The 72,089-nt window shown below is 39.3% G+C and overlaps 2 protein-coding genes across 2 annotated transcripts; both read right to left on the bottom strand.

Annotated features, from left to right (window-relative positions):
- Positions 1-16,405: 16,405 nt before the first annotated feature.
- Positions 16,406-17,965, bottom strand: RBMXL2 (RBMX like 2). The gene has a single exon (XM_027561945.1). The coding sequence runs from the start codon at positions 17,834-17,836 to the stop codon at positions 16,646-16,648; it is 1,191 nt and encodes a 396-aa protein (XP_027417746.1). The 5' UTR covers positions 17,837-17,965; the 3' UTR covers positions 16,406-16,645.
- A 13,146-nt stretch (positions 17,966-31,111) lies between these two features.
- On the bottom strand, positions 31,112-69,253 carry NLRP14 (NLR family pyrin domain containing 14). The gene is made up of 11 exons (XM_027561944.1): positions 68,900-69,253; positions 67,577-67,648; positions 61,877-63,473; positions 59,392-59,562; positions 56,374-56,541; positions 46,058-46,228; positions 45,468-45,638; positions 42,957-43,127; positions 40,742-40,912; positions 32,147-32,317; positions 31,112-31,451 (listed from the first exon to the last, which is right to left on the bottom strand). The coding sequence occupies exons 1-11, from the start codon at positions 69,189-69,191 to the stop codon at positions 31,316-31,318; spliced, it is 3,291 nt and encodes a 1,096-aa protein (XP_027417745.1). The 5' UTR covers positions 69,192-69,253; the 3' UTR covers positions 31,112-31,315.
- Positions 69,254-72,089: the final 2,836 nt, after the last annotated feature.

Below are 72,089 nucleotides of genomic sequence, written 5' to 3'. Positions count from 1 at the left end.
GGGGTCTGCTGCATTGCGGGTGAATTCTGTATCAGCTAAGATACCAGGGAAGCCCCACTGTGAAGACTAAATGAGGTGAATTATCTATCTCAATGCTTACTCAGAGGAATCATTCAAAAATATGAGTTATTTCTGTTACTATCATTAGAGTCAGAAAGGAAATTTAGAGATTATATAGATCAAAATTATCTTAACCTCGGTCAATCCTTTATTTTTGAACAATATTAAGCTAAACAAACTAAATGATTGATAATCTCTACCAATATTCTGATATTATCCTAAGTACATAAAACCTCTTAAAAGTCTGTATACTTTCTATTCAGCAATAATTTCCAAGAAGAATTTAGACTTTAAATTTAAGAATAAAATACAATTGTAGTCAATATATTATTTAACAAAGCCCCACAAAATTCCTATTCTCATCCAATTTTTTTTGTATCTTCTTAAAACTCATATTGCATGTTTTCTCCATCTGATAAACATACATGGTAGGGGTACTCCCTGTATTATGTTACATTATAAGGCAAGGTTTTTCTGGGCTCCAAAATCGCTGCAGATGGTGATTGCAGCCATGAAATTAAGAGACACTTGCTCCTGGGAAGCAAAGTTATAACAAACCAAGACAGCATATTCAAAAGCAGAGACATTACTTTGCCAACAAAGGTCCATCTAGTCAAGGCTATGGTTTTTTCAGTGGTCATGTATGGATGTGAGAGTTCGACTATAAAGACTGAGCACCGAAGAATTGATGCTTTTGAACTGTGGTATTGGAGAAGACTCTTGAGAGTCCCTTGGACTGCAAGGAGATCCAACCGATCCATCCTAAAGGAAATCAGTCCCGGGTGTTCACTGGAGGGACTGATGTTGAAGCTGAAACTCCAATACTGTGGCTACCTGATGCGGAGAGCTGACTCATTTGAAAAGACCCTGATGCTGGGAAAGATTGAGGGCAGGAGGAGAAGGGGACAACAGAGGATGAGATGGTTTGATGGCATCACTGACTCAATGGACGTGAGTCTGAGTGAACTCCGGAAGTTGGTGATGGACAGGGAGACCTGGCATGTGGGGCCACAAAGAGTTAGACACTACTGAGTGACTGAACTGAACTGATACGGCAAAGATGATGAGATGGAAGTCCATGATTATGGATTGGAATATGGGGTCTCCATGATTACATGCAGGTGTGTGTGTATATATATACCTATATACATGGACCTATATCGATGTACAGAGATTCTACATAGATGTTATATAAGACTAATGTTTTGTTGTTATGTAATAGTCTGCATTAGCAGACCTAGGGACTCTTTTTCAAGTTTCGAAGAAAGAAGCTGCCATGTTTAAGAGGGTGAGAAGGTCATGTGGAAAGGAACCGCAGGTGGCCTCATGGAACTGAGAGCAGCCTCTGGCTGACAACCAGCAAGGAAACAGTCTTACTTACTGAACTCTGCCAACAGAAGGAATATACGTATGTATGAATATATATGATAAACCAATAAAGTTATTTATTTAAATGGAAAGTGTTCATCTTTATGCAATCAAATGAATAAATATATTAACTTTTGATACCTCTGCTTTGGGGCCGAAAAAAAAATTCTCCCCAAGATGCTATAAAAACACACATATTTTTCCTAAGCTTTTTGAAGTTTCTATTTTTTATACTGAAAAAGTTAATCCACCATTTAACAAGATGAAGAAAGGTCTGTGGATGATAATGATGGCAACACATCTGTGTGAATGCACTTAATACCACTTAACTGTACACTTGAAAATGATCAAGATGGTAAACTTTATGTGTATTTTATCACAATTTTAAAAATTTTAAGAAAAAATTTACCTAAAGAAAAAAAGGAGTTAATTCACCTGGAACTTATTTTGGAGTATAATAGTAAAGTCAAGTCGCTCAGTCATGTCTGACTCTTTGTGACCCCATGGACTGTAGCCTACCAGGCTTCTCCATCCATGGGATCTTCCAGGCAGGAATACTGGAGTAGGTTGCCATTTCCTTCTCCAGGAGATCTTCCCAACCCAGGGATTGAACCCAGGTCTCCCGCATTGTAGGCAGACACTTTACTGTCTAAGCCACCAGGGAATTACTGGAGTATAATAATAGTATACATAAATTTTTTTCCCAAAAGTCCTTAGCCAACTGAATCAGTATCACTTACTGAATTATTCATTTGTTCCTACAAATCTGTATACTTGTATATACTTCTGGTCTTTCCAACTATATATAATCCTCATAATCTGATTAGATAAAGATTTTCAATTGCCTCTATTTTACTTTCATCTTATCCAGAAGAAAAGACATCACCTAGCCCTAAAGTCATTGGCCCTGGAGCTTCAGGCAGCTACAAGGAAGGAAACATGAGGCCACAATCCTTAAGCTTCTGGTGCCACCTAGAGGACTGTCTTTATGGGTTAACCTGTGTTCAGAGTCAGAAAACACTTTGCCCTAGGAAAATCCTTTTCTCCTTCTTAATTGCCCACTAGGGCAATTCTAAGTATATAAAATCATGTACAGGATAGCATCCTGCTTCTGACCTTTATCTATAATCCATCTTTCAGATGCCATGGATATAATAGTAAGAGCGGCTCAGATCACTACTCCTGTCTTTAGAAGTTTCAGTGGCTGCCAACTGGCAATAGAGTAAGCCTCATGTAAATTAGCAGAGATGGAGAAAATCAAAGAGGAGGAAAATTCTAAAATTCAGTAATAGAAAACAAATGGACCTAGCCCTGTTTAAAGTGGGTAACATATATATGCTAAAGACGACCTTTTTTGTTTCAAGGAAAACTTTGAAATTCATCTCCTCTGGAAAGACTTCCTCTAATCAGAATTCTTCAGTATTCTTGCCTTGAGAACCCCATGAACAGTATGAAAAGGCAAAAAGATAGGACACTGAAAGATGAATTCCCCAGGTCGGTAGGTGCCCAGTATGCTACTGGAGATTATTGGAGAAATAACCACAGAAAGAGTGAAGAGACAGAGCCAAAGCAAAAACAACATCCCGTGGATGTGACAGTGATGGAAGTAAAGTCCAATGCTGTGAATAGCAATACTGCATAGGAACCTGGAATCTTAGGTCCATGAATCAAGGCAAATTGAAGGTGGTCAAACAGGAGATGGCAAGAGTGAATGTCGACATTTTAGGAATTAGCGAACTAAAATGGACTGGAAACAGTGAATTTAACTCAGATGACCATTATATCTACTACTGTGGGCAAGAATCCTTTACAAGAAATGAAGTAGCCATCACAGTCAACAAAAGAGTCCGAAATTCAGTACTTGGATGCAATCTCAAAAATGACAGAATGATCTCTGTTCGTTTCCAAGGCAAACGATTCAGTATCACAATAATCCAAGTCTATGCACTGACCAGTAATGCTTTAGAAGCAGAACAGTTCTATGAAGACCTACAAGACCTTCTAGAATTAACACCCAAAAAAGATGTCCTTTTCATTACAGGGGACTGGAATGCAAAAGCAGGAAGTCAAGAAATACCTGGAGTAACAGGCAAATTTAGCCTTGGAGTACAGAATGAAGCAGAGCAAAGGCTAACAGAGTTTTGCCAAGAGAACGCACTGGTCATAGCAAACACCCTCTTCCAACAACACAAGAGAAGACTCTACACATGGACATCACCAGATGGTCAATACCTAAATTAGATTGATTATATTCTATGCAGCCAAAGATGGAGAACTTCTATACAGTCAGCAAAAAGACTACCTGGAGCTGATTCTGGCACAGACCATAAACTCCTTATTGCCAAATTCAGACTTAAATTGAAGAAAGTAGGGAAAACCATTACACCATTCAGGTATGTTGTAAATCAAATCCCTTAAGATTATACAGTGGAAGTGACAAATAGATTCAAGGGATTACATCTGATAGACAGAGTGACTGAAAAACTATGGACGGAGGTTCATGACATTGTACAGGAGGCAGGGATCAAGACCATACTCGAGGAAAAGAAATGAAAAAACGCAAAATGGTTGTCTGAGGAGGCCTTACAAATAGATGAAGAAAGAAGGGAAGCTAAAGGCAAAGGAGAAAAGGAAAGATATTCTCATTTGAATGCAGAGTTCCAAAAAATAACAAGGACAGATAAGAAAGCTGTCCTCAGTGATCAATGCAAAGAAATAAACAGTAGAATGGGAAAGACTAGAGACTTCTTCAAGAACAACAGAGATACCAAGGGAACATTTTATGTAAAGATGGGCACAATAAAGGACAGAAATGGTATGGACCTAACAGAAGCAGAAGATATTAAGAAGAGGTGGCAAGAATACACAGAAGAATTATACAAACAAGATCTTCATGACCCAGATAACCACAATGGTGTGATCACTCACCTAGAGCCAGACATCCTGGAATGTGAAGTCAAGTGGGCCTTAGGAAGCATCACTACGAACAAAGCTAGTGGAGATGACTGAATTCTAGTTGAGCTATTTCCAGTCTAAAAGATGATGCTGTCAAAGTGCTGCACTCAATAAACCAGGGAAATTTGGAAAACTCAGCAGTGGCCACAGGACTGGAAAAGGTCAGTTTTCATTCCAATCCCAAAGAAAGGCAATGCCAAAGAATGCTCAAACTACCGTACAATTGCACTCATCTCACATGCTAGTAAATGCTCAAAATTCTCCAAGCCACACTTCAACAGTACGTGAACCATGAACTTCCAGATGTTCAAGCTGGTTTTAAAAAGGCAGAGGAACCAGAGCTCAAATTGCCAAATCCACTGGATCCTCAAAAAAGCCAGAGAGTTTCAGAAAAACATCTATTTCTGCTTTATTGACTATGCCAAAGCCTTTGACTATATGGACCGTAACAAACTGGAAAATTCTTCAAGAGACGGGAATACCAGACCGCCTGACCTGCCTCTTCAGAAATCTGTATGCATGACAGGAAGCAATAGTTAGAACTGGACTTGGAACAACAGACTGGTTCCAAATCAGGAAAGGAGTACGTCAAGGCTGTATATTGTCACCCTGCTTATTTAACTTCTATACAGAGTACATCATGAGAAGCACTGAGCTGGATGAAGCACAGGCTGGAATCTAGATTGCTGGGAGATGTACCAATAACCTCAGGTATGCAGACGACATCATCTTATGGCAGAAAGCCAAGAACAACTAAAGAGCCTCTTGATGAAAGTGAAAGAGGAGAGTGAAAAAGTTGGCTTAAAGCTCAACATTCAGAAAACTAAGATCATGGCATCTGGTCCCATCACTTCATGCAAATAGAAAAGGAAACAGTGTAAACAGTGACAGACTACTTTTTTGGGCTCCAAAAACACTGCAGATGCTGACTGCAGCCATGAAATTAAAAGATGCTTGCTCCCTGGAAGAAAAGTTATGACCAACCTAGACAGCATATTGAAAAGCAGAGACATTACCAACAAAGGTCCATCTAGTCAAAGCTATGATTTTTCCAGTAGTCATGTATGGACATGAGAGTTGGACTATAAAGAAAGCTGAGTGCTAAAGAATTGATGCTTTTGAACTGTAGCGTTGGAGAAGATTCTTGAGAGTCCCTTGGACTGCAAGGAGATCCAACCAGTCCATCCTAAAGGAAATCAGTCCTGAATATTCATTGGAAGACTGATGCGGAAGCTGAAACTCCAATACTTTGGCCATCTGATGCAAAGAACTGACTCATTTGAAAAGACCATGATGCTGGGAGAGATTGGGGGCAGGAGGAGGAGGAGACGACAGAGGACAAGATGGTTGGATGGCATCACCAACTCAACGGACATGAGTTTGAGTAAACTCTGGGAGTTGGTGATGGACAGGGTGGCCTGGCATGCTGCAGTCCATGGGGTCACAAAGAGTCAGACACGACTGAGCAACTGAAGTGAACTGAACTGAATCAGAATTTATTTGTTCTCTTAGCACATTGCCTATGTCCATCTCATAGCACTTCTCTCTTTTGCAGTCTAGGTAGTTTGATTCAGGACATCCTGTTAACCATATTAGACTGTGAATGCCTTAGGGATAAAGATAGCATCTGGTTCATCTCATATTTAACTAGTCTTGATACTTTTAATAAGAGTGACTTTCTTTGTTGAAGGTGATTCTGGGATTTTAAAGGGCGCTTCCCTGGTGGCTCAAAGGTAAAGAATCTGCCTGCCAGTGCAGCAGACGTGGATTTGATCCTGTGTAGAGAAGATCCCCATGGAGAAGGAAATGGCAACCCACTCCAGTATTCTTGACTGGACAATTCCATGCACACATGGACTCTAGCGGGCTATAGTCCATGAGGGTGCAAAGAGTTGGACACCAGTGAGCAACTAAACAACAATCAGGGCATATGCAGTTCATTTCAGGGTATTAATCCAGACAATCTATGTCCATCTCCCAGTTTCTACATTTTACTTGTTAATTTTTTTTTCTTATGTGTTTGAGTTCAAACTTATCTCATAATTTCCTATCTTTCTTATTTGTGATTCACATCTTGGTATTCCTCATTTCTGCTCCGCTATTAATCAACCTTAAGAAATGCATGCCTTCTTAAGTTAGTGTATCAGTGATTCATCTGTGTACCTTCACTCATCTGTACAGCTTAAACTTCAGCAAAACTACCCTGATGTCAAAAAATAGCAATATAATTATTAGCAAAATACAAATCAAAATTAGAATGAGTACCACCTCACACCAGTCAGAATAGCCATCATTAAAAAGTCTACAAATAGAAAATGCTGGGAAGAATCTGAAGAAAAGAGAACCCTGCTACACTGCAGGTGGGAAAGTAAATTGGTATAGCCACTATGGGAAATGGTATGGAGGTTCCTCAAAAAACTAGAGGTACCTTATGATCCTATTCCTGGGCATATTTCTGGACAGAACTATAATTCAAAAAATAAATACATGCATACCTATGTTCAAAGCAGTACTATTCACAATAGCCAAGGTACAGAAAAACCTAAGTGTCCACTAAGAGATGAATGGATAAAGATGTGCTACATACATACAATGGAATATTACTCAGCCATAAAAAAGAATAAAATAATGCCTTCGGCAGCAACATGGATGAACCTAGAGATTATCATACTAAGTGAAGTAAGTCAGAAAGAAAAAGACAAATATCATATGATATCATTTACATGTGGAATCTAAGCTATCTCACAAATGAACTTGTCTACCAAAGAGAAAAAGACTCACAGACATAGGGAACAGACTGGTGGTTGCCAAGGGTGAGGGTAGGTGGTGAAGAGGTGGAGGGGGAGTTTGGAATTAGCAGATGAAAACAAATTAGCAGATGCAAACTGAATGGATAAACAAGGTCAAACTGTAAAGGACAGGGAACTATATTCAATGTCCTGTGATTAAAGCACAATGGAAAAGAGTATGAAAAAGAATGGTGGAATTTAGAAAGATGCTAACAATAACCCTGTGTACGAGACAGCAAAAGAGACACTGATGTATAGAACAGTCTTATGGACTCTGTTGCAGAGGGAGAGGGTGGGAAGATTTGGGAGAATGGCATTGAAACATGTATAATATCATGTATGAAACGAGTTGCCAGTCCAGGTTTGATGCACGATACTGGATGCTTGGGGCTAGTGCACCGGGTTGACCCAGAGGGATGGTATGGGGAGGGAGGAGGGAGGAGGGTTCAGGATGGGGAACACATGTATACCTGTGGCGGATTCATTTTGATATTTGGCAAAACTAATACAATTTGTAAAGTTTAAAAATAAAATTAAAAAAATAAAGAAAGAAAGAAAAGAAAAAAAAAAGAATGGGTACATATGTAATTGAATCACTTTGCTGTATAGCAGAAATGAACACAACATTGCAAATCAACTGTACTTCAATTTAAAAAAGAATAGCAATAAGAAAACCACAGCCTCTATTTACTAAAAGCTTACTACCTGCTACATGCTTTAATATATTGTCTCGCTTAATTTTCAAAGCAATTTAGTTCTTACTCATCTGTCACATCTTAATTCAATCATCACTTCTTTAAGGGTGTATTCTCTGATGTCCCATACTACACTGAACTTTATTAAATACTGCATCTAGTAGCATTATACAGTTCTTTCATAATACTTATTGCAGTTAAAATTTTACATTTTTTTCCAAACTTAGTTGAAGGAAAATTACTTCACAGCTTCTGCCATAATCAACGAGTCAGCTATAGGTATACATGTGTCCCCTTCCTTTTCAACCTCCCTCCCCTTCCTACCCCCTCTAGGTTGTTACAGAGCCCCCATTTGAGTTCCCTGAATAATACAGCACATTTCCATTGGTTATCTATTTTATACATGGTAGTGTATATGCTTTCATGTTACCCTATCCATCCCACCCTCTTCTTCCACCCAGCCCTTGTCCATAAGTCTGTTCTGTCTGTCTCCATTGCTGCCCTGTAAATAGGTTCATCAGTATCATCTTTCTAGATTCCACATATGTGTGTTAATATACAGTATTTTTCTCTTTCTGACTTACTTCACTCTGTATAATAGGCTCCAGGTTCATCCACCTCATTAGAACTGACTCAAACAAGTTCCTTTTTATAGCTGAGTAATACTCCATTCTATATATGTACCACAGTTACTTTAGCCATTCATCTGATGGTGGACATCTAGGTTGCTTCCATGTCCTAGCTATTGTAAACAGTGCTGCAACGAACATTTGGGTACATGTACCTTTTTCAATTTTGGTTTCCTCAGGATATATGGCAGGTAGTGGGACTGCTGGGTCATATGTTAGTTCTATTTCCAGTTTTTTGAGGAATCTCCATACTGCCTTCCATAGCTGCTGCATCAGTTTACATTCCCACCAACAGTGTAAAAGAATTCCCTTTTCTCCACACTCTCTCCAGCATTTATTGCTTATGGATTTTTGATGATGGCCATTCTAATTGATGTGAGGTGATATCTCATTATAGTTTTGATCTGCATTTCTCTAATAATGAGCAATGCTGAATATTTTTCCTGTGCTTATTAGACATTCGTATATCTTCTTTGGAGAAATGTCTGTTTAGGTCTTTTGCCTACTTTTGATTGGGCTGTTTTCTTTTTCCCATATTGAGTTTTATGAGCTCCTTGTATATTTTGGAAATTAATCCTTTGTCAGTTGTTTCATTTGCTATTATTTTCTCCCATTTTGAGGGCTGTCTTTTCACCTTGTTTATAGCTTCCTTTGCTATCCAAAAGCTTTTAAATTTAATTAGGTCCCACTTGCTTACTTTTTATTTCCATTACTCTACAAGGTGGGTCATAGAAGGTCTTGCTGTGATTTATGTCATACAGTGTTCTATGTTTTTCTCTAAGAGTTTTATTGTTTCTGGTCTTTCATTTAGGTCCCTAATCCATTTTCAGTTTATCTTTGTGTACAGTGTCAGGAAGCATTCTAATTTCATTCTTTTACACACCACCTGTCCAGTAAAAACTCTTCAAAAATGGGCAGAAAAGGAACCTACCTCAACATAATAAAGGTCATATACAACAAATCCACAGCAAACACTAATCTCAATGGTGAAAAACTGAAAGCAGTCCCTCAAAGATAAGGAACAAAACAAGGGTACCCAATCTCACCATTATTCAACATAGTTTTGGAAGTCCTAGTTAAGACAGTCAGAGAAGAAAAAGAAATTAAACTGATCCAGATTGGAAAAGAAGAAATAAAATTCTCACTATTTGCAGATAACATGCTACTATACATAGAAAACCCTAAAGATACTATCAGAAAATTACTAGAGCTAATCAGTGAATTTAATAAGGTCACAGGATACAATGTAAATATACAGAAATCACTTGAATTCCTATGCACTAACAATGAAAAATCAGAAACAGAAATGAAGAAATCAATACCATTTACTATTGTGACAATACCTAGGAATAAACCTACCTAAGGAGAAAAAAGAGCTGTATACAGTAAAGTATAAGACACTGATGAAAGAAGTCAAAGACAACATAAACAGATAGATATTCCATATTCCTGGGTTGGAAGAATCATTATGAAAACGACTATACTGCCAAATGCAATCTACATATTCAATGTAATACCTACCAAATTACAAATAGCATTTTTCACAGACCCAGAACAAAATTTCTTAATTTGTATGCAAACACAAAAGACCCCAAACAGCCAAAGTAATCTTGAGAAAGAAGAATGGAGCTGGAGGAATCAATCTTCCTACTTCAGACTGTACTACAAAGCTGGAGTCATCAAGACAGTATGGTACAGGCACAAAGATGGAAATATAGACCAATGAAACAAGACAGAAACCGCAGAGATAAACTCACACACCTATGGGCACCTTATCTTTGACAAAGGAGGCAAGAATATACAATAGGGCAAAGATAGTCTCTTTAATAAGTGGTGCTGGGAAAATTTTACATTTTTTAACCAAGGTGTATCTTCCCATTTGAACATTAAATCTCCTTGAGGGTTAATAATAATCTACTTTTGTTCACCACAGTGTTTTCATTTCTTAGCTAAACCATAAGAATGATCTTGTCCAAAATCCCTAGCAGAGTGGCCTCCCACAAAAAACTAGCCTTATGAAAAGTTCAATGAAAACTGGTTAAGGCACTTAGTCCTGATCAGCTACACAGCTTGGACAACAGTTGCCTCTACAGTTACAATGTTAGAAAAGAGCTAACAGTCCCCAATCATAAACACTGACGTAGCACATCCTGCCATTAGTTTGCTGTCATACAGCTTCAGTTCCAAGACTTTCACCCCAGCCCTGTAATATCTTAAGACCTGGTGCTAGTCACAGTAACACCTCTGCAGTCTTTATTTATATTCTACTGTCTCTGCTTTCTCTAGTCGTTTGCAGTTGGGTGGGCCAAAAATCTCCAGCAGGGGTCAAGGCTGATAACATTTTATTATCAAGATCCCAACTGCTTCAAATCCCAACCATGAGCAATGAGCGACAAGAGCTAGCACTGTACTAGCTACTTCATTTATGAGGTAAAATCCAAGTCAATTATGCCAGAAAGTAATAATTCTAAACCCTACTGGATTTGAAGGAATTCAAGGTCTTTAACCTCTCTTTTTAAAAACTGAAATATTTTGATGTACAATGTTAGTTTCAATCACTCAGTCATGTTTGTCTCTTTGCGACCCCATGGGCTGTAGGCTACCAGGCTCCTGTCCATGGAATTCTCCAGGCAGGAATTCTGGAGTGGGTTGCCATTTCCTTCTCCAGGGCATCTTCTTGACCCAGGGATTCAACCTGGGTCTCCCGCACAGCAGGGATATTCTTTTCCGTCTGAGCCACTAGTTTCAGGGGTACTACATAGTGATTTGGGCTGCCCTGGTGGCTCAGACAAAAAATGTGCCTGCCATGCAGGAGACACAAGTTCGATCCCTGGGTCACAAAGATCCCCTGGAAAAGGAAATGGCTACCCACTCCAGTATTCTTGCCTGGAGAATCCCATGGACAGAGGAGCCTGGCAGGTTACAGTCCATAGGGTCAGAGTCGGACATGCTGAAGCGACTTAGCAAGATCAGTGTGTCCCAATATAACATTAGTATGATATTCTTGACTGTATACCTCATGATGCATGTTACATTATTTTAGAATATTTTAGAACTGGAGGCTTGTTCCTCTTAATCCTGTTCACCTATTTCATCTTCCTCCCCTTCCTGACTCCCTTCCCTGAAGGAATCATCTTGACAATAACATGTATCTGCCTCACTCCAAACTGGTTAGGAATGGGACACTGTGCCTGGTGATGCAGGTTCTTGGTCACCTTAGCTGTCAAGAAGTTAAGAAGGCAGAGGCAGCAGGATATAAACTGGGGCATAAAGACTCAAGTACATCTTTAAGATTTCAAGTTGAGTGAATACAGTAAAACTCTCCAGTTGAACTTTCCTGAAGACTTCTAACACATAAGCAGCTTTATTAGTCAATGGCAAGGATAAACTGCTATTGCTGTGTGTAGCATGCTGTGGCACTACCACTTAATGAACCCCATCATTTCAGGCACCATGCTGTGTGCTTACATGCCTTATTTTAAACTCTATGATTATCGGCACTGGCATATGAAGAAGACCAAAGGTCAAATTTATAGAAGGTAATTGCCCAAGTCAAATAACAGAATGAGGACTCATACTGTGACCAGAATGTACGCTTCTACTGTAATAAGGAGCCTCCAAACATTATGGGGAAGCTATACTATTTTTTTCCTAATTTCTTCCCCCAAAACTTATAACACATCCTCAGTTTCTTCATTCTTCTTGAGTTTGTAAATATGATGGTGGAATACATTCCACATGGTCATCATTGCTCTGTACCTCCTTTAATTTACTTTTGTACTTGATACTCATGTTCAATGTCACCCACAAAATATCTGGACTCATAATCATCTTTAGAGTTCTCAGATGTGCTACATTATGAGATAAATTACTTCATAAATAACATCAATGCAAACAGAACACAGAGGTTCTGAAAGGATTTCCACCACCACTGGATTTCATGTGTACACAGCAAAAGCAACAGTCTACTTGCTGAGTTTGAGAAATGATCCAAAGAGGAAAACAGAGTTTAACCATCCCCCAAGAGGAAACTTCTCTGTACAAAGAGGATAATCACATATTTAAGGTAAAGGCTAAAAAGGGAGGCAGCATGGACCTCACATAAACTTAAGGTTGAGAATGTTAGAGAGGTCCCAGGTTGCAAAACTACATCCAGAAAATTCTCCATCTTACCTGTCCTGAGGCAAGTGGTAAAGGGGAGCTATTTATCTACAGGAAACAAGTATCCCTCCAGAGCTTTAAAATCCCAGGATTCAGGTTGCAATTACAGATGGAAGAGTTCGGGCCTCACCTGATAGGGAAATATTCAGCAATACTGTCGGTTGTCACATGGACAGTTTGGATGCCTCTGGAACCATTTTGGACAGAAGGAATATGAAGAAGGTGGTCTCAGAAACAGGCTGAGACAAGTTCAAGACAGAGAACATAAAAGTTTTGGTTATGAGATGCACATTCCTTAAATTATACCCAGTGAATCAGTCTTGCCAAACAGCTGATCTGCACTCATGTGCTCCCCCCATCTCTCCCTCTCTCATGAAAGAGATATGAACAAGATCTTAATTGACTAGCTCTCTTGCTTACTTTCCTACAAAGATAGTCTTAATACATTAATTTCCACTGAGGAAATATTGTGTCTGTTACATTATATACATACATGAGAAACCCACAGCCTTTGTAATCTATGATCTCTTGAGCTCATTTAAATTCTGGCTAAGTCTTTATTTCCTAATGTTTGCATCTCACTTTTTAAAAAGCTATTTATTAGCAGTTTCAATAGACGTAACATTGCTCTTTAGAAGTAACTATTCTGTTAACTATAAAAAAGGTTTTCACTGCTATTATACTTTAAAGAGTATCAAAGGGAAAACTGCATTTTCATCTAAGTTTTGGTTAGCTATAAAAGTTCCACCCTGTATTTACCATGAGCTGGCCATGAACTCAATCTAGTATAGGAAGGTTCTACAAATTGAATCAAAAAGAGTAAGGTATCACCCACACAGAAAGAACAAAGCTGGGAGAGAGGACCACTGTCAAGTAAGACAGTTTCAGAATAATATTCATTAGCTAACTTTTTTTTAAGTAGTCATTATATTCTGGTGCTTACTAAGCTCTCCTTTTCATACTAATATTTGTATTATAAAGCATTTTGAAATTATACAATGAGATGCCAATGCATAGACTATAGAAATTAAGATAACATTGCCATTTTTGCTTAAAATCCATCTCTTTTTAGAGATAAAACACTACAATTCACCTAAAGCTCAGTCCTCATCCCATCCTTTCCTCCTCACACTAAGTATCATTTTTATGTCATCACTCCAATCTCTTGTTCCTTTTACTGTACCTGTATTTATGCAATTTGCCTTTTTCACCCAACAAATATTTTGATATTTACCTGTTGATTCTTGTGGATCTGGTTGATTCACATTAGCTTCTACATTGAACTTCAGTGTAAGAATAACTCTCAGTTGATCCTCTCCAGTAGGCTTTCTACCTTTTTAACATTCAAGGGTTGTAAAAACCAATCCTGTACATATCTCCTTGTGTACATGTGCAAATTTCTCTAGGTCCTCTCCTTGAAGCAGATTTTCTGGGTTGTAGATATGTATTCTCCAACTGTACTAGGCATTGCCAAAATCATTTCCAAAGTGATTGTGTCAATTTACACATCTATCAGAAAGGTTAAGTTCTTTTGCCCACTTTTTTTTTTTTTCATTTTCTAAGTACTCTTTTCCAAATTATTTCAACACAAATCAATTCTTCCAATCTATGGTTTAATATTTCACTTTATCAGTGACTATTACAAAAAATATTAATGTGGAAAACTGTATCAACATTTTCCTTCTAGGTTTGTGCTTTTTATCTTAAAGAAACTCTCTACCTCAGTGTGACATATTTCTTCAAGTGTTTTTTCCTCTTCATATCACATTTATATCTTCAAACCATCTACAGTATATTTTTGTGTATGCTGTTAAGAGAACCTTACTTTATCTTTTTGCAAAGAGAGCCATTTTTAAAAAGTCCATCCTTTCACCAACTTTTAGAGCTATCATATATTTTCACATACAGCTTGGCCTGTTCTAGGCTATTTTGGTCTACTGATCTGTCTTATATTTGTCCAAAGATGTCACACAGCTTAAATTACTAGAACTTTCCATTAAGTCTTGGTATCTGATAGAGTAAGTTCTAATTTTTTTTTCAGAATTGTTTTGCTTGTTTTGCTTTTCTCTTTATTCAACCATGTAAGTTTCAGGATTAGTTTAGTCTCCCATTAGTGTTTTTTTAAAAAATCTGTTTCTTAATAATTTGTTGGTAGTAAATGGGAGCTACATTTTTTTTTCAGTTTTGTGGATGATTGGCCAAACCTTTTATTTAGTATTCCATCGCTGATCAACACAAATACTGGGAAGGAGGGGAGGGGCTGTGTGGGGAAAAAAATCATGTTGTAATTTCACTTGAAGTTGTATTGATTTTCCAAATTAATTCGGCAAGGTTGAGAACAGTTATGATAAAGTCTTCCCAACCATGATATAGCATAAATCTCCATTTATTTAGACTTCTTTTATGTCCTTAAATAAAGATTAACATTTTTTCCATAAAGGTCTTACACATTTTTGCCAGATTAATTCCTGGATCTTTTTTTATTGAGCTATTAGTTGCCTTTGATCTTCTGGGCCACTACCACAGCCTTTCCTTTCACTCACTCACTTTATTATTTAATCAAAAAATCATGCTTTTAGAATCATGTATGTTATATTCAGATCTCTGTAAGTACTTTTGTTGTTGTTCATGTGTTCATCTGTTTCTCCAGCAATTATTACACTGAACGTGGCTCCTAATGTTTTGACCTGATTCTTCATTTGGTCATTACAGACATTTGACTGTACAATTACCTTTCTTTCAGATAAACAGAGAAATTCCACAGGAGCTGAATGGAACAAATGTTTCTTACCCTGCACTTGAGGCAAAACAAAGGAGACTCTCATATCATTCGTGAGCCACTTTGGAGAAAGCCTCTAAAATCTGTGTTCAAGCCCTTCTCCCCACCAAAAATGTATGGACCACTCAACTCATATCCTTGCCTTTTGTGGACAGGAAGACCCAAGTGTCTCATACTAGACTGAGTTCCTCAGATGTTGAAATGCCAAGCTCTCAGGGGCTCTCTGAGTTTCTGAGCTCTAATGATGCTTACTTTTGATTCTTCCACCCCTAGAGGGGAGAAGCCCAATTCTCCAACTTCCTAGAGCCAAAGGGCAAGTAGCTCGCAGTTAGGAATAGAAGCCATTTGGATTTCCAAATCCACCAACGGTATATTTTCTATTTGTTTCTTAATAATTTGGTGGTGAAAATGAATGGTATTGATTTTAAGAGGGGTGGTTTGCAGCTTTGTGGTTGGCTGGCCAAATCTTTAATATAGTATTCCATCCTACTTCAACACAAGAATGGTATTTTGGGGAGCAAGAGAATAGGAAATTCTGCAGATTTCAAAGTATGAAAAAAGGCAAAATATGCCCAGCAATTTCTTTTTTTTTTTTTAAGACTTACTTGTGAACAGAACTTTCTTTCTTTATATATACTGATCTAAGCGGTTTCTGTTGTTGCTGTCAGTTGTTTGCTTTTTAATACAGGTTAACACTGAGATTTAGTTTGAAAGACACCTTGAAATCTCAGGAGCAGCACACACCAGTCGCTCCCACTCAACCCCACCCCCACCCCCACGCTCCAATCTAGTTGGGTTGAATGTAAAGAATGGTCCAATTTTCCATCTTAGGAAAATTTGTAAAATTTTCTTTGTAAAAGATCTTAGAACTTTCGGCCTCATTTATCAGGAAAATTTAGAAGGAAGAAAGCCTTTAGGAGAATTTCTACTTGGAAACATAAGACGACTAGTAAGCAGGTTCAAATCGTATGCTTTTAAATGAGCTTGTTGAAAGAAACGTTAACAATTCCAGAACGAAATCAAAACGAGTTTAAACTTTTCCTCTCAAATGCACACACACAAAAATAATCATGGAGAAGTTAACAGGAAACTTTTAAAAAGTGAAAAACAATTCTTCCTTGCACTAGTCCTTGGGTAGTTACCACAGAACAGGCTCTTCTTCTCTGGAACTTCTTTGAAACATGGTTTTGGTCCCAAGGTCTGCTGGTCTTAGTATCTGCTCCGGCCTCCTCCTCCTCCTCTCTCCGAGCGGCTCCCCAGGCGGCCTCCGCCTCGGGGGACCTTGCGGCCCGACCGGCTGTAAGACTCGCGCGGGGGCGGACACCCCCTCTCCACGGACTGCGGCAGCCCGCGATCCGCTCTGCCTACCCGGTCGCGGCCCCCCGAGTAGCGCTCGCTCCGGCCCCCAGCATAACCGTCGCGGCCGCCGCCATAGGCGTCGGGCGAGCAGCCGCGGTACTCCTCATAGCGGCCGCCGCCGCCACCATAAGATGGAGGGGGCCCACGCGCGGGGGCGGCGCTGCGCGGGTCCCCGTAGCTCTCGAAGGTATCTCGGTAGGAGCCTCCGCTAGGGTGATCCGCGTAGTCGCGGTCGCGCCCCCCGTAGCCGTCTCGGTCGCCGTAGCCTCTCGAGGGACACTCATCCCGGGCGCTGGAGTGGCCGTAGTCGCGGTAGGTATACTCTCTGGGCGAGGGGGCAAAATCCCGGGCGTCGCGGGCGCTCGAGTAGTCGCGGCTGGAGTAGCCATCTCGGGGAGAGTAGCCCCCCTCCCGGGAACCCAGGTAGGGATCCCGGCGCGGGGGCGGCGGATCTCGGCGCGGCGGGCCCTCATAGCCGTCTCGACCTCGCGCGGCCGGAGCCCGCCCGCGCATTCCACCACCGCCGCCGCTGCGCGCAGGGCCCGACGGCGCGGCCCTCTTGGGGGGCGGGCCGGCCCTCCGCGGTGGTGGCGGCCCGCGCTTCATGGGTAGCGGGGCCCGGGAGGGCCGCAGGTCGAAGTCGCCCGCGTAGCCGCCATCATCCGCAGGCCCTCCGCGGGACGGGGGGCGCCGCGGACCGCCGCCGCGGGCCCCGCGCAGGCCCCTCGAGCGGCCCCGGCTGCGGGACAGGGGTGGGCCCCGCCGGCCGCTCTCGAAAGCCGGTTTGGTGGCCTGGGCCACCTTGATGGCCTTACCATCCAGGGACTTGCCGTTCATGTCTCTCACGGCGGCCTTCGCGTCTGCCGGACTTTCGAAGGTGATGAACGCGAAGCCCCTGGACTTGTTGGTTTCTCGATCTTTCATCAACAGCACCTCGGAAATGCGGCCATACTTGCCAAACGTAGCCTCGAGGGATTTCTCGTCAGTTTCGAGGTTGAGTCCTCCAATGAAGAGCTTCCCCGGGCGATCCGCTTCCACCATGTCTGCCGGTCGGGTGGTCGGTCAGTGGCGGTGTGGCGAAGGCGAGCAGTCGTCGTGCCTTCTGAGCCCGCTGGTCGAGGGCGGCTCCTACTGGTCGGGCGCCGCGTCGTCGCGAAACCCCGGAACTGCAGTCTCGCCCCTCGCTGCGCAGGCGGAACGCTCCGGTTTGTGCCTCTCTGATCTGGTTCCCTCAGCCTTCTCGGCTCTAGCTGGTTGTGATTGGTTGGTAGTGCCAGGGCCGTAGTTCCCCGTCGAGGAAGATCGACGGTTTTGTAACTTTTATTCCAGTCGTTAAACTTCGGCTGATTAATCTATCCTTGAATTTTGTACATAAAATGTATTAAGAATAAGATGTTTTGCATTGCCAAGGGGGAAGAGAGAACTTGGTAAGTGGAAGGTTCCCTGGTAGAATAGGAAAAGAGAGGGAGTCATTCTTTGGATGCACCATCTTTCCCTTCTCCATTTTCTTCCGTTTTTCAGCCTTCGAAGGACTCGTAGTTGCGTAGTATTGAAACTGTCCTTTCAGATAAGTATTGACCAGAAAGTCACCTCAGGGACAAAGTGAAGACAAATGTGAAAGCACGTAGACACCTATCAAAGTACTACCTAAGCAAGCATAGAACACTAAAGGCTTCACCTCTTAATCTTGAGAGAAGAGGCACACGTCAGGAAAATAAAACATTCTGGGTTCATTCAAACGAATTACACAATTCAAATTTGTTCCTTATGATATCCTCTGAATGGAAGAAGTGTGAAGAGTAAATTAGTGAACTCTCTTTACCTGAGAGTAAATGGTCTAAAACCACTTTTTTTTTTACTATATTGACTGTGTGTGGGAATAATGCTACATTTGTTTACTGCAATAGCATTTAATCTTGAAAAGGGTAGTAAAAGGCATTTTTATGATGTTTCTGATTTTAATATGGGCTCTTCTAAGGTTTTGTGATTTTTTTTTAGCATGCATGAATGGAAGTGAAAGTTTAAATGCATCACATCAGTTTACAGTAACAATTTTTTATTTAATATTAATATATAATTTTAGTATATTCACTATTAATATATTTCTGAAGTAAACTTACCTGTTTGGGAGGTATTCATTTTTAAATATATTAATGAATTTTGTTTGTTCGTACTTAGAAATTTTACATTTCTAAGCATAAAAGGTCTTAGCCAATAATTTTCTCTCCATACCTAGCTGAGGAGATTTTTGCCCAAATTTCTCTTAGATTTTCAGTCTAGTTAGATTTTTTAAATTTTCTTGACGACTTAGTTTTTCTAAGATATACTTTTTTCTAAAGTTACCATTTTTGTTCATCTTGAAAATTTATTTTTTCAATAGCCATGTCCTGTTTTGCTTTCTCTCTTTTATGTGATCACTCTTGCCAGAAATGTATCTTTTGAAAGAACTAGCCTTTTTCTTTACTCATCCTCTCTTTTGATTTTATTTGCTGCTATTGTCTTTTTCACCTTCTTTCCATATTCTTTGGATTTGCGATCTGTATTGTTTTCATTCTGGATTTTTAGATAAGGTACTTAGTGCATTAAGAATTTAAAAAAAAGTTTCTTGTAATTGTTGTATCTAAGTTTAAATTTTATTCTCTACTACTAGTTAGCAGCATTCCCTGAGCTGTGATACATGGTATTTTCATTGTTCAGTTCCTAAAGCATTTTCTCATTCTCTTTATTTCTTGACTCATGAATTATAAAGAATATGTTTTTAAAATTTACAAACATGGATATTTTTGGTGTTATTTTTAACATGTTCTATATGATATTCATACATTGGTGTTGGCTGAAACTTGCATGAGTGCCTGTGTGTGTCTAATATGCTTGAGAGGAAAGTATATTCTCTAAATATTAAGGTCCAGTTCTTTCCTTGTATAGTGATGTTCAAGTCTTTCCTATTCTAATTTACTTTTTATTTGATAGCGTTGTCAATCACTGAGAATTGTTTTAAAATCCCATAATTGTGGATTTGTTAATTTTTCTTTATGTTTGTGTCTACTTTGCCTCATGTAATTTAAAGTTATATTCTTGAATACATAAAGATTGAGAATTGCTATGTGTTTCTGGTGAATGACTTCATTATGTAATGATCCTCATTATTCATATCTTTTATCTTAATTTGTTTTTTCTGATACTTAATGTAGCTCAATATTTTTCAAATTTTTTTTTCTGCCAGCTTATTGTGTGTTGTCTCTTAACCACTTCTTTCTTGCCTCTTTGTTCCATCCTTCTTGCCCTCTCTTGTTATCACGATTTCATTTCATTCCTTTCTTTTTTCTCTAATAATATGAAAGAAGTTATGTCTTCTATTTCTATTCTAAGAATGATTACTACATTTAATGTTTTTATTGAGTTCTAACTTATAAACACAAAATTTACAAGTTTACTTATAAAATATTAAATTTAATGCTTGATTAATTTTATACATGTGTACATCCATGTAAACATGGATGATGTATATCAAGATTTATAATATATTGGTCTCCATAATGGTTGTTCACCCCTAATGGTTCCCTCCTGCCTTTCAAAACAATATGTTCCTCTCAGAGATAACCAGTTTCCTGATATATCAATGATAATTTAGTTTTGATTATTTTTAGACTTTACATAAAGGGAATAAAAATAGAATGAACTCATCTGTGTCTGGCTTATGGCACTCAGTATATTTTTGAGATTCATCCATGTATTGCACACACCAGTTGTTGTCTGTACTTCCGTTAGATTTTTTTAGTCACTGTATGACTATACTGATTTGATTTTTTCCATTTTTCTGTTGACTGACATAGGGGCTTGCTGGGGAGTGATTCCTATTTTTCTCCCATTCTCACAATGCCCTTTCCGCATATAATCAGTCCCTGATCCCACAATACATCCAGAACCATTCACTTAACTATTTATGCACTGCTATCACCTTCATACAAACTACCTAGGTCCTTTGGACATTTTAAAACGTCAGTGGTCCCAAGGGTCTATCTGGGACTCCTTCACTAGAGAACCTCAAGCTCCTTGTCAAGTATCAAAACCCACTGGTGATCCATAACTGGAGCTGCAATTGGATTGAGAGAATATAGAAATGCAGGGTTGATAGAATTTAAGAGGAGGTTTGGATGAGAAATGGAATTTTTAAACAGGCTTTAACATCAAGTGATTGGGTCTCTTTGTCTCTTTTATCTGAATGGATTATGTGGGTGGAAATTATATCTGACTGAGGAATGTTTCCCCTACCTAGTACTATAAATTGCCCTTCAAGAAGTATCAGTCAGATATGCTAAATGGGAGTAAACAAGATTGCCTGAGCCCAAGTGATGTGACAATAAGAGAATACTTTCCAAAATATACAAATAATTCATACAGCTTAATAGCTATAGCTATATATATATATATATATATATATATATATACACACACACACACACACACACACACACACATATACAGAAGACCTAAAAAGACATTTCTCCAAAGAAGAAATACAGATGTCCAAACAGGCACATGAAAAGATGTTCAGCATCACTAATTATTAGAGAAATGCAAATAAAAACTATCATGAGGTCCCACCTCACCTCAGATAAATAGCCATCTTCAAAAACTCTACAAATAATAAATGCTGGAGAGGGTGTGAAGAAAAGGGAACCCTCCTACCCTGTTGGTGGGAATGTAAGTTGGTGCAGCCACTACAGAGAACAGTATAGAGGTTCCTTACTAAACAAAAAACAGAGTTACCGTATGATCCAGCCATCCCATTCCTGGGCATATATCCAGAGAAAACTCTAATTCAAAAAGATACATGGACCCCGATATTCACAGCAGCACTATTTACAATAGCCAAGACATGGAGGCAGTCTAAGTGTCCATCAACAGATGAATATATATATATATAATGGAATACTACTCCGTCATAAAAAGAATGAAATGCCATTTGCAACAACACGAATGAACCTAGGGATTATAATACTAAGTGAAGTCAATCAGAGGAATACAAATATCATGTTATCTATATGAAATCTAAAAAATTATACAGGTGAACTTATTTACATAGAAAATATATGGTTATCAAAGGGGAAGGAGTAGAGTAGGGATACATTTGGAATCTAGGATTAATATATACATACTACTATATATAAAATACTTTAGATAGATAACAAGGACCTACTGTACAGTCAGGGAACCATATTCCATATCTGGTACTAACTTATAATGGGAAAGAATCTGAAAAAGAGTATGTGTTTATCACCTTGCTGTACACCTGACACTAACACAGCACTGTAAATTAACTATACTTCAGTTAAAAAATGCTTTTAAGATTGCCCACACAGTATAGAATAAAACCTTGTGTGCTGGTATAAGTGAGTTCTCTGAACCATAGACTGATGTGGAGGGTAAACTGTGGCTTATAGCAAAAGCCTGTGAACACCCCCACAGTAATGCCTCCTGGGACTTTGGACTAGAAAATTTCCATTTGAGGGGCAGTTACTAGCTTGCTCTTGGACATTAATTGAAATTGTCCTTATGACTGAAGGACATAAAATAATCTTACCACCTTGCATGCATTAATATGGTTACTATCAAAAAAACAAACAAAAAAACAAATAGTGGGCAGGATGTGGAAAAATTGGAACACTTGTGCACTAGTGGTGGGAATGTAAAATGGTGCATCCCACTACGGGAAACAGTGTGGTGGCTTTTCAAAAAATTAAAAATAAAGTTAACATATGATCTAGCAATCTAATTTGAGGTATGCATAAAAAAGAATGAAAGCAGAATCTCAGATATTTTATACCCATTTTCATAGCAACATTATTCACAGTGCCAAATGGTGGAAACTCAAGTGTCCATTGATAGATGGATAAACAAAATGTAGTATATATGTGCAGTGTAATATTATTCAAACTAAGAAGAAAATGAAGACACCTGCTACAATATGCATGAACCTGGAGGACATTATGCTAAGAAAAATAAGCCAGTCACAAAAAAGAAAAATACTGTATGATGATTCCACTTATAAAGGTATCCTAGCATGGTCAAGTTCATAGAAACAAAGTGGAGAAGTGGTTGCCAGAGGCTGGAGGGAATGAGAAATAAGGAGCTATTGTTCAATTGGTATAGAATTTCAGTTTTGCCTGAGAAACATATCTAGGGGTTTGTTGCAGAACAGTATGAATATACTTAACACTACTGAACTGTACATTTAAAAATGATTAAGATGGTAAGCGTCATGTTACATGTATTTAACTACAACTAAAAAATCTATAAATAAAAACTATCGGATCAGATCAGTCACTCAGTCGTGTCCGACTCTTTGCAACCCCATGAATCACAGCACGCCAGGCCTCCCTGTCCATCACCAGCTCCTGGAGTTCACTGAGACTCACGTCCATCGAGTCAGTGATGCCATCCAGCCACCTCATCCTCTGTCGTCCCCTTTTCCTCCTGCCCCCAATCCCTCCCAGCATCAGTCTTTTCCAATGAGTCAACTCTTCGCATGAGGTGGCCAAAGTACTGGAGTTCAGCTTTAGCAGCATTCCTTCCAAAGAAATCCCAGGGCTGATCTCCAAAGCCTGAAGTATCAGTGATGTCTTGGGTAAGGCCAGAGAAGCATGTGAGGGGGAAGATAGTGCCTAGAAGAGTTCCATAATAAAATGGAAATGTTTGTATAGGTATATACTGTTGGGGAAATGCAGAGAGCTACTCAGTGGATTCACAAGCAGGTGGACTCTTTGTCCCAGGACTGACTTTGGAAATGCATGAGGAGCTGTCAGAATCTATTCTATGAACAGTGCCCTGTAAGGTTTTTCAGCTGATCAACAAAGAGTTGCTTGGTTTATGGATGGCAGTTCCAAGGTGAATGGATAGCATCCTATTTGGAAGGTTATCACTGTGTTTATAGAAGGTAAAAACCAATCAGTTCAACAGGACTTCTTGCTCCTCCTTTTGAGTAGGAGTCCAATGTAATAATGAAAAAAAAAAAAAAACCAGTTTGGTGAGCTCAATTATATGCTATTTTCCTAGCAATGACTGAAGAAATGAACAGTGATAGAAAGTCCCTATGTTTGAACTGACTCCTAGGTAATGGCCTGGTCTTAAGTGAATGGAAAGTTGGCCTATTAAAGAGATGCCTGTATGAGGCATGGCTGTATTAAAATTACTGAGACTTCAAGGGATGCGTTATAATAGATATGGTGATGCTCATAGGAAGAACCAACTTGCAGGTTCACAAGGTGGTTGGAACTGACCAGTGGATACCCTGGTGTGCTTGCTTGAGGACAACACCTGTGCATGAAATGAATGGACATTGAGGGACTACAGCAATACGGAGATGGACCCAGTCTAGACATACTCCTCTTGCACCTCTGGAGCACAAAATGCCACCAAGAACTGCTTTGTTTGCCAACAAAATAGAGCCTGCAGATGGATATGTTGCAGATACCTCAAAGGGGAAAAGACCATGAACATAGTGGCAAGTGAGTCAGATGCTGGTATCTAATGGGTCTTGATGAGAATAGATCCCGATTCTGACACAGACTTTGTTTACTCAGTGGTAGATGCGAATGCTCAGAGTACTATAAAAGAACAGCAACAGCAAATATTACACCACTTTGGATCACAGAATGACATTGCTTCAGACCAAGGTACATACTTTACAACCCATAATGAAAAGAGATGGACAGAGATATCCTGCTCAGAGTAATAGTTTGATAGAGAATTGCAATGGGGAATTAAAGCATCATTGTCTGAGGGGTAGATACAGGCATGAAGAGCTGGTTTATACACCTTCATGAGTGTGTGCTCACACTTAACATGAGCAGGACTAAGGGAGTATCCTGACTAGAGTATCCCCTTCCCCACCTGCCTGGTGTATCTGGGGTGGAGGAGAATGCTAGTATGACTACATGGTTTAGTCAGTCCTGCCTATGTAGTGAAACCCCATCTAGAAACCCTAAAAAGGGTTCAGGGAATTTCTGGGTTGGTGAACACATGGATGTGCTGGGATCATGTACTTGGACGGGGCATGGAATTTCTGTGCATTCACTACCACCCCCCTCCCTCAAACTTGCTCTTTATACTTCTTCATCTGGCTGTTCACTTGTATCATTTATAATACACTGGAATCCTAAGTATATCACTTTCCTTAGTTCTGTCAGTCATACTAATGAATTATAGAACCAGGGGGATTGTGCATATTTGGAAGGGGTTTGTCTTTTAATGTTCCCTTTAGTCTACATTTATATTATTTCAATGAATGATAACAGGTGTCCACTTTGGAGGATTTCATTTCTTTAGGAAAATGGCTTCACAGACAGGGACCTCAGGATTTATTATGAGTGGTGAGACTGACCAAGCAAACAAAAGATCTGGGAACTAAAAGGGGTAAGCCAAGAGGTCTCTGCCTCAAAGCGCTGTCCAGGGTTCTGCTTTCTCTGGTATGAAGACCAGAGTTGGGGTCGCTTCCAGGCTTGCCCCTACCAGACGCCCCACCCCGTGCATAGTTCTGACAGCACCAGAGTTAGGGACGAAGGCTGGCAGCCGCTGAGTTCCTGGACCTGACAAACCCTGCGCTCCCTGGAAGCCTGGCCAGGACCCTGTGAAAGCTAGGTCCGCAAGCAGCGCAGCACAATGCTTTCCTCTGAGCTGTTTCTTACCCTCCCACTACGCAGGATCCGTAAGTGCCCCGGAACCACTGTCCTGACCCTGCCTTCCTTCCTGGTTTTCTCAGAGGACTCGCCGGCAGATTCGCCTCACTTAGAGTAACCATTCTCAAAAGCCATCTGGAAACGCAGGGCGCTGGCCTCAGGAATAGAATCTAGGCACTCCCGCCCGGATGTGAATGCCACGATTCCAGAAGCCCCCGGTTAGTGCGCTCCCAATGGGTGTTAGCAGATATTCCCCTGCCAACAAGATCACCTACTTCACTGAGTTGCTGGGAAGTTGGGAAGGAATAGGGTATTTTTGCTTACATTCATTTATCGAGAACCCACCATATTAAAGACACAGTGCTGTAGGCTAGCAATATTAATAATGAACCAAAGAATCATTGTCCCCACCCTTACTGAACTTACACTGGGGTGAGATAGAGGGAAATAATAATAATAATAAGGAAATCTTTGTCTTAGTGGTAGGAAAGAAACATGATGCAGTGTTAGGAAAAGGAAAGAGGATGGTGATAGTTAAGATAGGGTTCAACCTGCAGGAAGAAGTGATATTTAAACTACAGTGAAAAGTGAAGACCAGAGTAGGCAGAGAGGATGAAGTACACAAAGGACCAGTGGTAAAAAACTGGGAGCATTCAAGGTATTGAGTAGAAATTACAGTTGTTTAGTGAGAGGTTGGGATTAACATATACACACTACTATATATAAAATAGGTAATCAACAAGATTCTACTGAAGGAAACTTTATTCAATACTCTGTAATAACCTATATGAGAAAAGAATCTGAAAACAATAGAGATATGTATAACTGAATCACGTTACTATTCATCTGAAACTAACACATTATAAATCAACTATAATCCAATATAAAAATTAAAAATCTTTTTAATGTTTTTCATGATGGATATATAAATCCTTCTTCAAATGCTTTGTTAACCAGTATCTCACTGGTTCTCTTACTAATGAATTGATAATATTCTTTGATAAGGGTTCATTTTGCATTTGTATAAGAGCCACGATTTAAAATCCTTGAAAATTATTTTACTACATCACTGGATTCTCAATGAACCAATTAGAGTCTTTGGAAGACATTTAAAACTAAAGCAGGGAAATAAAAGAAATCTTTTCTCCTTGGTTGCTAAGCTGAAAGCATGTGAGCTCAAAGCTGCCTGTGACATATCTCTACTACATTTACCCATTGCCATAGCCTCAAAATATCTAAAGGAAATTTTTAAAGAATTCTAAGAAAAAAAGAAAAATTTTCCATTAAAAGAGTTAAAATGTTCTCAATAATTTATAGTTTGAGCAGCAAAAATTAGTACAAGATGATTTGAACTGAATAATTAAAAACCTTGATTTAAGGGGTATATATACATACATACACAGTCATGGGAAAACACATTCTTTTCAAGCTCATGTAGAAAACTGATTATATACTAGGCCTTGAATTATATCTCAACTAATTTCAAAAAATGTTTTCACATAGAACACATTATCTGAACTCTCTTAGGTTAAATGCAATAACAAAAAGGTAGCTTTAAAAATGCCTAAGTTTGAAAATTTATAAGTGACATGTGGGTTACAGAAAAATAAATTCGTGTAAATAAAAATATTTGGATATGAATGCTAATGAAAATAGTTCATACTCTGGATGGACTTGAAGGGTATTATGCTTAGTGAAAGAAGTCAGACAGAGAAAGATAAATATTATATGATATCACTTATATATGAAATCTAGAAAATAAAACTAGTGAATATAACAAAAAAGAAAGACAGACACAGAGAACAAACTAGTGGTTACCAGTAGGGAGAGAAAAGAGGGAGGGACAATATAGGGGCAGGGGATTAAGAGATAAAAACTACTATGTATAAAATAAGCTACAAGGATATACTGTACAACACAGGGAATATAGACAATACTTTATAATAGCTATGAATATATAAACTTTAAAATGGTCAATTACTATGTTGTACACTTGAAACAAATAATGTTATAAATCAACTCTACTTCAGTAAAGATTCCATGGTCAATGATGGGAATTCAATTAAAATACAAATAGAAGGAAATGTATATTGTTAATGCTTATAATAAAAGAGAAGGTTGGAAATCAGTAAGAATCTAACTTAAGTTAGCATACTAACAAAGCAAATTCAAAGATAATAGAAATAAAATAAGAATTTACAATACAAATCTATAAAAAGAAAACAGACAAAATGTAAAGAATCAAATATAACATTTGTTTTGACCGCCCTATTTGATCCTTTCGCTATCGTATTTGACTCCTTAACTATACTATTTAAAACTGCAAACCTATCCTAACATAGAGCTCCATTTAGAATGAGGGAAGTGGTTTTCCTGATGCACAAAATTTAAGAAGATGCCAAAAAGCCCCTCAGGAATGAAGATAAATAATATTTTAGTGAAATGTTTTTAAAAATAAAAATTAGTGCAAAAAATCCATGATAACCAGTATTTAAAATTTAAATAAAGATGGTGTTTGACCTGGAACTTGCACAGTCAGAAGAATAAGTGCTTTACTTGTCTCATCCTTATCCTGGCTCATGGGTTACCTGATAGCAGTGATACCAGGCACATGTGCAAAATGTAAATAGCATTGCTTCTATATACTGTTCAGTTCAGTTCAGTCACTCAGTCGTGTCTGACTCTTTGCGACCCCATGAATCGCAGCATGCCAGGCCTCCCTGTCCATCACCAACTCCCGGAATTCACTCAAACTCACATCCATTGAGTCGGTGATGCCACCGAGCCATCTCATCCTCTGTCGTTCCCTTCTCCTGCCCCCAATCCCTCCCAGCATCAGAGTCTTTTCCAATGAGTCAACTCTTCGCATGAGGTGGCCAAAGTACTGGAGTTTCAGCTTTAGCATCAGTCCTTCCAAAGAACACCCAGGACTGATCTCCTTTAGAATGGACTGGTTGGATCTCCTTGCAGTCCAAGGGACTCTCAAGAGTCTTCTCCAACACGACAGTTCAAAAGCATCAATTCTTCCGCACTCAGCTTTCTTCACAGTCCAATCACATCCATACATGACTACTGGAAAAACCATAGCCTTGACTAGACAGACCTTTGTTGGCAAAGTAATGTCTCTGCTTTTGAATATGCTATCTAGGTTGGTCATAACTTTCCTTCCAAGGAGTAAGCGTCTTTTAATTTCATGGCTGCAGTCACCATCTGTAGTGTAAACAGTCTTTATGTTACGGAAGTACCTGACCAAATAGACTGCTGCTGCTGCCGCTAAGTCTCTTCAGTCGTGTCCAACTCTGTGCGACCCCATAGATGGCAGCCCACCAGGCTCCCCCGTCCCTGGGATTCTCCAGGCAAGAACACTGGAGTGGGTTGCCATTTCCTTCTCCAATGCATGAAAGTAAAAAGCGAAAGTGAAGTCACTCAGTCATGTCTGACTCTTAGCGACCCCATGGACTGCAGCCTACCAGGCTCCTCTGTTCATGGATTTTCCAGGCAAGAGTACCAGTGGGGTGCCATTGCCTTCTCCAACCAAAAAGACTAAATTTTATTAAATTCCTTTCAATATATATTAAGATGATTATTTGGTCTTTCTCCATTAGTCAACTAATGTCATAAATTATAAAATTACTTCTAGTACTTGTCCTCTCGTACTTCTGTTACAAATCACAATAGCCATGGTATATTTTAATTGTTAGAAATAATTTTCAAATATATTTTGTCTTTGAGTATATATTCATAAGTGACAAATAATTATAAATTTCTCTTTAGTGTTATCTTTGTAAGTTCTATTATCAAAGTTTTTCTAACTTTATAAAATGAAATGGGAAAGTTTTCCTCCTCTGTAATGCTCTGAAATTTAGTTAAAAGACAAAAGAAGTTTCCTTTATCTTAAAGTTTGGTAGACATCACCTTGATTATAAGCAGTTTTCGGGAATTCCCTGGTGGTCCAGTGGTTAGAACTGGGCACTTCCACTGCCATGGGCCAGGGTTCAATCCCTGGTCAGGGAACTAAGATCTCACAGGTTGCACAGTGCAACCAAAAAAAAAAAAAAAAAAAGCAGCAGCATTTATTAGTCCTTGGTTGGAGCTTTATTTGGCCCTGGAGAATGAGCCAGGGAAGATTATGTTAAAGCCCCTTATTTTCCTTTCTCTCCATTCCTGCTACCATGGCTCTCTTCATAGCCTTACCATCTGTGGCACATTTTATTGAATGGAATAAAATGGCACATTTATATCCTTCATAAACAACAAATCCTGTTGTTTATGAAGGATAAGATGCTGCTCACTGCAGCTCAGGGCTGCCCTATGAAAGGAATGCCACTTCTTTGATGTATGCTTTATTTTCTATGTTTATCTAGCCAGGACAATTCTATCACTGGGAGTTAACCTCATACTGACCCTTCTCTAGGTATCATCTCTGCCAAATGTCACCTGTTATCACTGTTCTGTGTGCATGTATCAGCTCCAGGAACATTACTTGTAAATTCTTACCCGATTGCCATCTGCCCCCTTCTACCTGCCATGGTTCACTCTTGTCTCCAGCCCTGCTATGCTGACTTGGGAGCTATTATACCAGCAAAGAGACAGACAGGGAGAAAAAGGATAAGAGTTTGTGGTAGACTACAGAAGGCCACAAATTCTCTAACACCATTCCCATCAACCAGTGACTGCCCTTGAATCTAGACTGGCTTGGACTGTTTAGATCAATGGAGTAAGAGAGAACTGGCTTTATGCCAGTTCTGGGTCTACCTTTTAAGAGAACTGGCAACTTCCCCTTGACTTCGTCAAAGCCCGAAATTCCATTCATTACTCCATCCCTGCTAAAGAGGCCCTAAGACTGGAGGGAAGAGGGGCCCAGCCTAACACAGCCTGCCAGCCAGCCATCCTCTGCAAGGCACCAGGCATGTGACAGAAGTCCTCTTCAGTCTTATAGAGCAGAGCAATATGACTGTCAACTAAATATCACAAGACTCCAGGTGATGTCATGTGGAGCATAAGAAGTGCTTAACTGAGCCCTTTCTGGATTCTAATTCATCCAGTCATGAGATATAACAAAGTGGTTACTGTTTTAACCCACTGTGTTTTTGGATGGTTTGTTATTTGGCAATAAATTGCATGACAAGACATTCTCTCACTGAAAACTTTAGTATACCATGTTTCTGCCAAAGGAAGGAATCTGTTTTTAGCTCTAGAAACTCCAATCATCTTTATATCTTCATTTATCTTCACAATGAAAAGGCAACTCCCATTTCTATTGAGACTTGTGATTCTTAAAGAGTAATGTACCAAAGAATTGTCTGGGAAGTTATTAAACATGCCAGTGGTTGGGAACCTCACCCAGTAATTTAATTCAATAAATCTGGTATGGAGCTCAGAAATCTGCATTTTAAGAAAACACCAAGTGATTTTGCCCCGAATGGTCCCAAGAACACACAGCGGAGCATTCAATAAAATGTGCCACAGATGGTGAGGCTGTGAAGAGAGCCACAGCAACAGGAATGGAGAGAAAGGAAAATAAGGGGTTTTAACATAATCTTCCCTGGCCCATTCTCCAGTCTCATTTCCAGGCTTCTCACATCTGAATCCTTAAACTTTGTATTCAACTCAAACCATGTTGTATGTTCCACAGAGCTTTATGTTTTCCATTTTATTATAGCCTCTTAACTCCCACGTGAAGTAGAACAGACATTTTACAGAGCAGTGACTAACCCATATCTAACAGACATCACATGCTATATGTCTGGGCATGGAGTACCTAAAGCTAAGAGCCTCCCACCCCACCTTGTCACTCTGAGGCCTTCATTTTACTTCGTTGAAGGACATCAGGTTCTTCAAATCAGAAACACCGCCACCAGGAACCATCTTCTTCCTCATGATCATTACAGTCCTGCTTAACAGCTAAGCGTAGATTGCTACTCGCCACAGCTTCCAGCAGCTTCTGTGCTTCCTCATCAAGTGCCTCTTTGCACAACCTGAGAAGACAAGGGAACACCTCTTCTTGCCACAAAAACACCTCTCAATTTTCCCATAGCCCTTTACTTTCTCTGGAGAATTTATTTCAGGGAAAGAAAAAACCTGTTAGAGAATATTAACATGGCTGGGCAGCAGGTAAGGAAAAAGAGAGAGACATAGAAGTTGAAGGAAAATAGAGTACAAAAGGTAAAGGGAAGATAGATTAAGATTTTTAAAGGATCCGTCAAGAGACTTTTCCTATTCAAGCAAAATAGCTCTATTCATGATTATGAAAACAGCCAACACATACACTGTTTATTATATGCTAGTCACTGTTCTAAACACCGCCTGTATGGACTCAGGTGATCCATGCTCACAGTAACCCTATGAGTAAATATTGTCATTTCATCAATTTTACAGACAAAGAAAACCAAAACACAGAGAATCTGGGGACTAGTACAAGTTCAAATATCTAGTAAGTGGCAGGCCCAGAGTTCAAACTCAGATAGTCTGGCTCTAGAGTTCTCAGCTCTTAACTACTATGCTACATTGCACCTCTTGAAATTCACTCTTCTATGTGAGAAAAACAAATAAGGGCCTGCAAAATACCCAAGGATTCACAATCAGGTTGATGCTGAGGCTTGCCGTTAATGAATGGCTCCCCAAATGCCTCATTCCAGGAAACTTCTCCCCTGAGAAGCCAATGAAGACTTACCCTAGAACCTGTAGTTTACATTCAGTAGACCTCAAGACTTCACTTAACTTCATAATTTCTTCACACTGTAAGGTATTCAGTGTCAGGCTTATTTTTATCAGGCCTTGGTTGCTGCTAAGAGTAGAAGAGAGATCCTGACAACAGAGAGAAGTCAAACCACAGTGTTCCAACCTGCAGGGAAGAGAGACTAAAGATAAATGAACTTTATCTCATGATAGACAACATGCATACAAGTGATCTGTGATCTGGGAGTGTAGGGTAACTCCAGAAGTTCAAAAAATGAGCACAAATAGGGTAAAATCAAGGTATATAATATTCATTATTTCTAGATATTTTGGGGTTGAATATATCCCCGTCCTTAATCATGAATTACAGATTCATAATTATGGTCCAGGAATAAATAAAATGTGGAAGCACACCAAGGAAAACTGAAGCAACTGAATCCTTAGAATTAAAAACACAGCAACGTAAGTAGATTTTAGAAATATGATACTGAGTGTTAAAGTCCAAGTATACAACACAGGGAAACAAACTAAATGTCCATGGACAGAGGAATGGATAAACAAGATGTGGTACATATATACAATGGAATATTATTCAGCCATAAAAGGAATGAAATAATGCCATTTGCAACAATACGGATGGACCTAGAGATTATCATACTGTGAAGTCAGACAAACACCATATGATATCACTTATAAGTGGAATCTAAAATATGATACAAATGAACTTATCTATAAAACAGACTCCAGACACAGAGAACAATCTTGCGGTTGCAAGAAGGAGTGGAGGTGGGGAAGGGTTGGATTTGGAATTTGGGACTAGCAGATGCAAACTATTATATATTGAATGGATAAACAACAAGGACCTACTGTATAGCACAGAAAACTATATTCAATATCCTGTGATAAACCATAATGAAAAAGAATTTTTTAATATTTTTAAAAATGTCATGTGTATATTAAAGAAATTATGGAAAATGGGTAAGGTAAATAAATGGCACCATGCCAGTTATGCAAAAAAATGTATACACCTAAAAACACCAGGGAAGCCCCAAAACATTACATCTTCTATAAGGTAATACAATTCTATGGCATATTTCAAAAAAACTAGGTAAACTGCCTATAAATGGAAAGGAGACATAGTTAATGGAGATAAATTAACCAACTAATCAACCAACCAGGGCCCTTGCATAAAACAAGGATAATAAAATACCACGAACTGGATCAATTGAACAGAATAGAGAACCCAGAAATAAATCCACACACCTAGAGTCAATTAATCTTCAACAAAGGAGGCAAAAATACAAAATAAGAAAAAAAAATGGTCTCTTCAGCAAGTGATGCTGGGATAGTTGGACAGCTGCATGTAAATCAATGAGATTAGAACACACCCTCACACTATACTCAAAGATAAACATCAAATGGCTTAAAAACTTGAATATAAGACAAGACACCATAAAATTCCTAGAAGAGATCATAAACAAAATGTTCTTTGACATAAATTGTACCAATGTTTTTTTGGTCAACCTCTTCAGTCAATAGAAATAAAAATAAATGGGACTTAAACTTACAAGCTCTTACACAGCAAAGGAAACTATATATATATGTGTGTGTGTGTGTGTGTGTGTGTATGTATGTATGTATGTATGTATATGTGTGTATATATATATATGTATGTATATATATAAAGACAAGCTACAGAATGGGAGAAAATATTTGCACATGATGTGACCAACAAGGACTTAATCTCCAAAATATACAGATAGCTCATACAACTCAACAACAAGACAACCCAATCAAAAAATGGCAGGAGACCTAAATGGACGTTTCTCCAAAGACATACAGATGGCCAACAGGCACCTGAAAAGATACTCAACATGGCTAATTGTTAGAGAAATGCAAATCAAAACTACAAGGAGGTACCACCTGACAACAGAAGAATGGCCATCATTTAAAACTCTACAAATAATAGATGCTGGAGAGAGTGTGAAGAAAAGAGAACCCTCCTACCTTGTTGGTGGGAATGTAAATTGGTACAGCCACTATGGAAAAGAGTAGAGAGGTTCCTCAGAAAACTAAAAATAGAATTACCATATGATCTAGCAATCCTGCTCCCAGCCATATATACAGACAAAATTATAATTTGAAAAGATACATGTACCCCTTTATTCATAATAGCGCTTTTTACAATAGTCAAGACATGGAAGTAACCTAGATGTCCACCAACAGATGAATGGATAAAGAAGAGGTGGTATATATACACAATGGAATACTACTCAGTCATAAGAGAGAATGAAATAATGCCATTTGCAGCAACACAGATGGACCCAGAGATTATCATACTAAGTGAAGTAAGTCAAAGAGGACACTTTCTGGTATCACTTATATGCAGAATCTAAAATATGGCACAAATGAACCTATCTATGAAAAAGACTCACAGACAGAGAACAGACTTGTGGTTACCACAGGGGAAGCTGTGCGGAGGGGATGCACTGGGAGTTTGGGGTTGCTAGATACAAATTACTACATACAGAATGGATAAACAAGGTCCCACTCTATAGCACAGGGAACTATATTCAATATTCTGGGATAAACTATAATGGAAAAGAATATAAAAAGAAATACATAAATGTGTATAACTGAGTCATTTTGCTATACTGCAGAAATTAACACTGTAAATCAACTATACTTCAATACAAAATTTGTAAAAGAAAAAGAAAAAATATATATAATACCATGAACTGATGAAGTATGTTAAACTCAACCTTCTGGAACTGATGATCACCCTCTACCAACTAATTTTAATTTTCACCTTCTGTTCATCTAGCTATTCAACATTTGAATGCCTATATAGGTGCTGGGTATATAATGTTTTTCAGTTACTGTCTACATGAAACACACATTAAATGTGGTGGGGCAACAGTCCCAATAATTATGACACAAGGTACCTAAATATCACACAAAACAAACCTTATAGTAAAAGCATATAAGACATAAGACATAAAAGCATTATAAGAATAAAAGCATTATGAGATATAAAACACTATCAAGAATTCATCAGGAAATAATCATTCTAAATGTGTGGTCACTAATAAAAGTCTCAAATACAGAAAATAAAAACAGAACTACGAAGTTAAATACACAGATCTGTAACTATAGCAGAGATTTTAACATTTTTCACAATAATAGAATTATCTGGAAAAAATCATTAAAAATACCAAATGATTTAAACAATGGAACTAACAATCTTAACCGATACAAAATACTGCAACTCACAACTCTTCATAATCTTTCCAAGTGCACTATGGAACACACATTAAAAGCTGACTATATAAGGGCCATGAAACAAGTGTCAACAACTTTTTAAACACTGAAATCATGTACAGTATATTCTCAGACTACAGTGCCAGAGGTTAAATATAAGAAGATAATAAGAAACCCTTCTTATGTTTGAAAATGAAGTAGTACACTTTAGAATAATCCATATGTTGAACAAAAAAATCATAAATATTTTAAACTCAAAAGTAAAAATATCACATATAATATAAATTTTGAACTTAATGACTTAATGAAGTCTATTGGAAAAGAAGGAAATATTTATGAGATAAACATCCAAATAAAAAATAATGGCAAAATTAACTCAACAAAAATAGAAAAATATAGTAATTAATGAAACATGGCTATCTAAACACTAAATATGACTTAGAAATTAAGCAGATAATATCAGACCCTCACCAGTAAGTTTTAAATTTCAGATGAAATGGCTAACATCACTTGCCAGAAGTTCACCAGAAATTTCTGCCAAGTTCAAGGAAGAAATAATTCTAGTTCTACACAGTCTTATGCTAAAACCATACTTGATTGGCTAAAATTTTAAAAATTAGGTTTGACAAAATTGACAAGAATAGAGTAACAAGAACTCTTACACGCTGCCTGTGGTAGCATAATGGGTGTAATCCTTGGAGATATTCCCGATAATATAATAATTCCACTCCTAATTATTTACTGTAGATAAATGTGTACACACCTGTCTTACAATCCGTGTATTAAAATGGGCTTCCCAGATGGTGCTAGTGGTAAAGAAAGTGAAATTGAAAGTCGCTTAGTCATGTCTGACGCTAAGACCCCATGGACTATACAGTCCATGGAATTCTCCAGGCCAGAATACTGGAGTGGGTAGCCTTTGAACTCCTCTGGCAATGCAGGAGACCCGAGTTAGATCCCTAGGTCAGGAAGATCCTGTGGAGAAGGAAATGGCAACCCATTCCAGTATTCTTGCCTGGAGAATCCCATGGACAGAGGACCCTGGCGGGCTACAGTCCATGGGGTCGCAAAGAGTCGGACATTATTTAGTGGAGATAAATGTGTAAACACATATCTTACAATTCATGTTTTAAAATACTCATAGCAGCCTTAATCATTAAAGAAAACAATCCAAAAGTCCACCAACAAAATAGACTGAGCAATTAAGCCCAGCACAGTACAGAAGAAACCTATGATAAACACAAACCTCAATTAAATAGAGTTGGGAGACCAGAAGGGGGAGCTCTCACACCCTGCAAAGACAGCGCAGCCCAACAAGAACTTCTTTCCTGGTAAGGACTCAGCCAGTGAAAAGCCAGACTCAGTTTGCTGTAGCCCTCCAGCTTCCTTTTCCTCTCCGTAAAAACGGTCTCCTTTCCCTGCCATGTGGAGACTTGCACATGGCTCATCATGGTTGCACAGCCCAAATTACAATTCTCTGCAGATCCTGAACAAATCCATTTTTGCCAGAGAAATATCTGGCAGTCTATTTGTTTCAGGTTAGCAATAGTTGGTAGTACGGTCATTCATTGGAATCTTTCATAGCAATAAAAATGAGTAAAAACAGATGCATGAAACAACTAGATGACTCTTACAATCATAACATTAAGCAAAAAAAAAAAATCATTACACAAAAGAATAAAGTATGATTCCCTGTATAGAAGTTCAAAATCAAGCAAAATTCAAATATATTGTTTATGATTACATATATTATATAAATCTACAGAGGAAAACACAAATTACTGCTATAAAAGTCAAGACAATGTTTACTTCTTGAACAGGAGAGTTGTTGTTGTGATTTGGGAGGGGTAACTGAGAGGAGTTTAGTTTACTTGGAAAATTCAATATGTGAACCTGACCATGATTGTTACATATATCCTTTTTAAAAAACATTAGTTTTATTTACTTTTCTGTATATTTTATTTTATAAATAAAATTTTAAAAATATGATTTGGCAGAGCTTAAAAGTAACAGAAGAAAAAAATTATAGAATGAAGCCCACATTAAAATAAGTCACAACTGCTAAAAATACACTTAGGAATATGTAGCATGAGTTAGAAAGATCCAGCAAAAGAAGAGTGAGTTTTAAAAGATTAAAGAATATAGATAAAGAATTATCCATAATTACAGAAAAACAAAACAGATCCAACATAAGCATAATTAGTAATCCGGAAAAAAGATTAAGTCAAATAGATAAAGATAGGAAAGCCTACCAAAAAAAAAAAAGCACAATCTACATTCTTAATGGCACACCGTTTCCCCAGAAAAATATTATTAAAGAAAATCCAACAAAGGCCAAAGGCAAAATTCGAAGGACATATAGTCCCCCTCCCCCATTTTTTTTTTTTAGAACAGTAAGGATATTAAAGGGGAAGAACCAACTGATTTCAGACTTTTCTACAACCAGATTCAATGCTAGCAGGCAGTGGACTCTTCAGAACTCTAAGAGGATAACCAAAATATTATGAAAAAAACCAAATGTGTTCATTCAAGTTCACAGAAAACTAAGATATTTTCAGACATGCAAAAAAAATAAAATATCTCTGGACTTCCCCTCAAAATTAAATAAGAAAGATTACTGACTCAATATCCCTCACTAACTCCTAGTCTACATTCCTTAGAGGGGCAGTTTAGTCACTAAATGTGACAATCCCCTGAAATGCTCATCTCTCTTGGGCTACCTCTTGGGTAATGATTAGGATGAAAGGGATGGCAGCTTCTATAAAAAACTATTTTGAAGTTTCAGGATTGTATTCTGGTCATTCTTGGTCATGATGCTTTTCTCGCCCTTAAAGCAACTCCAGGCGACCCTGACTGGTACACCCTCCAGGTGGCAGGTCAGTCAAAAAAGGACTTTGGGATTCAAACTTAATTTAGATCAGATACCTGGATTCTCTTTTGGACTGACAAGGCCATAGCTCGTGAAAATAACAATCGTTTGGTTGAGTACAATGCTGGACAACTCCCCAACAAGCCAAGATGTGAGATATACGGGTTTCTATAAATACTGTAAGATTTCTTTTGTTCCTCTCCTGCCTGATCCCTCTGGACTGAAGGCCTGGTGCTGGTGGGGGATGATTAGAGAAAAAGTGAAGTTATAGACACTGGGATGGGGCACACTGAGTTCATGACTGGGAGGAAGACTAACACTAATACCTGGGGAAGGAACACCTTAGAACCTGAGAGGTTCAGGAAGTGGGAAGAACCACCACGGTTCTCTGTCACCCTGGATGCAACACCGCCACCTGACAAATAATTACGTGGTTTGCTTGAGTCAAGCAGCAGCTGGCACCTGGACCCACTGCCCAGTTGTCATGCCTGTCTACGTGCTATGAAAACAGAAAATCTCATATGGACACGGCAGATCCTCAACTATTCTGTTATGCCTGTGGCCGTCAAAGGCAGATCCCAAATGTAAGATCCCTTTCACAGGGCGACTGGTATAAACTTGTTTCAATCTGTCTGATGCAAATTCACTAAGATTCTCTTAATGCTGGAACAGCCTGGATTATGCCACATATGGCAAACAAAGCAGTTGTAACTCCTTAGTGGCAGTGCCTGCCCGATACAACCAAAGCAAGGCAATGGTGACCCAAATCGAATATAACAACAGACCCCACACTGGAGCCACCTGTGCACCTTCAGGTTACATGTTTGCATGCGGGGAGTGCAGACCACTGAATGGCTCTTTAATGGTGAAAGCATTGCTTCTGGCCCATCTTTTGCCTCCTTTATTTATTGCCAATGAGACCAGGAGCAGCAGTCATTCTAAATTCCCTTTCTTGAATTATAATAAAAAATTGGATACATTGTTCCTTTTATTGTTACTCAGCTGGCAAAGCCCAGGGCCCTGGGGCATGTTTTAAATCAATACTGCAAATTGGCCTCATCCTGTGCTTGGGAGTCCAGTTGATAGTGACCTTAAATGGCATAGAGGCAAACTGAACAAATTTGGGCCCAGCCTTTGTTGGTCTGACTAATCAGAGTGGCCAGAGGAGTGGCATATCTGTGCGAAAATTCACCAGAAGCCAAGACTTCTGTAGAAAACTTTTTCTGTTGTGTAGAAAAATTGTTGGAAATTGTTGGGAGACATTCTTCTATGGCTATGTCACCCTCCTACATGTTTTACTGACAAAAATGCAAGGTCCTGACAACACTTTACCTGATCGTTTCCTGGGATGTGTGTGCAGTGAGCAACCTGGAGGGATGAAGAAATGTCTCCCTCCAGGACAAAGGGCAGGCTTGCTCCCTGCTTACTATGAAATGATGGGTCCCCCAAACTCAACGCTCCTCTCCTGGAATGCAACACCTGCCTGCGCAGGCATCCATCGAGTCCTCCACATCGACCCTGTGGGATCTGGGACGCAAGGGAGACTGCCAACAAACATGCCCTATGCTTATGTGGCTATCCTCTGAGTAATCAAGTCCTCTGTCTCTGATAGGACCCCACTCTCCCGGCAGGATGCAGTAAACAGTGACTGGCTAAAACAGGCAGAATAAAATCAAAAGTCAGACCCAGAAGTAATATCATAATTATTGTGAAATATATATATATAATTTATATGTATTTGTATGTGTGTGTGTATTTGTAAATTGTCAATGGAAACATAGAAAAAGCAACACTTTCTTAGAAGAGCCAGGAAGATATATCATAGTGTCTAGTTTCCACACGTAGAGCAAATTTCTTGACCCAGAGGTCAATAATTCATGCTGTGTAAGTAAAAATATACTAGCCAATAGCAATCCGTTCAAGATTTAAAGAAAATAAAAATTTAAACATTATTCAACATAAAAAGTACTCAGAACATAGGATGAGATTTTGTTAGATTACAAGCTCCTTGAGACCACAGACAGCCTTTTTCCAGGTAGAAAATGATTAGTAAAACCTTTGAGTTACTAAGAAAAATTAATTCAAGGACAGATGGAATATCTGAAGGATAATAGAACATAGAAGACTTAAATTAGCACTATTTACTTAATATATGCCTGGAGAATCCCAGGGATGGGGGAGCCTTGTGGGCTGCTGTCTTTGGGGTCACACACGACTGAAGCGACTTAGCAGCATACCGTGTCCAAAGCACTAAGGGGGACACAAAGAAATGTGAAGTGTGGCTTCTATACTAATAACATGTAATACACCAATTTATATATATGAAATTCAGATTTTCATTTTTGAGAATAATTTACCTTCTAGCCCCATTAATTTTTCATCCTCTCTGCATATCTAAATTTCTTCTAGGTATACAAGCCACCAAATAGGTATCATTTTCCTAAGGAAAACCAAACTCACCCAAGCCTCTGAATATTGCAGTTTGGATGTCTCAAAGCCTCAAACAGAAATTTCACTCCATCATCCTGCAAGTCATTGTTCCCGAGGTCCAGGCTCTGCAAGTTTGGGTTGTTCAAAATAGCAGAAGCCAGATCCAGGCAGCATGCACTAGTGAGAACACAGCCCATCAACCTGTGAGAAATAAAAAAGAGAAGTGAGATTTTCAGTTGTGAGGCTTTATTAGTTTATTCCTGGAAGGCACGCCCAGGGGAGCCTTTTTTTCCCTAAGCCTTTTCTATCTATAACCTAGGATGCACACGGGAAGGTCTAATGTTAAACCACTAAAAACAGATGGGATTGCTTAGTAAGCAAGAAAAAACCAACAGGTAAAACTGCTTTCTCCCACAAATAGGCTGTTTTCTAGTAAGCTTCCCAAGTCAAGGGTATAAACACTTATTTCTACCTCTGCCAAAAAAAAAAAAAAGGATCGGATATAACTTCCCTGAGGAATCCACAGATCTCTATGTCTTCGGTTTCCAATATATTTTTCAAATTAAAATGTGGTTAAGGAATCTAAAAGTACTGTTTCCAAAGAAGAAAGAAGCAAGCTACATACAAAAAGGTACTTCCTTCAAGTCCTTTGGACATTCAAGAGCATTCACAATCTGGCCTTTCTTTCTCTTTCCATATTTTGTCCCCACCCTATTTTCCAACCATACACATCCATTTAACCTACCCTAAATATATCACATCTATCTGCATTCTCCATCTTTTCTCTCTGCCTAGAATATCTGCACATAACAAAATCCTCTTTATCTTTCAAGCCTAAATTAAATAAGTTTCCTTTGTCCCATTCCTTGCTCCTTGGGACTTTGGCCACATCCTTATAACAACATATGGAATCTATTATAATTGGCTTTATATTTATTTCCCTGCTGTCAGCACTTTGTAAATTCCTTAGGACAAGAGCATAACCTTAGAGAAAGCCTTTAGTCCCCTGAGCATCTAGCTCATATCTGTTGTTAAGATTGGTTGAGAGAATAGGCATGCCTGCAGAGGCTTTGAAAGTGGCTAAGGAAGCACAAATTTGTCTATGTGTTTACAGCAATGCTTAGGAGAAAAAAGCAGGCTAAGCAAACATCTTGTGTGCATAGGCCACATAGAAATTATATCTCTGTAGCTGAAATGAAGGCACTGGATTTAATGATAAACTCCATGAAGTAAATTTCTGCCTTCCAGGTGAATAATAATCAAAGAAACCAGAAAATCACATCGTAACCCATATCATATACATTTTCTCACAGGAAGTACAGGTACTTATTGAATCCAAGAGTTCAGTCACCTCAGGGTTTATAGAAATGACAATCAACTATTAAACTCATTTGAAAATTTGGTTATCGTAAGTCAATCCAATCTGGCCAAACACTTCTAGGTATACCATTGATCTTCAGTTTATAGTTCTAGGAAAACAGTGTTGGGCTTAGACCCTTAATGACTCACCCAGGCTACTAGTCCCATGGGAGGCCCTAGTGGGAAAGTGAGATTTCTAAGTGACATCTCTTATCTTGCTTCACTTGAGCCACAATATTTACCTAATGAAATACTAAGTATTATGTAGCCATTAAAATAAATAATTATATGTAAGTATTTAAATGAAATACATTTATCTGAAATACGATCATGTAAAAAGGAAACCTCAAAGTCATGTAATCCCAATTATACATACACATATAACGCAAATGTTTGTGTACCCACTCCCAGAGTAAGACAGGCTATAATGGAATTAAAAATGGTTGCTGCTCAAGAATGATTGGATTCTTGGATATTCTTGAAAACTTCATTCCCAGTTCCTTTCAAAGTTGACCTAAGTATAAACCCGAGTTTAAGAAAGAAAAACTAGTAAAGCACAATTCAGCTTCCTGGATTTGGGTAGAAGACACACAACAGACTCCCTGAAGCACAACCAAGGCAAAAATGAAATGGCTACACGCAGATCAACCTGATGTCTCTGACCCTCCTTAACCGAGGGAATGAGAGAAGCTGACTGTAATTACTGTAATAATTGTTTAACAAAAATCTGATAAATAGACTCCTCCAGCTTTTCTCATGCAGAATGAGAGAGAATTGGCTGTGTATTCTTCTCTGACAGGTACTCTGCTCTCAGACTTTCTTTTTCCATCTTCCCTGCCCTCACTGTACTTAAAGCTACACAAAAATAAGGTCACAGAACACCTACTCCAGGTCTTGAAGACTGCAACTTGGATGCCGAAAGGCATCACACAGAAGCTTTACTCCATCATCTTGCAGGCAGTTTGACCCCAGATCCAGGTGCATCAGGCTCTTGTTGTGCAGGAGAGAGGCAGAGAGAGATTCACTGCTGAGTGAAGTGAAATGGCAGCGCCTCAGCCTGCGGGGAGGACAATGTGAGGAAAGATGGAATCACCGCTCTACTACTTAGATTTATACATCTTTGAAGAGGTTTCTAATCCCCTATCTTTCTCGCCAACCCTCCATCTATCTCAGATCAAATACCCTCCCCTTCCTCATTGCCTCTTTGGCTGTCTCACTTGGGATCCTGAAGTTTGTGCCAAATTTGGCTTCAAACTGGATTCTTGTTCTTCAGAATTTTTCTTACTAAAAAGACCACGCTAACTTCCCTATCTTGTACATAAATATAGTATCCTATTACAGAAGTAGCTCTGTGGAGCAGAGGAGCAGGCAAATGGAGTAGAAAGGGAGGAATCATAATTAAATGAGGACTTTCTGTACATATTAAATGTGGCATTTTCAATCAGAAGGGAAAAGATACATTATGCCATAAATGATTTAGGGACATTTAATGTCCTTTACTTTATGTAGGGGACATTTAATGTCCCCTAATATGTAAGGCAAAGTAAATTTAAATCTTATGACAAAATTAATTTGGAATAAATGTTAAAAATTAAGCCATGGTGGCTCAAATGGTAAAGAATCCGCCTGCAATGTGGGAGACCTATGTTCGATCCTTGGGTTGGGAAGATCCCCCGGAGAAGAGAATGGCTACCCACTCCAGCATTCTGGCCTGGAGAATTCCATGGACAGAGGAGCCTGGCAGGCTGACTTTCACAAGACATAATGAGTATGAAAAAGATGACAGAAGTGGGGTTTTTTTTAATGTATTAAACAATTCTTAAGTCATGAAGGGGAAGATAATTCAACATCACGAAAGCTTTAAACTTCTATATTCTAAAAATAACCATAAAGAAAGTTAGAAATACAACAGGTAAGTTATTTATAATATATAAAAATAATAGTGATAATGTATATGTGACATTAATAACCATAATAGATATAACAAAAAAAAATCAGGGGAAAGCTAAGCCTAGGAAGAGGAAATTTCCAGAATAGTAGAAACCAAAAAATTTGAAAAGATGTTCAACACAAATCATTTTTAAAGTTATTTTCAACTAATTAATATTGATAAAGAATCTTGTATAGGTTGATGCAAAAGTAATTGTGGGTTTTGCAGTGTTGAAATTTGCCATTTGATATCAGAATAGATTCTTAAATGTGATTATGTTATACATCATTTTAATGCACATTTCTCACTTTATGTTTTTTTGCTAATGACTTATTAATTGCTGGTTATTTTATATTTATTTTAGACTATGGAATTGATGTTAGACAAAAAGCAAATTCAAGCAATTTTCTTATTTAAGTTCAAAATGGATCATAAAGCAGTAGAGACAACTCACAACATCAACAACATGTTTGGCCCAGGAATTGCTAATGAATGTACAGTGCAGTGTTGGTTCAAGAAGTTTGTGCAAAGGCGACAAGAGCCTTGAAGATGAGGAACGCAGTGGCTGGCAATCATCGAAGCTGATCCTCTTACAACTATGTGAGAATTTGCCCAAGAACTCAATGTCGACCATTCTATGGTCATTCAGCATTTGAAGCAAATTGGAAAGGTGAAAAAGCTCAATAAGTGGGTGCCTTGTGAGCTGACCAAAAATCAAATAAAATCATTGTTTTGGTGTTGTCTTCTCTCATCCTATGCAGCAACAAGAACTCACATACTTCTCACATTACCTAACAGCAATGAACAGTATACTCACATCATAACCCAGCCACACCGTGGAATACTGTCTTTGTTTAATGGTAGTGATACATATTTAACTGTTTGGAATCCAGAATATGGAGTTGGATGGGTGGACTTTAATTAAATACATCATTTTCTTGTAAGCATTATGCAAGTTGCATAACCTTTCTAAGCCTCACAATCCTCACCTATTCAGTGAGGCACTTAGAACTCAGGTGACCAATTTGACACCAACGGGTACTTCTGTGCAGGTTAAACAAATTTTGCACAGGGCCCAGCACAGAGTAGGGTCACCATAAATGGCAATTATTAATATCATCATCTTCATCATCCTCATCATTGTAGACAACAGGGAAAAAGCAAGGGACATAACATGTCCATAATATTTTCCTAGTTTAAATATATTTCAAAATGTTATTACATGGGAATGATGAAAACTAGTAGACACTAGGACTTCCCTAGTGGTCCACGGGCTATGACTCTGCACTGCCAACACAGGGAGCCTGGGTTTGATCCCTGGTCAGGGAACTAGATCCCACAAGCTACAACTAAGAGTTCACACACTGCAATGAGGATCGAAGATCCCGAATGCCACAACTAAGACCCAGCATGGCCAAGTAAATAACAATAAATATATATATATTTTAAAAACTAGTAGACACTTACACTAGGCTCTGTAGAATGCACTGTGGATGTTTCAAGGCCTCGCTCATAAACTTTACTCCACCATCTCCCAACATGTTGTCCGCCAAGCATAAATGTGTCAGCCTTTTGTTGCTGATGAGAACCAAAGACAGATCCTCACAACAAGCTACTGTGAGGCCACAGCTTTCTAAGCTGAAGCAGAAACACAGATGAAGAGGGGTCAGTCAAGTCCCAAAGTGCATGCTTCTCTCCCCTTTTAGAGGGAAGTTAGCTGGTACCAACAACCCCTAAATCTCTACTATAGAAGCAACCTCATCAAACCTACTTAAATCATGAATTTCATTGCAGCCATGGACAAGGTATGGTGAAACAAAATATAAGAGGACAGAGAAGAGCCTGGAAAAGAATGAAAATAAGACCTCTATCATAAACAAAAGAAACGTCTAAAAGTCAAGTGAAAGGGGGAAGGAGGTAGAAGGAGGAAGTCATCCAGGATTGACAAATGAGCCGATTAATGTCAAGACCCAGTTTCCCCACTCAGTTCATAATTATAAGTTACAAAAAAAAACTGAACAAAATGTCTCTGTAGAAAACAGTACAGAAAGACTCACGACAGTTTCTCCAGGTTACACTTTGGATGCATTAAGCCCTCGCACAACAGCTTCACTCCATCATCCAATAGATTATTAGTTGACAGATTCAGAGATAACAGGCTCTGGCTTCTCACGAGAGCCTTAGAGATATTCAGACAACAAACCGTAGTTAGGTCGCAGGATTCCAAGCTGGAAAACGATACAGAAAAATAGAAATGACCACTCCTCAGAGAAGAATTATAACCCCAACTCACTCAGCCACAGGGTGTGGTTTCCCGGTCTTTGGGACCTGTTCTGAAAACCCAGCTTCCCTACACAGAATGAGAGTGATTCATCTGAAGCACAGGGCTCTGACAGACAGTTAGGAAGGGGAGGGGAGGAAGCTTGTCTCTCCCATCTCTACCTCCCCAATTCCTTACAAAATATGTATGAAAGCATTCAAAAGAGTATTTTTAAATAATAATCTGTTTTTTTATCTGGGAGGAATTTCTTTTAACAACAACATGAAGAAGGTAGACGGAAGGATGGCCGTATCCTCCTTATCCTCCTTGCACACTTTGACTTCTGAAACAGAACTGAGATGGGCAGGAAACCAGGGGCGAAAGCTGAAGCAACCATAAACTACTGTCAAGATTTCATTTATTCATGGCAGCCAACCTGTGTTTTCTGAGTAACCCTGTCCTTAACAGTGAAAATAAGAAGTAAATTAGAAATAAAATTAAGTATTTCTTAAAAGAGGAAGGGAAACAACAAGAAAGTAAGAAGTGCATGTAGAGCACTTATTTTTAGAGACTCGTATTTACATACAACTTGGGCTTTAAACATGGCTGAGAGTAATATCAGCTATTTGTAAGCAGAGTCAGGCAGTAACATTCCTGGAACTTGTACTTGTTCTACTTATTCCCTTTAATCAAGGACTTATCAGCTTGAGTCCCTTGAGAATTGGATCTCTACATCAAAATCAGGGTACAGAGCAGTAGGAACAGGAGCAGCTCCCTCCTCAGTCCAGAATTAGTCCTTAGTGGATGACCTAGAACATGACCTAAAGCTGAAAAACCTTAGTTTGTTCTGAAAAGTTGTTATGGACTGAATTGCACTCCCCAAATTTGTATGTTCCCTATCCAGGATGACAGTATTTGGAGATGGGACCTCTAAGGAGGTAATTAAGGTTAATGAGGTCATAGGAGTAGACTCCCTAATTCAATAGAACTGGTGTCCTCCTAAGAGGAGGAAGAGACACCAGGAGTGAGTACATGCCCAAAAAGGCCATGTGAAGACAAAACAAGAAGGCAGCCACCTATAAGCAAGGGAGAGAGGCCTCACCAGAAACCAACACTGCCAGCATTTGATCTCGACCTTCCAGCTTCCAGAACTGTAATAAATAAATTTGTGTTTTCTAAGCTTGCCAGTCTGCGCTATTTTGGGTATTTTATTATGGGATCCTGAGTAGATTAATGCAAAAAGATATTATATCAGCAGCCAACCAGGCAGTTAGGGAAACAAGGGAAATCTTATAAACTAGGTATAGATAGAGCTGTTCCAGACAGAAAAGATATTCCAATATTATGGGATCTGTGGATAAAATATTAAAGCTTAACAGAAAAAGATACATTATACCAAGGGACAGAAAATAAGGACACATATAAAAAACAAAACTAGGAAACAGAAGAAAATGTTTAGAAAGGCTTCTTTTACATTTTAAATGTATAGGACAATGCAGACTCTGTGAAACAAGAATAGCACATCAGAAGTGAGAATGCTTCACATGGGTTCAATCAACCAAAAAAACAAAAATGAAGGAAAAACAAAAACAGAGAACTGAAATCTGTATTTGACACAATAGAGAAAAATCAACATAAATAAATCTAAGAAACTCCCCTAGTAGGAGAGGATAAAAGATTAAGAGGACAAAAGTAAGAATTATATAGGAAGAAAGCTACAGCCATTGACTATCAGTTCAGTTCAGTTGCTCAGTCATGTCTGACTCTTTGCGACCCTATGAATCACAGCACGCCAGGTCTCCCTGTCCATCACCAACTCCCGGAGTTCACTCAGACTCATGTCCATCGAGTTGGTGATGCCATCCAGCCATCTCATTCTCTGTCGTCCCCTCCTCCTCCTGCCCTCAATCCCTCCCAGCATCAGGGTCTTTTCCAATGAGTCAGCTCTTCACATGAGGTGGCCAAAGTACTGGAGTTTCAGCTTTAGCATCAGTCCTTCCAATGAACACCCAGGACTGATCTCCTTTAGAATGGTTGGATCTCCTTGCAGTCCAAGGGACTCTCAAGACTATCAGATGCTCTTAAAAAAGAGACACAGAGACAGCACGTGCAAGAGAGTGAGCCCTGAAGTCATTTTAAAAAATTTAAAGAAATCATTTCTGACAGGGAAAAAACAAAGGTTTCCAGCAGTTCAAAAGTTCAGTTCAGTTGCTCAGTTGTGACCAACTCTTTGCAAACCCCATGGACTAAAGCATGCCAGCCTTGCCTGTCCATCACCAACTCCTGGAGCTTGCTCAAACTCATGTCCATTGAGTCAGTGATGCCATCCAACCATCTGGTCCTCTGTGATCCCCTTCGCCTCCTGCCTTCAATCTTTCCTAGCATCAGGGTCAAAAGTAACAAAATGTAAAGCTAATTTTAAAAAATTCTGAGAACACGAGTGAGAAAGTCTGGGAAGGTACAGCTGAAGTGGCAGATTATTCTCAGACTTCTCTTTAGAAACCTAGATGTTAGAAAGTAATATACCTAAGTCAAAGTGTGCAGAAGAGAGTGGAGGCCTGAGACCCAGATATGCTGTAATTCATCTATGAAGGCAATCCAAGTATATAAAGGAAGTTGGCAAATGTATCATTCACACACACTGCATGAAAACATTAGTTTAAAATTGTACTAGCCAATGGTGCAATGAATCAAAATTAAGATCTTATACAGTGAGAAAGGTGAGTTTAAGAAAACAAAACCAAAAAACTAGCAGTACACACTGATTAAAAATTAAATTTAAAGAATTAAGTATAAATAATTTCTGGAATCATGTGTGTTGCCATGATAGAAAGTTTTAGAAGAGTTCAAAAGGTAGAATATCTAGCCCTTGTAATCCTAGATTAAATGAACATACTGGAAATTATATGACAGAGGTATACTAAATGTATTGCTTTACATAGGGTATTTTAAATGCTGTAATCCTGTTGAATTTGATCAAGCATACATATGAGCGGGAACCCTGAAGAGTAATAACTAATAATTACCAATTAAAAGCAGGCACTATAACTTGCTGGACATGAGACAAAATGCAGCTCATTTATGAATCAAGAAATAGAAGTGGCACTGAAACGTTAAAAAATGCTTCTGACTGGAGATATAAACAGTACATGACCCAGAGTCCCTTTGTTCATAATCTATTTCGCTCTTATCTTTTCCATATTATAAGTTTGAGTTTCTCAATCTCTTTTCTTTGTGCCAATTAATAGAATTTAAGCTATGGACCTCCTAATGCTTGATGAATGAAATATCAGCCTCATAAAAAGAAAATGATCCCTCATTCCCTTGCATCTGCAAAGAAAAGTAGATGGTATCATAAATCAGAAAATATTTTGTAAGAACATTTTTGCTGTGTTTTATTGTTTTATCATAACAAGGGAATCTTATAGGGTACCTGAACCTTACCGATTGTTGCTATGTCTTGTGAGATCAACCTTTAAGTGCTTTTAAGTCTGTAATTTTGATTGCCCTGTATAATAACGTCTTTCTTTCAATACTCAAATTGATATTTTGGAATTCCTAAATGTTACAAATATTGAAAGAATTTTGTTAAATCAGAAAAAAGATTTATCAGTATTCTCATCTCACATTACGATAATAAAAATGTATAATCTTTTTCTAGAGTTTGAAGGCCCTGTCTTATTATTAATATGTAATATCAATCACCAGTGACTCAATCACCAGTGACTCAAAGGGAAGGTGAGAGCTGAGGTTTCTGACTCCATACTTAACCCCTAAATAATGAACCAGCAAAACAGAGAAGATGCACTAACTTACTTTTAGGTCTTGCTGGAGAACCAGTCTCTTAATGTTGCCACTAAAATGAGGCCCTTGGCTGAAAACTTCCAAAGCCTCTTTAAAGTAGACACATTATAATTTTTATTTTTTTGTTGTTCTTATTGATTGCTGTCTGTGGCTCTTATGAGTTGTCATGGGACACTGGTCCATAAAATGGTCCTTAGGCAATGGGACTGACAGGAAGGAATCTACACTCCTAGAATAAGTTATCTCAGTTCAAGAGGTGGTCAGGGTCGAATTTTATCTGATGGAAGCTGCTACAGCTTCATTCATGAGTTGAGACCCAGTGGAGTTAAGCTCTCCTGTGCTACAGGATTACGGTAAGAAAACTGCCACTCAAAAGGCATCACCCAAGAAAGCCACCATTCCTCGGTGAGGAGGACCTGCTGTCCTAGAGCATTAACTCTTGGGGAGCTCAGAACAGCTGTATGAGTGTATTTATCTTTTCTAAAAATGCGTGTTTTATTTGCAGGTTATTTCTTTTTGTTGCTGAGTATGAGATGAGTTTTCTGATATGAACTAGAAATTGAGATACAGCAGAATGGAGTTGTTGCCAAAGCAGAATGGTTGCAGAAGTTGTCTGTTATCCACATAGGGGCTGAATGTACCACAGGTGCCAGGGAAATGATGCTCACAAGAGAAAGGGCCTTTCCATTAGTGGGATAGGCTTCATGGGCCTGTTCTAAAGTGAAAGAAAGTGAAGTCGCTCAGTCATGTCCGACTCTTTGCGACCCCGTGGACAGTAGCCTGCACCAGGCTCCTCCGAGCATGGGATTTTCTAGCAAGAATACTGGACTGGGTTGCCATTTCCTTCTCCAGGGAATCTTCCCGACCCAGGGATTGAACCCAGGTCTCCCGCATTGTAGACAGACGCTTTACCGTCTGCACCACAAACAAGATAAATCATGGGATAAGTTAATTTGGTCCAAAATTTGAGACTTAAAATGTCTATGGGACTTCTCCCTGATTTTACGAAAGTGAGAAATAAAAATGCACACATGGTTTTTTAGATCACACAAGGTTTTCCATCTCTTTAACAATAAATCTAAATTAAAGAACTTAAATCTCTTACAGTTCTCTTATAGATCAAATTATTATGCTAATATTTAAAAGAATATAAATGTAAATCTGTGTGTATAATTTAAATGAGTTAAATAAATGACATCTTTATAAATTATAATTTTATAAATCTTGGAATCAGATAATATTATAAACATCATGATATCTGGGTCAAGCTTTGAGATATAAAACTGTTTTGCTAAATTCATAGTTACCAACAGTGATTATACTATCATCAGGTATGACCTAAATCAAATCCCTTATGATTATACAGTGGAAGTAAGAAATAGATTTAAGGGACTAGATCTGATAGAGTACCTGATGAACTATGGACGGAGGTTCGTGACATTGTACAGGAGACAGGGAGCAAGACCATCCCCATGGAAAAGAAATGCAAAAAAGCAAAATGGCTGTCTGGGGAGGCCTTACAAATAGCTGTGAAAAGAAGAGAAGCGAAAAGCAAAGGAGAAAAGGAAAGATATAAACATCTGAATGCAGAGTTCCAAAGAATAGCAAGGAGAGATAAGAAAGCCTTCCTCAGCAATCAATGCAAAAAATAGAGGAAAACAACAGAATGGGAAAGACTAGAGATCTCTTCAAGAAAATTAGACATACCAAAGGAATATTTCATGCACAGATTTCATGCACAGAATATTTCATGCACTCAATAAAGGACAGACATGGTATGGACCTAACAGAAGCAGAAGATACTAAGAAGAGGTGGCAAGAATACACAGAAGAACTGTACAAAAAAGATCTTCATGACCCAGATAATCACGATGGTGTGATCACTCACCTAGAGCCAGACATCCTGGAATGTGAAGTCAAGTGGGCCTTAGAAAGCATCACTACAAACAAAGCTAGTGGAGGTGATGGAATTCCAGTTGAGCTCTTTCAAATCCTGAAAGATGATGCTGTGAAAGTGCTGCACTCAATATGCCAGCAAATTTGGAAAACTCAGCAGTGGCCACAGGACTGGGAAAGGTCAGTTTTCATTCCAATCCCAAAGAAAGACAATGTCAAAGAATGCTCAAACTACCGCACAATTGCACTCATCTCACATGCTAGTAAAGTAATGCTCAAAATTCTCCAAGCCAGGCTTCAGCAATACACGAACCGTGAACTTCCAGATGTTCAAGCTGGTTTTAGAAAAGGCAGAGGAACCAGAGACCAAATTGCCAACATCCGCTGGATCATCAAAAAAGCAAGAGTTCCAGAAAAACATCTATTTCTGCTTTATTGACTATGCCAAAGCCTTTGACTGTGTTAATCACAATAAACTGTGGAAAATTCTGAAAGAGATGGGAATACCAGACCATCTGACCTGCCTCTTGAGAAATCTGTATGCAGGTCAGGAAGTAACAGTTAGAACTGGACATGGAACAACAGACTGGTTCCGAATAGGAAAAGGAGTACGTCAAGGCTGTATATTGTCACCCTGCTTATTTAACTTATATGCAGAATACATCATGAGAAACTCTGGGCTGGAAGAAGCACAAGCTGGAATCAAGATTGTCAGGAGAAATATCAATCACCTCAGATATGCAGATGACACCACCCTTATGGCAGAAAGTGAAGAGGAACTAAAAAGCCTCTTGATGAAATTGAAAGTGGAGAGTGAAAAAGTTGCCTTAAAGCTCAACATTCAGAAAACGAAGATCATGGCATCTGGTCCCATCACTTCATGGGAAATAGATGGGGAAACAATGGAAACAGTGTCAGACTTTATTTTTTTGTGCTCCAAAATCACTACAGATGGTGACTGCAGCCATGAAATTAAAAGATGCTTACTCCTTGGAAGGAAAGTTATGACCAACCTAGATAGCATATTCAAAAGCAGAGATATTACTTTGCCAACAAAGGTTCGTCTAGTCAAGGCTATGGTTTTTCCTGTGGTCATGTATGGATGTGAGAGTTGGACTGTGAAGAAGGCTGAGCACCGAAGAATTGATGCTTTTGAACTGTGGTGCTGGAGAAGACTTTTGAGAGTCCCTTGGACTGCAAGAAGATCCAACCAGTCCATTCTGAAAGAGATCAGCCCTGGGATTTCTTTGGAAGGAATGATGCTAAAGCTGAAACTCCAGTACTTTGGCCACCTCATGCGAAGAGTTGACTCATTGGAAAAGACTCTGATGCTGGGAGGGATTGGGGGCAGGAGGAGAAGGGGACGACATAGGATGAGATGGCTGGATGGCATCACTGACTCGATGGACGTGATTTTGAGTGAACTCCGGGAGTTGGTGATGGACAGGGAGGCCTGGCGTGCTGCGATTCATGGGGTCGCAAAGAGTTGGACACGACTGAGCGACTGAACTGAACTGAATGTCAAATATATTTTCTAAACCTACTCATTGATTTTGGAGGCTCAGAGTAATGTAACATTTTAAGAATTAGTTATGTGTGCTTATCTAAATGCATATACAGAAATTAAACTTCAAAGACAGAAAATAAATTACTTTCTTAACAATACTCTGTTACCATTTCTTGTTCATATTACTCAAATTATAGTAGCAAAATCTTACAGTTCCCTTATAGATCAAATAATTCCCCCAAATCAATGAATTGTCTTATGTCCCATATTATATGCATTTTAAAAGTTAGGGCTTAAATGTTTAAATGATACTTCATTTAAACCTTATTTGGGGTGATTATGAAGCTGTATAAATATACATATGAAGGTTTATTAAATCTGATGAATGAAAGATTTCTGTGAGAGAGAAGAGAGGATTGGCAGTTCAGTTTTCAAGTCTCTGCCTGCTGTATCACCTATGCAGATGGCAGAACTTTCAGTTTCAAAGTGTATACTCTCACTTTGCCAAAGTCTGTGCATGTTTATCATGGCTCATTATGCTTTGGGCTCTTAAGGACTGTAAACAAGTGTAATAAACTGCAAGTTCTTCAAGCCTGGAAAAGCAAACATTTCTACTGGACCATATGCACTCTACCTATTAATATTATAAAGTATTCTATTCTACTTAATAATAGAGCCAAGATTGTGACTCTATTTGATATTAGAGTGGATATCTGACATTCTCAAGTACCTTCTGTTTATATTTGGCAACTAGTCAGTTTCTTCTAGCAACCATTTTAGATGCTCTCTTTCTAGAATGTTAGTCCTAACTCAAAACCTTTGAGGATCTAAGGGGTGTTTTGCATTTATACCATTTTGGCATTCTTCAGGTGGCTGTTTGGTGGAACCAATGATTGCTCCCTCACCTTGCTTGTAACCACAACAGCAGAGTACAGGCAAACTAAGACAGGATTCCGGGCACAATTAGGCAGTAAATGCATGTCCAACATCCCCCCTCCCATGTGTTCAACATATTTTAAGAGCTACCCTGTTATCACAATGTGGAAGAAGTTATTAAGACAGGGAGACAAGATCTTTCTCCTCTTGTGGGGGAAAACCTTTGGTAAATATCATCGTGAAATATTCACACGAAAATTAGTGATTGTGTGTACCTTTCCAATATGTTCATTTGCAAGGGCTGATATGAGTCTCTTTACAATTTAAATCGTTTTAAAACACTATTTCTAAATTTGCTAAGTCCCTGTAGCAATTGGGGATCATATTTGGTGAAACAAACTGGCAAAGACCCACTAATTTATCAACACTTTCGCTGCCCGCATCATCTACATTCAGCAGGGGGAGTGAAATATCAAAATGCAATTCTAAAATGGTAAGCTCAGCATGATCTATGCCTGAACAAGGCAATCGTGGCCACTCAGGCTGTTTCTAACTCTCATAACAGGAGGCCTAAAGCAAACACAGAACTGGAGTTTTTCCTAGGAATATTTCATGATATGAAATGTTTATGAGACTGATTACTCCCCAGTGGCCACCCACACTGAGAAAACATCCAGTCCTACAGAATAGAGTGTTAGACAATATACAAAGCTCTGATGACTTCTGCCTCCAAACATTCTACGCACTGGTGCAACAGCCCTGTAATAGTTGACTTGGAGAAATGGTTTCCTATTTGAAAGTCTAACACTTGGGCCTACATCAAGGTTCATCAGTGGAATGCCTTATTCAAATCTCAACTGATGAAAGGAATCTTATCACAGCCTGCTGATCTGTCAAGTGCCAAGGCATTTTTCTTGGCTCCATGGCTCCCACTACAAGAAAACATCTTTCCCTCCATTTAACAACCCTTTGCTGCTAATATGTTTTATGCTTGGACAGAGGAGAAATTTCCTCAAAGTGACCTAAAATGTCCTTGTAGTTGGTAAAACCAATACCCTAGGCTGGCCTGCTGACAATTGAACTCTACACATGATTAAGAATTAACCAAAAACTTTTGCAGATATCCTGTGAATTTCATCCCGTAAAAACTGGTGAGACTTTAAAAAATCCCAATGATACTTTTGCCTATTGTTAAAAAGAAGGTCTTGTTTCAGATTTCACTGGTTTTTGTCCACATAGAGGTTATAATTTGCTCCCCACAAATACAGCCTTACCTTGGCCCTTCATGTATCAAGGTTCAGTCTTGCTCCCCTGAACTGAACCTAAGGATTTCAAAAACTTCTAAGGTAAAACTTACTGTAATGATTTTTTGTTTTTCTTTTTTGGTTGTTTTTATTTTGTGAGAAGTTGATTTAAGTGCCTTTCCTTGGAAAATAAGATCTTTCTTGAAACCTGTTACACAATGTGGAGACCAAGTATGATTGCTAACCTTCTCACTTTTGTAAAGAAGGTCAGGCCTGTCAGTAGTGTGTGAGAGCTAGCAAGTGTCTTGACAGCTGCTGCACTGATCTTCCTCAACTTTCTGACCTGGTCACTGTGTTGCAATTACAAGGTAAGGGGGATTCATTATCCAAAATTAAGTTAAAAAAGTTTAGTCCACCACAGCATTGCACACCCCACCCACCTGTGGTGCATTCTTTTCTGTGAGAGTTCAAAGATACAGTGAGTATGCCTGCATTTAAATATGAAAAACTTACAAATTCTGGGTCTGCTCCCATTTTTTCCCCCAGACTTAGAAGATGGAGACACAGAGAACTATACAATGGAGTTCTTCAGTGGGGGAGGTGGGAGGAGTTGTAGGTCCTATTGGGAGGAAAGAAGCCTGAATCTATTAATCCCTGCTATTTTGTATCAGGAAGTAAATTTAAGTTAGCCCAAAGAATAGCAAGTCCAGGCTGTAAGAGTCTATTTGGACAGACAAAAGTCTCAATTATAAACACACACACACACGCACAAAACTCATGACTTACCTTAGACTCTGTAGTTTACAGTCTGGGTGTTTCAAGGCTTCACATAATGACTTCACTCCATCATCCCCTATATCACTCCCTTTCAGGTCAAGATGTATCAGATTCTGATTGTGAGTCAAAGAACCAGAGATACCCTGACAAAGGTCAGGGAAAGAAGTAAATCTCAACCTTCAGAAGAAAAATACACAGGAGAGATTACATCATCATCTCTGTCCCTGATTACAACATCCTTTTCTTTTCAAGCCCAGCTCTTAGACACTGTCTAACTATTTCTGCCATCTCTTATTTGACACTAGGTTTCTCATATTCCAGGTCAAGATCATATACTCAGGATTCAGCATGCTGCCTAGGAAAAAGACTGAGTTATGACTTAGATGTCCATTATATCCTGACAACCAATACTCTCAATTTGTTTTTCAACCTTGAAGGAAAAGAAGGTGTAACATAAGGAAAGCAGAAGAGGGTTCTTTTTTGTTTGTTTTTTTTTAAACTCTTTAGTCTTAGGAACAATGACCAAATATTATTGGGGCTATTCCAAATACTGCATGACAACATTAATTCACAACATTAATCCTTTAAATAAGCCAACGTGAGTTCACAGTTAATATCAACTATTTGATATGCATAATTAGCAAAACACATTTTTTCAAAATATTTCCTGTCACCTCATGGGCTTTGTTAGGTGTAGAGAGAGAGACAACGGAAAGCAAAATATGAAGTAAGTTAAATCGGCCAATTTTTAAGTTTCCATCTAACTTTGTCAGAGACTTAAGCCTGGGTCCTCCAGTGCCACTGCTGGCCCCAAATGCCCAGTATAGTCATATTTCTAACCGTTCAGAAACCTGTGATATCATCTCCCTTCACTTTAGCAGAAGGCAATGGCACCCCACTCCAGTACTCTTGCCTGGAAAATCCCATGGACAGAGGAGCCTGGTAGGCTGCAGTCCATGGGGTCGCCAAGAGTCAGCCACGACTGAGCGACTTCACTTTCCCTTTTCACTTTCATGCATTGGAGAAGGAAATGGCAACCCACTCCAGTGTTCTTGCCTGGAGAATCCCAGGGACGGGGGAGCCTGGTGGGCTGCCATCTATGGGGTCGCACAGAGTCGGACACGACCGAAGTGACTCAGCAGCACCTTTCACCCTCACCCCTCATCCAGCCAAGCACACCAAAAGAATAAAGCTTTATATCCATTTAGAGTGCTAGGTATCATCATATAGTAAAGGTGCCTAATGCACTCACTAAACGTAAGTTGAAATCCCTTGTCAGGGAAAAGGGATTTGAGTAAGGTGATACTAAGGTGAGAAAGACTGAGAGCCGTCTTCATGGTGTTATCCCCCATAAGAGACTCTCGCATTCTAAAAGAGGGAGCCATTTAAGCCCAGAGAAGACACTGCATGCTGCGTTGTCTCAGTTGTGTCTAACTCTTTGCTACCCCTTGGACTGGAGCCCAGCAGGCTCCTCTGTCCATGGGATTCTCCAGGCAAGAATACTGGAATGGGTTGCCATGCCCTCCTCCAGGGGATCTTCCCGACCCAGGAATCAAACCCACGTCTCTTAAATCTCCTGCATTGGTAGGCAGGTTCTTTACCACTGGCGCCACCTGGGAAGCCCCAGTATCAGCTGTTGTTGAAATTTGAGTTGGTGGCATCCAGTGAAGGGTCACTGTGGGGGAGATGAAGGCGGGTAAGTGAAAAGGACTTGACTACGTCATCATCACATATGGGCATATGTCAACAACATTTATAAATATATGCAAGACCAGACTTCATCTACTTACTTGAGATTCTAAGGGAAATATTTAAAGGGAAGCCTGTTTCCTGAAAAAAGAACATTCATCTCCAGTGCTAATGGAAACAACAAGTCTCAATTATTTGTTCAGCATTCACTACATATTACTGAGCACCAATCAGGCATTGGGCACACTGATGGGCATCGAATACAGAGACAAATAGGACAGGTTCCAGCTCCTGGTGGAGCCAACAGACGAGAGATGTGAACAAGCAAATGTAAAAAAGTGGTAGGGTATCTAAAATAAAATGAAGATATAAAAATTTTGAAAAGGAAATAGCAAATGTTGGCAAGGATGAGGAGCAGCTGGAACGTATACACGATGCAGGCAAGATTATAAAATGGTAAAACCACTTTGAAGAACTGGTTGGGAATTTTTTAAAAAGTTAAATATATATCTATGAGCTAATAATTCCATCCTTAGGTATTAGCCCAAGAGATAAGAACATGTCATAAAAAAAGGTTGGTACAAAATATTCATAGAAGCCTTATTCATAACAGCCATAAACTGGAAATAACCCAAAGATCCATTAATAAGAAAATAAGTAAGCAAGTTGTAGTACATCATTACAAGGGAATGCTAATCAGTAATTAAACGAATGATTGAAACATGCAATAACATGAATTTCAAAAAACCTTTTGTTGAGCAAAATAAGATGAACACATGAATCAATCTAAATGAGTTCCAAGAATAGACAAAGCTAATGTACAGTCATAGAGGTCAGAAAGTGGTTGCCTTTACGACAGGACAGAGTGAGAGAAGTAAATAGAGAAAAGATTACATGGAAACTTTACGAGGGGAGGGAATTACTCTCTATCTTGTTTTGGGTATTTGTTACAAAGGTATATGCAACTGTCAAAACCTAATCAACTAAACACTTAACATCTGTGCATTGTATTGAATGGGGAAAAAACAGAACTTATCTTTGAAAATGCTTTGTTGACCTGAGTAGAATGCCTTAGTTCTATGTTCCTTTTTATCTAGAAAATTCCTAATCAAGCCTCAAAAACCAGGTCAACCACTTCTATGCTCTGTGCAGTTTTCCCCAGAAAAAGTTACTTATGTTCCCACAACTCCAGACGTTTCCATAGGTGGTGTTCTTAAGAGTATTTTATGCAGTAGATTTTAATTTCTGTTTACTACTAGTTCCCCCTAATGAGTAGGAGTGGGAGGTGGGATAAAGAAAGAAAGAAAGAAGAACTCCATGTTCTCATGCCAGACTTACCGTAGTTTTTGTAGTTTACAGTTTGGGTGTCTTAGCTCTAGATTAAAAATCTTCATTGCTAATTCATCAAGGTTGCTGTGACACAAGATCACTTCTCTCAAGTGTTTGTTTGTATGAAGCACAGAACAGAGGTCTTGCCACCAATGAAAAATGTGACTGCCAGCCCTTTGCCTAAATGATTAGAAAAAGAAAAGACCAACAAATCTGTTTCCGCTCAGGCAACTCTCAGAAGATGGTACTGAGTGAAAACAAGTGTCCTTTGCTACTCAGTTAGGAGTAACTCAAAGGAGTGGTTGGAATTTGGAGTCTACATACCTCAATTACTAGAGGAAAGGCAGAGGGAGAAAGGGCACTTACAGGAAAACAAATGGCTTTTTGGTAAGGTAAACGGGCCCCTTAGAGGAGAGCCTGAAGATATCATGGTGATAATAATGTCTGAGTGTGGTGCCAACTGCTGCCTTCACAAAGACAAGATTAGAGTTATTCTGGGGAGGGGATTTATGACAGCTAATTTAAAAAGCTGAGATCTTTTGGAAGGCTCTGCTTTTAGGCAAATAAGGAATTTTGAGAACTCAGATGCCTTTAATTCAAAATAATTCGTATGTAAAAACTGCGTAGTTTGAAATGGCAATATAGTGATCCACTTCACTACTCAATAAATATTGGTTCCCCCATGCCTTGCTTAAATTGGGATGAATGACATTGCAGAGGGGTGGTCTCTACATCACTCAGGGTCTTAAATTTGAGATTGAGGTGGTAAGTCATTCATTCAGACATTCAAGTACTTACTGCATACGATGTATAAAATGGTGAACAAGAGATCCCGCTCTTGTGAGGTTTACAATGTAGTTATGTCATAAAATAGGCTAAGGTCACCTATAATGTCTCTTAAAAAAACACAGGATTCTCGGTCTCTTATTTTCACAACAATGGCAACTCTAGTATCAGATAACACTATAACATAGATGAGGGAAAAGTAGCACAAAGACTAGCAATACAGTTGCTAGAATTCCTTCCTAATACTTATTATTAGGCATAAAATACATTCTAATGTTCTGGGTTCAATCATGTCTTCTATAAGTAGAACTATGAAGTCAGAATTAAGAAAATTGACTGCAGGTGATTACTCACAACTCCCTAAGGACAGGAAAGGTCATAGCATCCCAGCCTACAATTCCTACTTCCACAGTTCCAAGAGAAATGAAATGTATGTTCTTATAAGAGGAATACATTTGTATGTAATGGCAATGAGAAAACTTGGGTAAAGTTGGAAAACCAAATACCTATAATCAGATGTGTAACCTCAATCAAGTTATGTTCTTTCTTGGTACCTCAGTTTTTTATAAGTAAAATGGAAATAACAGCACCTACGTAGGATTATTGGAGACTAAACGAGCTGGTACTTAGAGGGATACTGGGTATGTGTTAAGCAAATGTTAGCTATTATTTGATCTGTGCTTGAATCAATAACTGATAACTGTAACTTTCTGGGTGAACTTCTCTGAGTTTCAGTTTTATAATCTTAAAAATAAATTGAGATATGGTTTTGACCAGCATTAGCTTGGATAACATGTTAAATATTCTGTGATTATATAGCTGTGTGCCACATGAAGTGAAGTGAAGTTGCTCAGTCGTGTCCGACTCTTTGTGACCCCATGGACTGTAGCCTACCAGGATTCTCCGTCCATGGGATTTCCCAGGCAAGAATACTGGAATGGGTTGCCATTCCCTTCTCCAGGGGATCTTCCCGACCCAGGGATCGAACCCAGGTCTCCTGCAATGCAAGCAGACGCTTTACCCTCTGAGCCACCAGGGAAGCCCCAAGCCCTTAATCAATTAAATCTGGAACTGATACCATAGTTCAAGAGAGTTAGAAAAAGTAACTTGAGAAAGGAGAGAGGGTAAAATAATATGCATAAAATGCTGAAGGTGCATTTAGTCTTTCAAAACACTCCTTCAGCACCTACTATTTCTTATCTCACTATTTATGGTGTTAAAGGGCTAAATCTTTCATGCAAAGGCCAAACTATATCAAGGTAATAGGGAAGGTGAGTGAGGTCAGTAAAGTGAAACAGCCCAGACAAATGAGCTATGTACTCTGGGTTCAGCAAGAAATTCCTGGTCTCTATTTTTTTAAAAAGAATATATTATAGTGGACGGAAGTTAGCACTGTGCTGCCTCCCTCCTTGAGAACTGAAACACTCATTCCCTAGTTGCTGGAAGCTCTCAGCCAAGTGCTTCTCTGGGGATTGCCCTCAGGCCAAGACAGCAACTGCAGGCACATTTTGCCCATTCCTTACCAGTAGCTGTGACTGGTCAATAGGGGGTTTCAGTGCCTGGCCTCCTTGTCTCAAGGTGGGACAATTCTGAAAGGTTATCCTGGCTCTGGGACCTCAGTTAAACAACTCCTCCCCTCCTTCTGACAACATCTACGTCCTGCATTCCCTTTCAGGGCACTTCCAGGGAACTGACCTAACCCACTTACCAAGTTTCAGGTGGGAAGCTTGAGTTTAACATCTTCTTCTCAAATACCCCAGTTACCATCAGCTTCATGGTCCGTAAACACTGGCAGTGCTTCAGGCAGAATGAAGACAAAAGCAAATGGATTTCCTCACAAATATTAACGACAACCTTTTGGAAATATCTCATTGCCTGGCTTACAAATACTTCATCTTGAGTCTCATACAAGTGGAAAAACAACTCCAGAAAAACCAGGTGTGATGGAAGCTGTTCACTGCTACCCAGTGTTTCCATCCACTGAAGTATTGTCCATTTCACCTCCAGTGACATTGTACAGTTAAAAGTTTCCTCCAGTTGTTTCATTCGATCTTCATTCAAAAGGCCGAACAAAAAGCATTTCATCTGTGACAAATGGGGGTCTTTATAACTGCTGCTTTCAAGCACCAGCTCCAAATTTTCAAAAGACTGAAGGGAATCGTCCCTGGCGTCCCAGTTGCCTTCCAACACATAGAACATTGCTGCAAAAAACTCCTGAATGTGTAGGTGGGTGAACACGTAGCAGTTTTCATACTCTGTGTCCTTTTGAAGAATATTTGTGTCTAGGAAAATTGAAACATCAGATTTCACTAACCCATGTCTTCTGAGATTTTCCTTGTAAAATACATATGTCATAGTCCATACTCCTTTGGCAGCCAAGTGGCACAGGCTCCTCAGTTGGGTTTGGCTGGGTAGACCAGGAAAGCTTCTATCTACTTGTGTCAACAAGCTAGAGATACAGCAGGCAAACAGAGAAGTGGTTGTCTTGCAAGTCAGCGTGATATCAGCACCCTTTTCCATTTGCTGCTCCAGACAATTACAAACGACCCAGCACACTGCGGGGACTTTGCACATGTTAAAAAGCATCACACTGTTTCTTAGGCAACTGAATACTTGCAGGGCCCAACTCTGGTCTTCAAAAAACTGGTAAATATATTCCTGTCTTGCATCCTCAGACATACCTAGTAACTGTATAGAATGCCGATTCTTCAACAAAGGCTTTAGTTTCCTCCAAGCTGTGAGTTTTGTCGTCACCAACAAGGATGACTCAGGGAGCATCACTTTTCTCAGCAAACTACTCATGAGGAAGGACACAGGATGTACTTGGGTCCAGTCTGCACACAGCACAAACTCAGGCTCCTCAAAGGCAAAGTTCAGTTCATCAAAACTATCAATAATAAAAAGGAGATGACTTGGCTGGGACATAATCCTTTCAATGGGACCTTCTGTGCTGGGCCAGTCCTTTGACAGCAACTGAACAAAGCTTCTCTCTCTCAACTGGTTGATTTCTCTTGCATTGAGATAAAAAACATAGGTAAATTTCTGCTGGTAGAGGTTGCCCTGTGCCCAATCTAACATCATCATTCTCACCAACGTTGTTTTGCCTATTCCAGCAGCCCCTTGAAGGACCACCGTCTGTGGCTGCTCTTCGGTTCCAACTTCTTCACCAAACAAACGTTCCAACAGTTCTCGGCCTTCCTGAGCAATTTCATGACAGAAATCTCCAGATTTCCCAAGCAAATGGTTCTTATCTAACATGTTGCGAAATTTTTCCCTTATTTGAATTCTGTATTCTGCTCCATCACCTAAGTCAGTTAGAAGGGAGATTGGGAAAAAAAAAAAAAAAAGATACACATGATCAAAATTAATTCTATGATTTGCAATGTTAAGAATATTGGACATAGAGTAGGAGTGATACAGGCTGAAATCAAAGCACAGCTGGTTTAGATGAGAAAAGAATGTAAATAAAAATATTTCTGTGGGTTTAAAACTCATATTATAAATTGTGGAAAAAAATAATTGACAATGCAGAAATTTATGATGGAAAATAAAAATTAGATTCATTCCAGAAGTATTTTTTCTTCTTTGTACTTCTATAGAGAAAAAAAAAAAATGGTATGTATGGAGAACAGAGCCATTCTCCAGATAAAAAGAGAACAAAGGCAACAATTAACACTAACAGCCAGACAGGATCTGAAGACAGATCTGAACTACAGATTAAAGTAATCTGCTTTATACAGATAAAACATTAATGGGCATGAACAGTTGCAAACATGTTTCTCAAGGAGCAAGAGTTGAGCCCCACACTGAGCTTCTCAGCCCTGGGGTCCTGCCCTAGGAAGATGAGCCCATGGAACATTTGGCTTTGAAGACAGCAGGGCTTACTTTCAGGAGAGCCTGGAAGGCTGAGAGAAACACAGACTCTGCTCTTAAAGGGCACACACAAAATCTCACATGTTGAGACCCAGAGTAGAAGCAGTAATATGAAAGGAACTTGAGTAAGTAGCTGATCTTGGAAAGCCTCCCAGGGAGGCAGAAGGCACCTGAGACTTACCCTCACAACACTGACAGCAGCCACTTTGGGAGTTGATTTTACCAGGAAAACACGGGTGCTGGCAAGAGTCATTTTGGAATCCTTCCCCTAGTTCACTAGCACCAGGACCCAGCCATGTCCACCAGCTAGTCAGCACTAGTCTCTGGGGCCCTACCTACCAGCAGGGAAACACCAGCTCTAAGATATCTTAGGCTCCTCAGTCAGCTTCCCCGGAATCCAGCCCCAACCACCAGTGGGCCAGCAATGGCCCTGGAATCTGGTCTCATCTACCACCTGTAGGACCCCCAGTCCATAGCCAAACCTGGATCCGCCCATCAGTGGGTCAGCACCAGCCCTGGAACCCCGCAGAGCTCCACAGCTGGTCACATCGGGATCTGGCTCCACCCAACAACAGACCAGCTAGTCCTGGCACCCCTGTACTCCCAAAGCCAGGCACTTGTGATCTGGCCCTACCCACCACCAGGTCATCCCAGACTCTGTAACCAGTCACAACATGCCCCAACCCCACCCAGTGGCAGGTCAACATCAGCTCTAGCAAACCTGGGCTTCAAGCCAGCCACAACCCAGCCCCCCTCACCAGTGGGACAGCACCAGACAAGGACCCCCCAGGCCATGCCGCCAGCTCCTCTGAGATCAGTTCCACCAGCAGCCAGTAGCCTCTGCATGAGGCAGGGCCTAGCAACCAACTGGACCAGGGGCCAGCCATGCCTACCAGTGCATCCACAGTAGCCAGCCCTGCCACAACAGAAGGGCCCATGGGGCCTGCACAGGGGCCACCCCCAGACCATAGGGCTCTGCTGACCAGGGGGAAGTGTGCTGCTGGGCCTCGTAGGACAGACCTACCTAATACATAGACACAGACACAAACACGAGGAGGCTAGACAATATGCTACTAAACAGCCAATGGATCACTGAAGAAATCAAAGAGGAAATCAAAAAATACCCAGAGATAAATGAAAATGAAACCACAATGATCCAAATCCTACAGGATCCAGCAAAAGCAGTCCTAAGAGGGAAGTTGATAGCAATAAAATCTTACCTCAGGAAACAAGAAAAATCACAAACAAATAACCTAACATCTAAAACTAGAGAAAGAAGAACAAACAAACCTAAAAATAGGAGAAGGAAATAAATTACAAAAATTAGAGCAGAAATAAATGAAACAGAGATAAAACTATAGCAAAGATCAATGAAACTAAAAGCTGATTCTTTGAAAAGATACACAAAATTGATAAACATTTAGACAGACTCACCAGGAAAAAAAGGGAGCAGGCTCAAATCAATAAAATTAGAAATGAAAAAGAAGAAATTACATGGGACACCACGGAAATAGAAAGGATAAGCAGAGACTACCACAAGAAACTATATACCAATAAAATGGACAACCTGGAAGAAATGGACAAATTCTTAGAAAGATACAATCTCTCAAGATTGAACCATGAATAAATAAAATACATGAACAGATGAATCGCAAGTACTGAAGTTGAAACTGTGGACCATAACAAAGGTCTAGGACCACGGCTTCACAGGTGACTTCCATCAAACATTTAGAGAAGACTTAAAATCTAACCTTCTGAAACAATTCCAAAAAATTTCAGGGGAAGTAATACTTCCAAATCCATTCTATGAGGCCACCATAACCTTGATACCAAAATCAGACAAAGATCCCAGAGAAAATTACAGGCCAATATCACCATTGAACGTAGACGTAAAAACCCACAACAAAACACAGCAATCCAAATTCAACAACACATTAAAAGGATCATACACCATGATCAAGTGGGATTTATCCCCAAGGAGAGTTCAGTATCTGCAAATCAATAAGTGTGAGACTGCATTAACAAATAACAAAAATCATACAATTATTTAAATAGATGCCAAAAAAGCTTCTGACAAAATTCATATCCATTTAGGATAAAAACTCTCCAGAAAGTGAAGATGACCATATCACCCAAGGCAACCTACAGATTCAATGCAATCCCCATCTGAATACTAATGGGATTCCTTCCTCCATACATTCTCTCAGAACATAGTATATTTTTCATTCACAGCACACATCTCAAGCTGGAATTACTTTAATTTTTTTAAAGTATATCATTCTTTTCTTTGTTCTACTAAGGCCTTCAGTACAAACATCTAACAAAGTTCAGATCCCACTAAATTATCCTTATTTCTCCCTCAGGAGAAGGTATGGTATTAGAAGTCAGATACTCCTTTTTATGGTATAACATCTCAGACGTTGCTGCACTTTATAAAAATCAGGGTTACAAGGATAATCTACTTTCTTTGTAATACTTTATCTATCTTCCAAATTTTACAAAGTAAATTTCTATGGAGGTAGAATCTTGGTTTCCTAAATTTACAGCTCCTTATATTGTATCAGAAATCACGGCCCAAGCAGGAACTTATCTTCAGAATCATTTGATACAATAGGAAATTTTTATTTATTAGTTCTTGGAACAAAGTAGACTCTCAATTATTTCTTGAATGAAATAATGTAGCCCATTAAAAAGCAGCATAGCTGAGTTAAGAACAAAGGCTTCTCATATGGTCCCATTTTCTGTGTATTATATTTCAATTTATAGAAACTGGGATTCAGCTAATATAGAATTCAAAACAAAGCAGGGCGACTGGAAATGGTATTGAATTAGGACTAAGAAAACCTGGTCCTAGAAATTACATTTTATGTAGATTAGTTGGTCACCATCCTGGAACTCAATTACAGTATCATTTTGAACAGAAGAGATGCAACAAGCCAAATTTTCCCTGCCAACTCTTACGAACTCTTATGAACTCTTCAGTCCATAAAACAAGATATTAAGATACCTTTGTTCATCAGACTATCAAGTGACAGGGTCATTTCTAAAGACTCTGAATTAACACGGTCCTGTGTCTGATTTTGTCCAGAGAGCTGGTTTTGCCAATTCTTTCTGAATGATAATCACTGCTGCTGCTGCTAAGTCGCATCAGTCGTGTCCGACTCTGTGCAACCCCATAGACGGCAGCCCACCAGGCTCCCCCATCCCTGGGATTCTCCAGGCAAGAACACTGGAGTAGGTTGCCATTTCCTTCTCCAATGCATGAAAGTGAAAAGTGAAAGGGAAGTCACTCAGTCATGTCCGACCCTCATCGACCCCATGGACTGCAGCCTTCCAGGCTCCTCCGACCATGGGATTTTCCAGACAAGAGTACTGAATTGGGGTGCCATTGCCTTCTCCATGATAATCACTGAGCAGGTAGTATATCGTAAGAAATTAGCAGGAGTTGAACAAAAGTCTCCTGAGAGATAATCTTCCCCCATTATGCTTCAAAAGCTCAAACCTCCCAAATCTGACAAAAAGCCCACCTACTTACCCAGCACTGCTTCCTGATCACCCTGTACCTCTCTGGCCTCGGTGTCCTCTGTTCTCATGGTCTGGGCAGTCCCTGCAACAGATTCCAAAAGGAACATGAGATTTACCAAACACAAGAATTTGCTGACAGCCACACAGGGGCCAGAATTTTCCTCAGTGGTCCAATTCTATGATCACCTGGATTTAAGAAACTAGAGCCAACAGAGCCCCAGACTCCACCAGCTTAGCTGACGGAAAAGTGATGTGGTGAGAACACTGAAGCAGGACACTTCTCGCCATGCCTCCCACCCTGTAACTCTAAGGCAAGTGGTCTAGTCTAAGCCTAAGTAAGGGTCTGTACTGACCTCATAGGGATGTGGTGAGGCTCAAAAGAAACAATGGATATACATTTTGGAGCTGTAAAGCCTTAAATGTGAGTAAGGAATTTTAGATGTCTACAGTATTTCACACCTAGGAATGACAAAAAATAGTTTTTATGTCCCTTAATATTTTTTTTTGCCCATTCCTCATATTTCAGCAAAAATTTAAGGTCATATTTGAGTATTCTTAAAATTTAGGCCAGCCTAATTACTTTATTTGGAGAAGGTAATGGCAACCCACTCCAGTACTGTTGCCTGGAAAATCCCATGGATGGAGGAGCCTGGTAGGCTGCATTCCATGGGGTCGCTAAGAGTCAGCCACGACTGAGCGACTTCACTTTGACTTCTCATTTTCATACACTGGAGAAGGAAATGGCAACCCACTCCAGTGTTCTTGCCTGGAGAATCCCAGGGACAGGGGATCCTGGTGGGCTGCCATCTATGGGGTCGCACAGAGTCGGACACGACTGAAGCGACTTCGCAGCAGCAGCAATTACTTTATTTGTAGTTTAGGCAAAAGAACACTAGGTGGGGTAATTCTTTCTAATCATTCTGTTCTTTTAATCATTTCAATCGGTACCAGATGGATGAATTACTGCCAATTAAGGAGCCATACTCTGGAGAAGGGCATGGCAACCCACTCCAGAATTCTTGCCTGGAGAACCCCATGGACAGAGGAGCCTGGCAGGCTACAGTCCATGGGGTTGCACAGAGTCGGACACGACTGAAGCGACTTAGCATAGCATATCCTAAGGAGCCATACTGAACAACAGTACTCAAAACTCTTCAGCCTTTTAGTGCTCCTCAAATGATCTAACAAACTCCCATTATATACCTGACCACCATGGAACTTATGTACCAGAGAATGGCCTGGACTTCATTCCCAAATCCCTTTCACAGAATCAATGGGCTCCAGGAAGCACCCCCTTCTCCCCACCCCTAGGTATGTCTCCAACATCACTCACAGTTGATCTCTGCTTTTGCTCTCTGACACAGATCCTTCAGGTTCATCTTGCCAAAGATACTGAGAGCCACCTCCCAGGCTTGCTCTCCTGGATAATACTTGCTCATCAAGTCAGCCAAATCCTTCCGCTTGGCTTTCTTCACTTCAGACCAGGGTATCCTGCAGGACCTGGGTTCCAGGGTCTCATTCTTTAGAAATGACTTGAATCTAATTAATTCCTCTTTGTTTAGCTCCTCCAAATACAATAGCAGCCCAAAATCAGAAAAGAAGGAGGAAGACGACAAATGCGTCATCTTGTCTATGGATTAATATTCAAGCTTCAGTGGGGAAGATAATCCAAAGAACATGGGATAACTGGGACCTGTGGAAAAGTAAGATTAGAGAATGAAATACCTCTAAAAACACAGACTAATTCAACAAACTTATTGAAGCCCACTGTTTCAGGCTCAGTACTAACCTCCTGTCTACTGTAATATATTTTCTATCATAAAAGCATTTCTCTAATTATGTTTCTTTCACCTTCCCCAGAGTTTCTCCCAGCCCCATGCTTATGAGCTGTAAGAAATCAAGGAAGGCAATCCATCTCTCATTACTCTTCTGCAAAGCAAGGACATCAGAACCAATTTCAGAGGACCATGGTCTGGATTAAATGAGGCAGAGTTCATGTATCACCTGGCTCAGAACAGGCTCCTACTAAGTACTGGCAAATTTCTTCATTCACTCTCTCCCCTACCAACACCCAGCATACATCTCAAACTATAAAATGTTATTATTGTACCTCCACCATTACTCTTAAAGCATGACATGCAATTGGCATATGTCATCTTTTTCCTAGTCTGGTCATGTCAACTCTAGTCATAAATCCATACCAGCTCCTGATAATCTGTGTTCCCGAGCTCACAAGCTCCTTTCACATCTATTCAATACCAAAATTATTATAGGTGAATTCAAATGTAAAGCCCTTCCAAAAGAGCATTCTCACCCATCCCTGACCTCGACTCTCATGACCTCATTCCACTCCAGCACTTCACTCCAATGTTCTCACTCAGACTTTATCATCAACAACTACTCAAACTCTGTAGAATCTTTTAAACTCTTAAACTAATACTTTCTAGTTAACTGAACAGTTTCATCCCCTCACTCCCATGACAGTTCTTCAGATGCTATTAAATCTTAGTCTTCTGAGCCCTGTGTTTTCCTTATTTATCAGCCATCTTAACAGCCTTATTCAATTTCTCATTTAGCACAGGAACTCCAGTTAATCATTTAAATCTTAAGTTCAAGTTCCCCATTACCTCTTCAGTGATTTGCCTAAAGAGACAGAGCTAGTAAGTGATACACCTGGAACTCATCCTAGATCTTCAAGCCCTCCTCTCCTTTCCAGCCTTTCATAGGCCACCTGCTACTCTGGCCAGTGGAACTGGAAAAGATGAATAGGGGAAGAAAAAAATGTACAGAGGGAAATTTTACTTCTTAAACAGAAGGTGAATTATCTCAAAATTACAAGGTAAATTAGGACTTTCTCATATAGTAATTGGTGAGTTATCAGCTGTTTCAGGATTATTTTTGTTTGTTTTAATGGCACTGTAGAAATACTCTACATTATCGATAGAATCCAACCAAAACAGGTTCTACAATAATTTTTTAAAAGAAGCAAAAAGGAGGCAATTTGAGGAAATTTCAAAGGAACACTACAATTTCTCCAGAACATACAAAATATGGTAGGTGAGGGAAAATGCGATATAGAATACCACACCCTCAACTTCCTGCCCAGAAATGTACAGTTATCACTGCAGGGGGGCTTATCTGTTCCTTCTTTTCCTGTAACAAAAGATGTGAGCGCTAGCTCCTTTTCTACAGCTCATTCCTTCACCTGTGATCTGAATCTTATCAGCATCAGGAATTAAGGGACTTAGTCCATCAAAAATTCTCTTCCCTTCTCGAGCCTCAATTTCTCCCTGTCCTCTAGGTCCTTCTCACCAGCATTTAAACATGCCCAAGTCCACCTTAGTATTTTACAAATATTTCCTTTACTCCACATCTCCTTCATCTTCAAACATCCTCCGTCTTCTATACTTTCCCTATTATACCTCCTCAGTCCCCTGTAATCTAACTTTTGCTATCCCAGTTTCACTGGGAAAACTCATACCAATGATCACTGTTGTAAAACCCAATAGGTAGGCATTTGGGGGATTCAATTTTTATATTTTTAAATAATAAAAATAACAGTACCTACCTCTGCAAGGATTAGAAGATAATGCATGCCCCTAATTTATAGGGTCCCATATATATAATATTACAATTTTAACAGTGTCTTAATTCTTGATGTCCTCTTTGGCTCTTATAATACCTCATACTTCATCTTCCTCCTGTCTTTCTAGGTGTTCCTTTGAGCCAAGATTTGTAACTTCTGAATCCCTTGGGTTTCTACAGAATGATATCTACAACTCTGATAGAGTACAATATGCCTTGGCCTCTTTTCCAAAGATTTTATGTTGTTCTTTAAGGATTTTTCTTTTTTTCCTGTTTTGTGATCATCCTTTGCTTGTATTTTTGGGAAGAAGAAAGCAGATGTTATCTGGTGTGACTCTTGTTTCTGGAAAGGCATTCATAAATTCCAAAATGTTCTGAACTAGAATAGAAACCCATGGACTAAGAGGATCTATTTCAATTTGCAAATTTATTGATGGAAATTTTTACCACCTATGATAATTAAAGAATATTTGCTCAAAATAAGTTATTCTCTCAGCATGTATTAATAATTATCATATTTCTTGAGAACCTACTGAGATAGTTTATGAAAATGTTCTCTAGTCCCCAAAGCTTGGTTTTATCTACATTTTACAGATACATGGACTTAGAACTTAATAAGTTTGCCCAGGTTACAGAGTTGACAAGGAACTTATCAGGCTACAAAGCTCATTTTCTTTCTACTATCAACCACTTGCCTTTTAATTTTATTTTTCAGGGACTGGAAATTCTGATTTAATGAAATCTGCATGACTATGCTCTGATACCTGACTTTTGCTCAACACTGGGCTAGGGGAAAGGGAAGACTTCTAAATATATAATGGCAGAACATAAGGAAGGAGGGATTCTTTTCCAAAGAGGGTAGAGATGACAAGGTCTTGGAAAAGTTGCATTCTATGTAAGAAACAGGATATTCCTACCCTTTTCATGTGTTTCTGCCT

This window comes from Bos indicus x Bos taurus, chromosome 15, assembly GCF_003369695.1.
Source record: "Bos indicus x Bos taurus breed Angus x Brahman F1 hybrid chromosome 15, Bos_hybrid_MaternalHap_v2.0, whole genome shotgun sequence".
NCBI classification, from domain to species: Eukaryota; Metazoa; Chordata; class Mammalia; order Artiodactyla; family Bovidae; genus Bos; species Bos indicus x Bos taurus.
This window is presented reverse-complemented; position numbering and strand designations above follow the sequence as displayed.

What these genes read in the sequence shown, in the direction of transcription:
- RBMXL2 (XM_027561945.1), bottom strand. Translation starts at nt 17,836, where the DNA reads ATGGTGGAAGCGGATCGCCCGGGGAAGCTCTTCATTGGAGGACTCAAC.
- NLRP14 (XM_027561944.1), bottom strand. Translation starts at nt 69,191, where the DNA reads ATGACGCATTTGTCGTCTTCCTCCTTCTTTTCTGATTTTGGGCTGCTA. An exon ending in TGTAAACTACAGAGTCTAAG is followed by an intron (nt 46,229 to 56,373) that starts GTAAGTCATGAG and finishes ATCGTTTTCCAG; the next exon opens with CTTGGAATCCTGCGACCTAA. An exon ending in TGTAACCTGGAGAAACTGTC is followed by an intron (nt 45,639 to 46,057) that starts GTGAGTCTTTCT and finishes TTTCTGCTTCAG; the next exon opens with CTTAGAAAGCTGTGGCCTCA.